Source organism: Aegilops tauschii, chromosome 6 (genome assembly GCF_002575655.3).
Source record: "Aegilops tauschii subsp. strangulata cultivar AL8/78 chromosome 6, Aet v6.0, whole genome shotgun sequence".
NCBI classification, from domain to species: domain Eukaryota; kingdom Viridiplantae; phylum Streptophyta; class Magnoliopsida; order Poales; family Poaceae; genus Aegilops; species Aegilops tauschii.
This window is the reverse complement of record NC_053040.3, coordinates 73,813,382-73,885,470: the sequence shown is the minus strand read 5'-3', so window position 1 is coordinate 73,885,470 and position 72,089 is coordinate 73,813,382. Positions and strand designations below refer to the sequence as shown.

The window sequence follows — 72,089 nt, the reverse complement described above, 5'->3', positions numbered from 1 at the left end:
TTTTATCCGTGGTTACGATAGGTGGTGCTATCGTACATCCACGTTGATGGAGAATTCAACCCACGAAGGGTAACGGTTGCGCGAGTCCACGGGGGGCTCCACCCACAAAGGGTCCACGAAGAAGCAACCTTGTCTATCCCACCATGGCCGTCGCCCACGAAGGACTTGACTCACTAGGGTAGATCTTCACGAAGTAGGCGATCTCCTTGCCCTTACAAACTCCTTGGTTCAACTCCACAATCTTGATGGAGGCTCCCAAGTGACACCTAGCCAATCTAGGAGACACCACTCTCCAAGAAGTAACAAATGGTGTGTTGATGATGAACTCCTTGCTTTTGTGCTTCAAATGATAGTCTCCCCAACACTCAACTCTCTCTCATAGGATTAGATTTGGTGGAAAGAAGATTTGAGTGGAAAGCCACTTGAGGAAGGCTAGAGATCAAGATTTATGTGGTTGGAATGGAATATCTTGACCTCAACACAAGTGTAGGTGGTTCTCTCTCAAAAAATATGTGTTGGAAGTGTAGGCATGTTCTGATGGCTCTCTCCACGAATGAAGAGTGGGTGGAGGGGTATATATAGCCTCCACTGAAAATCTAACCGTTACACACAAATCACCAAACTTGGTGGGACCGATTCAAAGAACTCGGTCAGACCGATTTGGTTCATAATATGACCGTTAGGCATTTCGGTGGGACCGACATGTCAACTTGGTGGGACCGATATATTAGGGTTAGGGCATAACGTAATCTCGGTGAGACCGATTACACAAACTCGGTGGGACCGATTTTGGTAATAGACTAACAGAGAGTTGGTCAGGCAAACTCGGTGGGACCGATTCGCTCATCTCGGTTGGACCGAAACGTTATAAAAAGGAAACAGAGTGTTTGCATTGCAATCTCGGTGGGACCGATCGCTCATCTCGGTTTGCACGAAACGTTACGAAGGGAAACAGAGAGTTTGCAATCCCATCTCGGTGAGACCGAGATCCCTATCGGTGAGACCGAAAAGACTAGGGTTTCTGGCAGTGGCTATGTCAACTGAACTCGGTGGCTCCGGATAGAAAGAATCGGTGGGGCCGAGTTGGACTTTTGGTTTGGGACATATGTGGATGTGAGAAAGTAGTGGAGGGTTTTGGATCATATCACTAAGCATTTTGAGCAAGAATCTCATTAAGCAACACCTCATCCCTTCTTAATAGTATTGGCTTTTCCTATAGACTCAATGTGATCTTGGATCACTAAAATAGAAAATGTAGAGTCTTGTGCTTTGAGCTTGAGCCAATCTTTTGTCCTTAGCATTTTGAAGGGTCCACTTTCTAATCCATTCCATGCCAACCATTGAGCTTTCCTGAAATATTCATCTTGAAATAGCATTAGCTCAATGAGCTATATGTTGTTAGGAATTACCAAAACCACCCAGGGATAGTTGCACTTTCAATCTCCCCCTTTTTGTAATTGATGACAACATATAGATCAAAGCTTCGACAAATGATAAATAAGATTGAAAAACATCGTCGCTTTGAGAAGTATGTGATAAGCAAGAGCTCCCCCTAAATTTGTGCATTATTTAAATTTGCTTTTGAATGCAAATGCACAATCGATTAGGGTCATGGGTTACTCTTCCATGTCACATACATCTTGGTGGAGCGCTCAAAATGATAGGAATTAAAGCATGCACTCATCACCAAGCAAAGTGAATGATCATAAGAGGATATGAAAGATAGTATCATCCAACTAGCATTAAGGGTAGCATATGATCAAACACATGATCAACCAAGTATCTCACAAGGACATAAAGTAGTATCTCACACAAGCACACAATAAAGTCTCAACCAAAATCTTAGTAGTAATCTTGACATGCATAAACTGTTAGCTGCATGCAGGAGCATGGATCACGGAATTAGTTGGCTTGGTGAGTCCAAGTTTGTTACCTAGTTGGGCTCAGTATTAGAGGATAAACACTACGATGGAGTAGTGGCCGGGTCATGCGTCTGTGCATGGTTCGTGGCTGGTGCGGCTGACCGTTGAGTGCGTGTGTGGTGGCCGTGAGTGCCGCAGGAAGCAGTTGCTAGGCGCCGTGGGTATAAAAAGCCATGTAATCACTTCGTCTTGTGTGTAGCTCCCAGCCGTGATGTAGCCTGTGTGCTGAATATAAAGGAGGCGTTTGGGCGCCGGGGCGTTCGTCGCTGGGAAAAAAAGTGTGCTCCTTCTTCCACCTCCGTCCGACGTGAGAGAGAGAGCGGCAACAACAATTGGTATCATGAGCTTGGTGTCTTGGGCATGCTTGCCGTGCCGGAGGCGTGGCACTGATAGCTCCGGGCCGTGTGTCAGCCCATGGAGGTGGGCGGCGCTGTGGCTGTCGTCATGGCGCGTGGCGGAGGCGGCGGGCGGTGATGTCATACGTGTTGGAAATATGCCCTAGAGGCAATAATAAAATGGTTATTATTGTATTTCCTTGTTCATGATAATTGTCTATTGTTCATGCTATAATTGTATTAACTGGAAACTGTAATACATGTGTGAATACATAGACCACAACATGTCCCTAGTAAGCCTCTAGTTGACTAGCTCGTTGATCAATAGATGGTCATGGTTTCCTGGCCATGGACATTGGATGTCATTGATAACGGGATCACATCATTGGGAGAATGATGTGATGGACAAGACCCAATCCTAAGCATAGCACAAGATCGTGTAGTTCGTTTGCTAGAGCTTTTCTAATGTCAAGTATCATTTCCTTAGACCATGAGATTGTGCAACTCCCGGATACCGTAGGAATGCCTTGGGTGTATCAAACGTCACAACGTAACTGGGTGGCTATAAAGGTGAACTACAGGTATCTCCGAAAGTGTATGTTGGGTTGGCACGAATCGAGACTGGGATTTGTCACTCCGTATGACGGAGAGGTATCTCTGGGCCCACTCGGTAATGCATCATCATAATGAGCTCAATGTGACTAATGAGTTAGCCACGGGATCATGCGTTACGGAACGAGTAAAGAGACTTGCCGGTAACGAGATTGAATGAGGTATTGGGATACCGACGATCGAATCTCGGGTAAGTAACATACCGATAGACAAAGGGAATTGTATACGGGATTGATTGAATCCCCGACATCGTGGTTCATCCGATGAGATCATCGTGGAACATGTGGGAGCCAATAAGGGTATCCAGATCCCGCTATTGGTTATTGGCCGGAGAACGTCTCGGTCATGTCTGCATGGTTCCCGAACCCGTAGGGTCTACACACTTAAGGTTCAATGACGCTAGAGTTGTTATGGGAAATAGTATGTGGTTACCGAAGGTTGTTCGGAGTCCCGGATGAGATCCCGGATGTCACGAGGAGTTCTGGAATGGTCCGGAGATGAAGATTTATATATGGGAAGTCCTTATTCGGTCGCCGGAAGTGTTCGGGGGTATATCGGTATTGTACCAGGACCACCGAAAGGGTTCCCGGGGTCCACCAGGGGGTCCACCTGCCCCGGAGGGCCCTATGGGCTGAATATAGAGGGGAACCAGCCCCTAGGTGGGCTGGGCGCCAAACCCCCCTAGGGCCCATGCGCCTAGGGTTGGGGGGAAACCCTAAAGGGGGCGCCCCCCTTGGCTTGGGGGGCAAGCCTCCCCCCTTGCCCCCCCCCTCTAGATCCATCTGGAGGGGGCCGGCCCCCCTCTCCCTTGCCCCTATAAATAGAGGGGGTGGGAGGGCAGCCGCACCACATCCAAGGCGCAGCCCTCTCCTCCTCCAACTCCTCCTCCTCCTCCGTAGTGCTTAGCGAAGCTCTGCCAGAGAACCACGAGCTCCATTGCCACCACGCCGTCGTGCTGCTGGAGTTCTCCCTCAACTTCTCCTCTCCCCTTGCTGGATCAAGAAGGAGGAGACGTCCCCGGGCTGTACGTGTGTTGAACGCGGAGGCGCCGTCCGTTTGGCGCTAGATCGGATCTTCCGCCATTTGAATCGCCGCGAGTACGACTCCATCAACCGCGTTCTTGTAACGCTTACGCTTAGCGATCTTCAAGGGTATGAAGATGCAGTCCCTCTCTCTCGTTGCTAGCATCTCCTGGATTGATCTTGGTGACACGTAGGAAAATTTTGAATTATTGCTACATTCCCCAACAGTGGTATCAGAGCTAAGACTATGCGTAGATTCTATGCACGAGTAGAACACAAAGTAGTTGTGGGCGATGATTTGTTCAATTTGCTTACCATTACTAGTCTTATCTTGATTCGGCGGCATTGTGGGATGAAGCGGCCCGGACCGACCTTACACATACTCTTACGTGAGACAGGTTCCACCGACTGACATGCACTTGATGCATAAGGTGGCTAGCGGGTGTCTGTCTCTCCCACTTTAGTCGGATCGGATTCGATGAAGAGGGTCCTTATGAAGGGTAAATAGCAATTGGCATATCACCGTTGTAGCTTTTGCATAGGTAAGAAACGTTCTTGCTGGAAACCCATAGCAGCCACGTAAAACATGCAACAACAATTAGAGGACGTCTAACTTGTTTTTGTAGGGTATGCTATGTGATGTGATATGTCCAAAAGGATGTGATGAATTATATATATGTGATGTATGAGATTGATCATGTTCTTGTAATAGGAATCACGACTTGCATGTCGATGATTATGACAACCGGCAGGAGCCATAGGAGTTGTCTTAATTTATTGTATGACCTGCGTGTCAATGAAAAACGCCATGTAATTACTTTACTTTATTGCTAATCGTTAGCCATAGTAGTAGAAGAAATAGTTGGCGAGACAACTTCATGAAGACACGATGATGGAGATCATGGTGTCATGCCGGTGACGAAGGTGATCATGCCGCGCCTCGAAGATGGAGATCAAAAGGCGCAAGATGATATTGGCCATATCATGTCACTTTATGACTTGCATGTGATGTTTGTCATGTTTACATCTTATTTGCTTAGAAAGATGGTAGCATAAATAAGATGATCCCTCACTAAAATTTCAAGAGATGTGTTCCCCCTAACTGTGCACCGTTGCGAAGGTTCGTTGTTTCGAAGCACCACGTGATGATCGGGTGTGATAGATTCTAACATTCGCATACAACGGGTGTAAGCCAGATTTACACATGTGAAACACTTAGGTTGACTTGACGAGCCTAACATGTACAGACATGGCCTCGGAACACAAGAGACCGAAAGGTCGAACATGAGTCGTATAGTTGATACGGTCAACATGGAGATGTTCACCGTTGATGACTAGTCCGTCTCACGTGATGATCGGACACGGTCTAGTCGATTCGGATCATGTATCACTTAGATGACTAGAGGGATGTCTATCTAAGTGGGAGTTCATTAAATAATCAGATGAACTTAATTATCATGAACATAGTCAAAAGGTCTTTGCAAATTATGTCGTAGCTTACGCTTTGGTTCTATTGTTTAAGATACGTTCCTAGAGAAAATTTAGTTGAAAGTTGATAGTAACAATTATGCGGACTAGGTCCGTAAACTGAGGATTGTCCTCATTGCTGCACAGAAGGCTTATGTCCTTAATGCACCGCTCGGTGTGCTGAACCTCGAGCGTCGTTTGTGGATGTTGCGAACATCTGACATACACGTTTTGATGACTATGTGATAGTTCAATGCGTAATGTTAAACGGTTTAGAATTGAGGCACCGAAGACATTTTGAAACGTCGCGGAACATATCAGATGTTCCAAGAGCTGAAATTGGGATTTTAGGCTCGTGCCCACGTCAAGAGGTGTGAGACCTCCGACAAGTTTCTTAAGCCTGCAAACTAAGGGAGAAAAGCTCAATCGTTGAGCATGTGCTCGGATTGTCTGAGTACTACAATCGCTTGAATTGAGTGGGAGTTGTCTTCCAGATGAGATAGTGATGGTTCTCCAAAGTCACTGCCACCAAGCTACTAGAGCTTCGTGATGAACTATAACATATCAGGGATATACATGATGATCCTTGAGCTATTCGCGATGTTCGACACCGCGAAAGTAGAAATAAAGTAGGAGCATCAATTGTTGATGGTTAGTAAAACCACTAGTTTCAAGAAGGGCAAGGGCAAGAAGGGATACTTCATGAAACGGCAAATCAGTTGCTGCTCTAGTGAAGAAACCCAAGGTAGAACCCAAACCCGAGACTAAGTGCTTCTGTAATGAGGGGAACGGTCACTGAAGCAGAACTACCCTAGATACTTGGTAGATGAGAAGGCTGGTAAGGTCGACAGAAGTATATTGGATATACATTATATTAATGTGTACTTTACTAGTACTCCTAGTAGCACCAGGGTATTAGATACCGGTTCGGTTGCTAAGTGTTGGTAACTTGAAATAAAAAGCTACGGGATAAAGGGAGACTAACTAAAGGTGAGATGACGATATGTGTTGGAAGTGTTTCCAAGGTTGATGTGATCAAGCATCGCATGCTCCCTCTACCATCGAGATTGGTGTTAAACCTAAATAATTGTTATTTGGTGTTTGCATTCAGCATAGACATGATTGGATTATGTTTATCGCGATATGGTTATTCATTTAAGGAGAATAATGGTTACTCTGTTTATTCGAATAATACCTTCAATGGTCTTGCACCTAAAATGAATGGTTTATTGAATCTCGATCGTAGTGATACACATGATCATGCCAAAAGATATAAGATAGTAATGATACTACCACATACTTGTGGCACTGCCATTTGAGTCATATTGGTATAAAACGCATGAAGAAGCTTCATGTAGATGGATCTTTGGACTCACTCGTTTTTGAAAAGATTGAGACATGCGAACCATGTCTATTGGTATATATGCATGAAGAAACTCCATGCAGATAGATCGTTTGGACTCACTTGATTTTGAATCACTTGAGACATGCAAATCATACCACATGGGCAAGATGACTGAAAGGCCTCGTTTTCAGTGAGATGGAACAAAAGAGTAACTTGTTGGAAGTAATACATTTGATGTGTGCCAATGAGTGCTGAGGCACGCAGTGAATATCATTATGCTCTTACTTCACAGATGATTTGAGTAGATTCTAAGTATATTTACTTGATGAAATACAAGTCTGAAGTAATTTCAGAGTGAAGTAGAAGATCGTCGTGACAAGAGGATAAGATGTCTATGATATGATCATAGAGATGAATATCTGAGTTACGAGTTTGGTACACAATTAAGACATTGTGGAAATTGTTTCACAACTAATACCGCCTGGAACACCATAGTGTGATGGTGTGTCCAAACATCATAAATGCACCCTATTGGATATGGTGCATACCATGATGTCTCTTATCGAATTACCACTATCGTTTATGGGTTAGGCATTAGAGACAACCGCATTCACTTTAATAGGGCACCACGTATTCCGTTGAGATGACACCGTATGAAATATGGTTTAGAGAAACCTAAGCTGTCGTTTAATAAAAGTTTGGGGCTGCGACGCTTATGTGAAAAAGTTTCAGGTTGATAAGCTCGAACCCAAAGCGGATAAATGCATCTTCATAGAATACCCAAAACAGTTGGGTATACCTCCTATTTCAGATCTGGAAGCAAAAGTGATTGTTTCTAGAAACGGGTCCTTTCTCGAGGAAAAGTTTCTCTCGGAAGAATTGAGTGGGAGGATGGTGGAGACTTGATGAGGTTATTGAACCGTCACTTCAACTAGTGTTTAGCAGGGCACAAGAAGTTGTTCCTGTGGCACCTACACCAATTGAAGTGGAAGCTTATGATAGTGATCATGAAATTTCGGATCAAGTCACTACAAAACCTCGTAGGACGACAAGGATGCGTACTACTTCAGAGTGGTACGTAATCCTGTCCTGGAAGTCAGGTTGCTAGACAACAATGAACCTACGAGCTATGGAGAAGCGATGGGGGGCCCAGATTCCGACGAATGGCTCGAGGCCATAAAATCTGAGAGAGGATCCATGTATAAAAACAAAGTATAGACTTTGGAAGAACTATTTGATGGTCGTAAGGCTGTTGGGTGCAGATGGATTTTAAAAGGAAGACGGACAATGATGGTAAGTGTCACCATTAAGAAAGCTCGACTTGTCGTTAAGATGTTTTCCGACAAGTTCAAGGAGTTGACTACTATGAGATTTTCTCACTCGTAGCCATGCTAAGAGTCTGTTGGAATTATATTAGCAGTTACTGCATCATTTATGAAATCTTGCAGATAGGATGTCAAAAACATTGTTTCCTCGACGATTTTCTTGAGGAAAGGTTGTATGTGATACAACCAGAAGGTTTTGTCAATCCTGAAAGATGCTAACAAGTATGCAAAGCTCCAGCAATCCTTCTAAGGACTGGAGTAAGCATCTCGGAGTTGGAATGTACGCTTTGATGAGATGATCAAAGATTTTGGGTTTATACAAAGTTTATGAGAAACTTATATTTCCAAAGAAGTGAGTGGGAGCACTATAGAATTTTTGATGAGTATATGTTGTCAACATATTGTTCATCAGAAATGATGTAGAATTTCTGGAAAGCATACAGGGTTATTTGAAAAGTGTTTTTCAATGGAAAACCTGGATTAAGCTACTTGAACATTGAGCATCAAGATCTATAAGGATAAATCAAAAACGCTTAATAGTACTTTCAAATGAATACATACCGTGACAAATTTTTGAAGGAGTTCAAAATAGATCAGCAAAGAAGGAGTTCTTGGCTGTGTTACAAGGTGTGAGTATTGAGTAAGACTCAAGACCTGACCACGGCAGAAGAGAGAGAAAGGACGAAGGTCGTCCCCTATGCTTTAGACGTAGGCTCTACAGTATGCTATGCTGTGTACCGCACCTGAAGTGTGCCTTGCCATGAGTTAGTCAAGGGGTACAATAGTGATCCAGGAATGGATCACATGACAGCGGTCAAACTTATCCTTAGTAACTAGTGGACTAAGGAATTTTCTCGATTATGGAGGTGGTAAAAGAGTTCGTCGTAAAGGGTTACGTCGATGCAAACTTTGACACTAATCCGGATGACTCTGAGTAGTAAACCGGATTCGTATAGTAGAGAAGTTATTTGGAATAGCTCCAAGTAGCGTGTGGTAGCTGCATCTACAAGATGACATAGAGATTTGTAAAGCACACACGGATCTGAAAGGTTCAGACCCGTTGACTAATAACCTCTCTCACAAGCGAGATATGAACAAACCCCATGGGTGTTGGATTCATTACAATCACATAGTGATGTGAACTAGATTATTGACTCTAGTGCAAGTGGGAGACTGTTGGAAATATGCCCTAGAGGCAATAATAAACTGGTTATTATTGTATTTCCTTGTTCCTGATAATTGTCTATTGTTCATGCTATAATTGAATTAACTGGAAACCGTAATACATGTGTGAATACATAGACCACAAAATGTCCCTAGTAAGCCTCTAGTTGACTAGCTCGTTGATCAATAGATGGTCATGGTTTCCTGGCCAGGGACATTGGATGTCGTTGATAACGGGAGCACATCATTGGGAGAATGATGTCATGGACAAGACCCAATCCTAAGCATAGCACAAGATCGTGTAGTTCGTTTGCTAGAGCTTTTCTAATGTCAAGTATCATTTCCTTAGACCATGAGATTGTGCAACTCCCAGATACCGTAGGAATGCTTTGGGTGTATCAAACGTCACAACGTAACTGGGTGGCTATAAAGGTGCACTACAGGTATCTCCGAAAGTGTCTGTTGGGTTGGCACGAATCGAGACTGGGATTTGTCACTCCGTATGACGGAGAGGTATCTCTGGGCCCACTCGGTAACGCATCATCATAATGAGCTCAATGTGACTAATGAGTTAGCCACGGGATCATGCGTTACGGAACGAGTAAAGAGACTTGCCGGTAACGAGATTGAACGAGGTATTGGGATACCGACGATCGAATCTCGGGCAAGTAACATACCGATAGACAAAGGGAATTGTATACGGGATTGATTGAATCCCCGACATCGTGGTTCATCTGATGAGATCATCGTGGAACATGTGGGAGCCAATATGGGTATCCAGATCCCGCTATTGGTTATTGGCCGGAGAACGTCTCGGTCATGTCTGCATGGTTCCCGAACCCGTAGGGTCTACACACTTAAGGTTCGGTGATGCTAGACTTGTTATGGGAAATAGTATGTGGTTACCGAAGGTTGTTTGGAGTCCCGGGTGAGATCCCGGACGTCACGAGGAGTTCCGGAATGGTCCGGAGATGAAGATTTATATATGGGAAGTCCTTATTCGGTCGCCGGAAGTGTTCGGGGGTATATCGGTATTGTACCGGGACCACCGAAAGGGTTCCGGGGGTCCGCCGGGAGGGTCCACCTGCCCCGGAGGGCCCTATGGGCTGAATATATAGGGGAACCAGCCCCTAGGTGGGCTGGGCGCCAAACCCCCCTAGGGCCCATGCGCCTAGGGTTGGGGGGAAACCCTAAAGGGGCGCCCCCCTTGGCTTGGGGGGCAAGCCTCCCCCCTTGGCCCCCCCTCTAGATCCATCTGGAGGGTGCCGGCCCCCTCTCCCTTGCCCCTATAAATAGAGGGGGTGGGAGGGCAGTCGCACCACATCCAAGGCGCAGCCCTCTCCTCCTCCAACTCCTCCTCCTCCGTAGTGCTTAGCGAAGATCTGCCGGAGAACCACGAGCTCCATTGCCACCACGCCGTCATGCTGCTGGAGTTCTCCCTCAACTTATCCTCTCCCCTTTCTGGATCAAGAAGGAGGAGACGTCCCCGGGCTGTACGTGTGTTGAACGCGGAGGCGCCGTCCGTTTGGCGCTAGATTGGATCTTCCGCGATTTGAATCGCCGCGAGTACGACTCCATCAACCGCGTTCTTGTAACGCTTCCGCTTAGCGATCTTCAAGGGTACGAAGATGCACTCCCTCTCTCTCGTTGCTAGCATCTCCTAGATTGATCTTGGTGACACGTAGGAAAATTTTGAATTATTGCTACGTTCCCCAACAGTACGTGCGGCGACCGCGGAGGCTGCCGAGGTGCTGCATGGTGGCGCGGCGGCGCAGCACGGCGTGGCGGCATGGAGGCACTGCATGGCGGCATGGAGGCCACGGCGGTGCAGGGCAAAAGCCGCGGCGGCGAGCCGGGCGCAGGCGGTGCGTGTTATGGGTGCACACGGGCTCGTCGGGTGCGACGGATTCGCGCGGGACGTGCGGGACGCACTGGTGCAGTCGGGCTCGTCAGGCGCGTTGGGTATGCGCGGGACGTGCGGGACGCACTGGGGCGGTCGGGCCCGTCGGGTGCACGCGGGACGTGCGGGGCGTCGAGGGACGTCAGGCGTGTGTCGCCGGCGGAGAAAGAGCTCGGCGTGTGTCGCCGGAGTCGTGACGGAGGACGGTGCGACCGGCGTCGGTGTGCCAGGTCGGGTCCACGGGCTGGGTGATGGCCGTGACGACGACAACGACGCGAGCTGCATCAACTCCGGCGATGGCGGACACACGGCACGTCGCTGCGTGCACGGAGGCACTTTGTGGCATCAGGCGGAGATGTCCGTGACGACGACGGGAGCTGCGACAACTCCGGCGATGGCAAGTCAAGATTAGGAGGGAAAATGTTAGTAGTAATCTTGACATTCATAAACTGTTAGCTGCATGCGGGAGCGTGGATCACGGAATTAGTTGGCTTGGTGAGTCCAAGTTTGTTACCTAGTTGGGCTCGGTATTAGAGGATAAGCACTACGATGGAGTAGTGGCCGGGTCGTGCGTCTGTGCATGGTTCGTGGCTGGTGTGGCTGGCCGTTGACTGCGTGTGTGGTGGCCGTGAGTGCCGCAGGAAGCAGTTGCTAGGCTCCGTGGGTATAAAAAGCCATGTAATCACTTCGTCCTATGTGTAGCTCCCAGCCATGATGTAGCCTGTGTGCTGAATATAAAGGAGGCGTTTGGGCGCCGGTGCGTTCGTCGCCGGGAAAAAAAGTGTGCTCCTTCTTCCACCTCCGTCCGGCGTGAGAGAGAGAGCGGCAACAACAAAAATAGCAAGAGAGATAAAAAAGCAACACTCTCTCTCGAAGCCTATGATCTATACATTTTTCTCCCCCTTTGGCAACAAGTTACCAAAAAGTTCAAAAATGCATAGTGCTAAACGACTCTCAGGATTGATCTTCGAGAGGTGGTGTTGAGAGAACTCCAAGGACGAAGGCTTCAGATGAAGTAGCTGGAGCTGGTGGAGTAGCTGCTGGAGGTGGAACTGGAGCTGTTGCTGCTGGTGCTGATGTTGTAGCTCTAGTGTCTGTCACTGGCACTGCAGCAGATCTCTGTCCTCTGGGCACTCTGGCAAAAGCATCTGTGGTAGAATTGCCCTTCTTCTCCTCAGCTTCCTCCTGAAGTTGCTCAACTGCAGTTTGGATCTCTGTCACCTTGACATCAAGGTCATAGAATTTTGTCTCAATGATCCTCTCCAGACTCTCCTGGTTCTTGGTCAGGGTGGCCAAGCCCTTCTCAATCCTCAAGGTGGATTGGATTAGATATCCAAGCTGGTCTTGCTTGCTCTTCAAGAATACCTGAGATGCCTCCTCTACTGTTAGCATCTTTGCAGCCTTCTCTGCCTTAGCCTTTTCTCTCTTCTCATGTGCTTGAGCTGAAGATGGTTCATTCTCATTCATCACCACTGTGTTATCTTCAAATTCAAGGTAGATGGGCAGGTGCTCCTTATCCAAAATGTATTTGCCTTTGCCCATTTTTGAGTTGATGAGCTCCTGAATTTGTGGGGCATACCCACAGCTTCTCTTCTGGTCAGCAGCAGTTCTCTTGATTGTCTCAACAATCAAACTCATGACCTTGAACTTCTGTGGGACATCAAATATATGCAGCAAGTTTATTGCATGCCCTCTGATCATCTTGTGATCACCTGACTTGGGTAGTAGTGTGTGCCTTAAGATCCAGTTGATAGTTGGCAGACCAGACAACAAGTAGTGAACAGATCCAAACTTATGTGTATCCAAAGCAGCATCTGGGATCTCTTTGTACATGTTGGCCATTGTGTTGTGGTATTTCTTCTTCTCTGCATAGATATCCAAGTCATCCTCATGTTCCTCAGGAGCATTGATAAGCTTGGCCCATTCCTCAACTGTAGACTGGTACCTAGTACCTTCAGACATCCATATTATCCTTCTATTTGGATAGAAGTGGGCAATGGAGTAGAACTGCATGATGAGCTCATCATTCCACTTGGTGAGCTTCTGAGCAACAAAAGTGTCAACTCCACATGCCTTGAAGCTGTCAAGCACACTACGGAAGTGATCCTCATTCTCCTTGATGAACTCCCAGTCAACCCATCTCATGTCACACACAATGGGCTTCTTATCAAGCAGAACTGTCTCATAGAAGTCCTGATGTTCCTTAGTGTGAAACCTATAATCCACAGCAGTCCTTCTCCTGATAGCATATGGATCAGACTGTCTCCATAGTCTCAATCATGCATCCTTCCTGATTTTCATGTTCTCTGCAACTGGGTGTGCATCGGTGTGATCAGGGATCTTGGGTTTCAGCTTCCTCAATACAATAGAGTCATCTTCTTCTTCAGTAGCAGCTTCAGGCACTGGGGCCTTGTTCTTCTCTTCAGCAGGGATGTTCCTAGTGCTTCTCTTGGGTTTAGGCTTTGGAGCTGGAGCAGCAGCCTTGGGAGCAGATTTGGGCTTAGTTGGAGTAGCCCCTGATTTGATTGCATCCCCCATAAGCTTTTGAGCTTTGGGTGCTGGTGCAGTATCCTCTTCCTCTTCTTCTTCAGAGTCTTTCCTCATTGAGGGCTTGCCAAGAACTCTGGCAGTAGTGATTCTGGCCCTCTTCTTCTTCTTATCCTCACCAGCTGCTTCTTCTTCAGATTCAATGGTGAACTTCATAGTTTCACCTGTGGCAACTTTTCTTGGCTTAGACATGGGTTGTCTTCTTGCTGGCATCTTTGTTTTCAGACCAGGCTTTGTTGCAGCAGTTGTGCCATACTCTTTCTTCAGCACCTTTTTCTTTGAAGTGGCTTCATCTTCAACAGCCACATAGTCCTCATCTTCTGAGTTAGAATTCCTCTTCTTCCTTGTCCTGGTAGCAGCCTTTGGCAGGTTGCTTGGTGTGCTCCTGCTCCCCTCATCATAACTGCTAGAGGGATCTGAACCCTCACTCAACTGCACCTGCTGTTCAGACTTGTTCTGGCTGTCACTCTGGTAAGACATCTTGCGGGCAAACAGTTAGCAGACCCTGTGAATGGATTATAGATGAGGTAGAGTGGATGAGCATCACAAAGTACAGGAGTTTTGCAAAAAGGTTGACTTAAAAACTTAGTTTTAGTTCTTCACAGAAAGCATTTCGGATCTACCGATTTGTAAACTCGGTGATACCGAAGCAGCTTTTGGAACCTAAACTAGCGAACTCGGTCAGACCGGGTCACAGTTCGGTGGTACCGAGACTGCTAGGGTTTCACAGAGAATCGATCTCGGTCACACCGATTTGCAATTTTCGGTCAGACCGAAAATGCATGTACTCTGGCCTATGCCAAATCGGTGAGACCGATTTCTACAACTTGGTCGGTCCGAGATGAATTCGGCGGAGACCTAACCCTAAAGTTTCAAATCAAATCTAATCTACGGGATGTTTTCGCTGGACAGGATGATTTCAATCGTGGCAAGAATCATGGCAAAGCAATGTGCTAAGAATCAGAGTTAAGGATTAGCACAAAGTTTAAGTTCGTACCCTAGTTCGGCAGCGAACTTGCTACGGCGGCAACGGCGGGGCAGATTGCCGTTGACGGCGGCAGAGACCAGCGGCAGGAGGTCGCTGGCGACGAGAGGATGATCCGGAGACTCGAAGAGGCAGAGCAGGTTATGCGTGGGCGAGGAGGTTCAGAAAATTTTCCAAAATTTGGCCCGTCGGTATATATAACCTAACACTGTCGGTGTGACCGACTGGAACGACTCGGTGGCATCGAGATGCAAAACTGCAAGCAGTACTGCAACTCGGTGTGACCGAAAGGTTCTAATTGGTTGCACCGAGATTGAAAACCCTAGATCAACTTAGTGATCTCGGTGGGACCGAAAAGGATGAATCGGTCAGACCGAGATGCACAAAGAGGTTTTGGAGGTTTAAGTCTATGACGAATCAGGAACTCCGAGTGCTCCTCACACAGAGTGGTTCGAATCTGACTTGATCAAACTTTGTGATGTAGCATGAATAGATTTTGAGACGAGAAACGCATAGATAGCTAGAGGAAGTTCTTAGGCATTCTTGTCCATCCATTTGGCAAAAGAGAAAAAGCCAAACAATCAAAGCAACAAATGGATGTCCTCGAATGAGTAAAATATGCAACCAACATGCTCACACAATAAAATGGCAAATGAAATATGTGACAAAGCATGCACAAACACTCTAGCATCTATCAAGCAATTTGGCGATGACTAGGTCATCTATATATACGAGTATATTGACTTAGGAGTCAAATGAGAACATTTGATCATAGGTCATACTCATCGTTTAAGCACAAGTGGGGTTACCACTTTTACATAAAGCATTGTTGTGTTCACACCATTAGAGTTGCTTTAACTCAATTGATTAGAGTAAAGCTCCCCCTAGATGTGATATCCCCCCTAAGAGGGATGAACTAACCTTGGGTCTTGTCGATGATGACTTCATGTAGGCGTTGAAGATGTAGATGCTCAAAGTTGATGTAGATCATTCGGAGCAATCCTTTGGAGTGAGTTGCACTTTCAATACCTACACGGGTTAGTCCCACAAGGAACAAACAAGGATATCCATAGACATAGAGTGATGCATACACAAGATGATGTCTATGAAAGCATTAGATTACCTTGTCCCTTGTCTTACCAACAAGAGGGTTTGTGACTCCTTGAACTAGTGCAAGATATGGAAGTTGTTTGCAATTGTCCTCGCCAAGATGATAAGAGTGAAGTATGTTGGCGGAGTCACCCTCAAGAACTCTCTAGTTCTTCTTCTGGATCCACACCATCTTGATGGGAATCCTTGGAGTTGTAGTTGTACTTGATGAAGTAAAACTTGATGTAGTCTTGAGAACCCACTTGACCAAGGCCTTAGGTGCTTCTTCAAATGCATCAATTTCCTCTTGAAGCTTGTCCTTGCCTTTTAGCTTGTGGTCTTGTGGTGGAAGATCATCTTGAGCTTGTGTCCCTTTGAAAGAAGTAGGATCATACTTCTCTTGTTGAGGAACAAACTTCGTCTTGGGGTATTGATCTTCTTCCCACTCAACTCCATTGGCATTGAACTTTCGTTCAAAACCAACACCTTGATTCTTCCGGTGTCTTCCTTGCTTGCGTACAATTTCCTCAAATTGCTTACTTCCGGCAAGGCTCTTGTAAACACCTTTCTCTATAATTCCCTTCAATAAGCTATTTTCTTGCTCAAGTGTAACTTGGCTAAGAGAATCATTAGTGGAATCAAGAGAACTACTAGAAGCAACAACATTTAATTTAGCATGATTGTTGTTACTACTAGATGAAGCATCTTTCTTGTTCTTGTTGCTAGATTTAACTTGTGGCATGTAAGTAGACAAGAGTAAACGCTTGGCAATGTAAGAAGAACTTTTCTTGTGAAGATCATCATTGATTGCCTTTAAAAACTCATGCTCTTGCTCAAGGTTGAGCTTTTCAAAGCGTAGCTTATCATGAGTCTTTAAAAGTTCTCGATGATCTTCCAAGATGGTTTCATGAGCTAACTTAAGAGTGTTTAGTTCTTTAGTTAGACGCTCAATCTCCTTCTTATCATCATCATTCGTTTTATCTTGATTAACATGGTTAATTGACGTTTCATCATAGTCTTCATCACTAGAGTTGTCAACAAGTAAATCATCATCACCTAGCAAATCATCTTCATCACTATTGAAATCAACATACTCGGGATGTGTTACCTTTGGACCTTTGGCCATGAAGCATCTTCCAATTCCTTCATTTGGTGAGTCAAATATGTCATAGGAGTTGGTTGACACAAGTGCTAGACCGGCAACACCTTCATCTTGAGTATATTCGGAGTCGGAGTGATAACTTCTTTCGGAGTGGTTGTCGGAGTCGGAGCCGGATACCCATTCACCAACATGAGCTTGATGTCTTCTTTTTGTGTAGCTCCTTGATGACTTTTCCTTCCTTTCCGAGTCCTTGCTTCTCCGAGAGGGTTTTCGTTCATAACGATCATCTCTACTCCTCCTTTCTCTTGGTGGTGATTCTTCTCTTCTACTTCTTCTTTTGGGAGAATCTCCTCTTCTTTTGTAGGGGGCTGTACACTCATTGGAGTAGTGTCCGGGTCTTCCACAATCGTAGCAATTACGCTCACGGCTAGAAGATCTTTTGTCATTGTAGGACCTTGACTTGGAACTTCTTTCTTTGCTTCTACTCTTGTAGAACTTGTTGAAGTTCTTTACCATTAGGCTCAATTCTTCATTGAAGGTTTGCTTCTCACTTGATGATGTGGGAGCATCACACGAGGCTTTGTAAGCACCACTTGACTTGTTGTGAAGCTCTTCCTTATCCTTGAGTGACATCTCATGAGCAACAGTTCTTCCAATGACTTCTGTTGGTTTGAGATCTTTGTAATTGGGCATCATTTGGATCAATGTGCACACGGTATCATATTTTCCATCCAAGGCTCTTAGGATCTTCTTGATGATGAATTTGTCAGTCATCTCTTCACTTCCTAAACCGGCAATCTCATTTGTGATGAGAGCAAGCCTAGAGTACATTTCATCGACACCTTCACCATCCTTCATTTTGAACTTGTCAAGTTGACTTTGAAGCACATCCAATTTGGATTCCTTGACGGAGTCAGTACCTTCATGCATATCAATCAAAGTATCCCAAATTTCCTTTGCATTCTCAAGACGGCTGATTTTGTTGAATTCATCGGGGCACAATCCATTGAAGAGAATATCACAAGCTTGAGCATTGTATTGTAGCATCTTCAACTCTTCCGCGGAGCTTAACGGTTAGGTTCTTTCCCATCGAAGAATTCACCTTGCAAGCCAATACACACAATAGCCCAAACGGCGGGGTTATGTCCAAGAATATGCATTTTCATCTTATGCTTCCAACTAGCAAAATTTGTACCATCAAAGTAAGGACCTCTACGGTGGTAATTTCCCTCGCTAGACGCCATACTCTCCTAGGTTGTGAAACCAAGGCTATGACCACCAAAAGCTATGGGAATCAAAGCAAATGGAGACCAAAGCTCTTATACCACTTGTACGATCGAAAGTATGTCTAGAGGGGGGTGATTAGACTACTTGACCAAATAAAAATCTAGCATTTTCCCAATTTTAGTTCTTGGCAGATTTTAGCAACTTAGCACAAGTCAAGTAATCAACCTACACATGCAATTCTAAGAGTATAGCAGCGGAATGTAAAACAATTGCATATGAAGGTAAAGGGAGGAGTTTGAGGGAGCAAACGCAATGTTGACACGGAGATTTTTTATTCGTGGTTCCGATAGGTGGTGCTATCGTACATCCACGTTGATGGAGACTTCAACCCACGAAGGGTAAGGTTTGCGCGAGTCCACGAAGAAGCAACCTTGTCTATCCCACCATGGCTGTCGCCCACGAAGGACTTGCCTCACTAGGGTAGATCTTCACGAAGTAGGCGATCTCCTTGCCCTTACAAACTCCTTGGTTCAACTCCATAATCTTGACGGAGGCTCCCAAGTGACACCTAGACAATCTAGGAGACACCACTCTCCAAGAAGTAACAAATGGTGTGTTGATGATGAACTCCTTGCTCTTGTGCTTCAAATGATAGTCTCCCCAACACTCAACTCTCTCTCATAGGATTAGATTTGGTGGAAAGAAGATTTGAGTGGAAAGCCACTTGAGGAAGGCTAGAGATCAAGATTTATGTGGTTGGAATGGAATATCTTGACCTCAACAAAAGTGTAGGTGGTTCTCTCTCAGAAAATACGTGTTGGAAGTGTAGGCATGTTCTGATGGCTCTCTCCACGAATGAAGAGTGGGTGGAGGGGTATATATAGCATCCACTCAAAATCTAACAGTTACACACAAATCACCAAACTCGGTGGGACCGATTCAAAGAACTCGGTCAGACCGATTTGGTTCATAATGTGACCGTTAGGCATTTCGGTGGGACCGACATGTCAACTCGGTGGGACCGATATCATTAGGGTTAGGGCATAACGTAATCTCGGTGAGACCGATTACACAAACTCGGTGGGACCGATTTTGGTAATAGACTAACAGAGAGTTGGTCGGGCAAACTCGGTGGGACTGATTCGCTCATCTCGGTGGGACCGAAACGTTATGAAAAGGAAACAGAGTGTTTGCATTGCAATCTCGGTGGGGCCGATCGCTCATCTCGGTTTGACCGAAACGTTACGAAGGGAAACAGAGAGTTTGCAATCCCATCTCGGTGAGACCGAGATCCCTATCGGTGAGACCGAAAAGACTAGGGTTTCTGGCAGTGGCTATGTCAACTGAACTCGGTGGCTCCGGATAGAAAGAATCAGTGGGGCCGAGTTGGACTTTTGGTTTGGGACATATGTGGATGTGAGAAAGTAGTGGAGGGTTTTGGAGCATATCACTAAGCATTTTGAGCAAGAACCTCATTAAGCAACACCTCATCCCTTCTTAATAGTATTGGCTTTTCCTATAGACCCAATGTGATCTTGGATCACTAAAATAGAAAATGTAGAGTCTTGTGCTTTGAGCTTGAGCCAATCTTTTGTCCTTAGCATTTTGAAGGGTCCACTTTCTAATCCATGCCATGCCAACCATTGAGCTTTCCTGAAATATTCATCTTGGAATAGCATTAGCTCAATGAGCTATATGTTGTTAGGAATTACCAAAACCACCCAGGCATAGTTGCACTTTCACACCGGATGACTCCTGTCTCGCTAGACTCGGTCCTCATGATACACCTCTCCGTGTTCACACAGTGGATGGCACCTCGCTTCAAATTGTTGGGCGCGGCACTCTTTCTACGTCGTCTTTTAGTGTTCCCACTGTGTCTCATGTTCCTAAACCGACTATGCAGCTTATGTCAGCGAGTCAAATTGTTGATCATGGTTGTCGTATTATTCTTGAACCTGACTCTTCTTGTGCTCAAGACTAATGCATAGGGCCTCTGGTGGGGACTAGTCCTAGGCGCCGCGACTCCCGGGGCCTATGGAACTTGATTGGTTGCGCCTTTCTTCAACTTGCTCGGGCAACCACTCGACCAGCTCCGCCGCCACTGCTCCAGTCATTGCCTCCGCCACCTCTTTTGTTTAGTGCCATCGTCGGTTAGGCCATCTCTTGGGTTCTAGGCTATCTAGTCTTGTAGGAGGTTGTGTCTTAGGTTCTGTTTCTGGAGACACTGCTCTACATTGTACGGGTTGCAAGCTTGGCAAACAGCTGCAACTCCCCTATCCATCTAGTGATTCTAGGTCACAACGTCCTTTTGATCTTGTTCACTCTGATGTATGGGGGCGACCTCCCCTCGTTTCGAAAGGGGGTCATTCCTACTATGTGATATTTATTGATGATTACTCGAGATTTACATGGATTTATCTTATGTCTTCTCGCAGTCAATTTCTCTCCATTTATCAGCAGTTTGCTACTATGGCCTGCACTCAATATGACTCTTCGATTCGTGTTTTTTGTGTTGACTCTGCTGGTGAGTACATTTCGACTTCACATCGTCGTTTTCTAGCTGAGTAGGGTACTCTTCCTCAATTCTCTTGTCCCGGTGCCCATGCTCAAAATGGTGTTGCTGAGCGCAAGCATCGCCATGTGCTTGAGACAGCTCGAGCTCTTATGATTTCATCTCACCTTCCGCCTCATTTTTGGGCTGAGGCTGTCTCATGGCCCTTTTTCTCATTAATCGACAACCCTCTTATGTCCTTCAAATTTGTAACCCTTTTGAGCATCTCTTTGACACACCTCCTAGTTACAGTCATCTCTTGAGTTTTGGTTGTGTCTGTTATGTCCTTCTTCCATCACGAGAGCGCACTAAGTTGACTGCGCAGTCAACTGAGTGTGTCTTTCTTGGGTACAACACCGAGCATAAGGGTTATCGCTGCTATGACCATGTTGCTCGTCGGATGAGAATCGCTCGGGATGTCATGTTTGGTGAGTCTCGCCCTTACTACCCTCGCTCCACCACCCACAATGCATGGTTCATCCACTCATGAGTCGATCTCTTTTATGACATTTCCTGAGCTTTCTTCCATCACTCCTTCATCGTACCCACCGTCTTCGTCTCCTCCGGTTTCTTCCTCAAAGGCTCCCATTCTTCCTTCACCACCGCCCCAGTCACCTACGGCTCGTTCATCGAGGGATCCACTTAGCTCTTTTGAGATTCCATTGTTTCCGTTGCATTATACTCGTCGTCCCCGTGACGATGCTCCCAGTGTGCCACCACCACAGCCACCTTCGACTCCTTCACTGGGGGATCCAGTCTTGTTCCAGTTTCTCCTCCTCGGTACGCCCTTCTTGATCAGCATGTTATGCAGCCGATTGAATAGGATGGCTTTGCGTTTGCCGCTCTTCTAGAGCCCGTGACCTACCGAGAGGCAGCCATCCATCAGGAGTGGCAACACACTATGGCAGAGGAGCTTCTTCCCTAGAGCGCATTGAGACTTGATCTTGTACCTTCACCGCGTGGTGTCACTCCTATCACCTGCAAGTGGGTTTACAAGGTTAAGACTCACTCTGACGGTTCCCTTGAGTGCTACAGGCCTCGGCTTGTTGCCTGTGGTTTTCAGCAGGAGCACGGTCGTGACTATGATGAGACCTTTGCTCCGGTTGCTCACATGACCATGGTTCGGACCTTACTGGCAGTTGCCTCTGTTCGTCAGTGGTCTATCTCTCAGCTGGATGTGCAGAATGCCTTTCTCAATGGCCAAATGCGTGAAGAGATCTACATAGCCACATCCTGGATACTCTGTTCCTTCTAGCATGGTATGCCATCTGCAACATTCTCTTTATGGGCTTAAGCAAGCTCCTCGTGCCTGGTTTGAGCGCTTCTCCTCTGTTGTCAAAAATGTTGGTTTCAAAGCCAGCGATCACGACCTTGCTCTCTTTGTTCACACCTCCCCTCGTGGTCGGATGCTTCTTCTTCTATATGTCGATGACATGATCATCACCGGCGATGACTCTCCGTTCATTGATTTTGTGAAGAAGCGTCTTTGTGACAAGTTGTTGATGTCAGATCTGGGTCCACATCGATATTTCCTTGGTCTTGTGGTGTCTTCTACGCCCGAGGGCACTCTTCTCTCCCAAGAGAGGTATACTCAGGAGCTTCTTGCTCATGCTTGTCTTTCTGATCAGCGCACCGTGGACACTCCCATGGAGTTTGGAGTTCACCTTCAGCCCACTGATGGTGAGCCTCTTATGGACCCCAGCCGATATCGTCACCTTGTCGGGAGCCTTGTCTACCTTGGCATCACACGTCCTTACATCTCTCATGTTGTCCACATTTTGAGCCAGTTTGTTTCTGCTCCTACTCAGCTTCACTACTCCCACCTGCTTCGGGTTCCGCACTATCTTCATGGAACCTCCCCTCGCTGCCTATTCTTTCCTTGTTCGAGTTCCTTGGAGCTTTAGGCGTATTCTGACGCCACGTGGGCTAGTGATCATGATGACCGTTGATCCCTTTCAGCCTACTGTGTTTTTCTTGGTTCCTCTTTGATTGTCTGGAAGACTAAGAAACAGACAGTGGTTTCCCATTCAAGTGTTGAGGCTGAGTTGAGGGCTATGGCAGCACTGACAACTGAAGTCACTTGGTTGTGGTGGCTTCTTGATGATTTGGGGGTCTCTAGCTACTACTGCACCGACTCCTCTTTCTTCGGACAGCACCAGCGTGATCAGCATTGCTAGTGATCCTGTGAAGAATGAGCTCACGAAACACATTGGTGCGGATGCTTCTTACACGCGATCGTAGGTGCAAGACCAGATTGTGGCTCTCCAGTTCGTGCCCTCCGAGCTCCAACTTGCAGATTTCTTCACGAAGGCACAAACCCGAGCTCAGCACAACTTTTTTCTTTCCAAACTCAGTGTTGTAGGCCCACCCTGAGTTTGAGGGGGGTGTCAAGTGTTATAGTGTTGTGTAGTTTCTTTGCATATGTACCTTGTACTTATCTGGCCTGTTTGGCCCATAGCAATACAAGGGTTCAGTTCGTAACAGCGCCCATGCGGGTCTCGATCAGAAGTGTCTGATTTGGCCATTCCCTTAGAGCCTGGTTGAGGGTTGTTTTAAGGGCATCGGGTCTGGCCCATCCCTTTCTACATGTACCAAACAACAATTTTGCATCTCGCGGACATGGTTGCGGTGGATGCAGGCAAACAAAACACTCCTAAATTTCTCTTATATTTGGTCTTCTGGATGAGCTCCTCAGTCAAGCCAACACAGAACTTAAACACTCTCAACTAATTACAAACAGAAACAAACTACTCCCGCCAACTTTCCTAAATCAGCGACAATTAATATGTATCGGAGGGAGTAGTAAATATTCCATGATCAGCAGGAGGTAATGTAAAAAAAACTCCCTTTCTTTTAAACAAGGGAAAGGGAGATGCTTCATTTTACCTTAAGTATAAAGTACAACACAAAGTATACAGCCAGCAAAGTTAGCATCTTGATGAGCTCTCGTAATTTGTAAAGGAGCAACGTTCCTCTTGTGATTTGTGAACGAGCTCCCTCTATAAATTACCTTCGTTTCAGAATTTACATCTGGATTTAATGCATAACTAGCAACGATCTATCTTGTTATTACTAAACTAAAAGAATTCAGAAAATCAAAACCCTTTGAGTGGTTTACAATTCAGGATCTTTGTACTAGACTGACGAACAAATGAATCCCATGCACCGTTCGGTTCTCTCCACTCCGCTCAACTCCGCGGAGCTCGGTTTGAGCTGCTCCATAAAGCTGTAGCAGCTTGCTCCACTCCGGGAGCTGAGTCGCGGGAGTGGAGAGAAACCAAACAGGGCCTCAATATCTCATCCCTCAAATGGTGTCTTAATTTCTGCTGTTTGCATATACACTCTTGATAGGTGAAAAGAGATGCGACCCCCTCAAAATGGTAAGAACAAAATGTTGTTGAGTGCTGGATGTCCAGAGATGTGGTGACCTTTAATTAGCACACAGCTACTTGATATAAGACGTTTTTGACACTGTCAGGGACTCTAAAAACGTCTTACAAATAAAATGTTACAAAGGGAGGATGTTATATGCCTTCAGTAGTTGCTCAAGTTTCAGTTGTTCCTGAACTTCAGGGCATTTTGGAATCTAAACATCCACAATTATGCTAGTAACTAGCACTATTCTTTTGAGAAGCAATGAAAGACATCCTCCAATAGTCGATATCAACAAAACAAGCATGCCGCCTTTTGTACATGTCCATCGAAAATTTGGACTATTATTACTACATTGATTCCATACAAAAATTGCCACACGAACATAGCAGGCAGATATATAATATATTGTCTTCGAAATCACTTCCGCAATAAAAGAGGGTTCATGATATTTGCTTAAATAATACAAATAACACCAAACAGTCATATAGTGCCTCCACACAAAAACATGGAATCTTGGGGCCTACTTATGCCGGTTTCGAAACGGCTACAGAGGGTAGAAATTAAGCAACCAGAATTGCGGTTGATAGTAATACACAAGTGGTGCCTACTATTAAAGTTTCATTCATCAGTTGCCTTCCAGAATTCATCATTAGACTGTCATAAAGGAAAATAGTTTTAGCAAAGGTAGAAGGCAACAAAAGTTCAGACAAGTGAATCTGGGTCGGATGATGCACAGCACAGCCTTGTCCAATGGTGCACAGTCAAAAACTTAATGACTTCACTAGCAAATTTATACTGAAAATTTTGGAGACCACTTCATCAATACTCGTCAATCAAACCAATTTTCTCCATAAGGGCATCTGAACACTTACTGGAGTAGTGAACTGACTTGGTAACACCCTGTGCAGCTTGCAGAGAGACCCTACCACAATGCTCAATGACCAAAGACTCTAACTTATGTGCATGTCCCAGTTCAGCCACTCCAACATCAGTAACTTTATGACACGCCCAAAGTGTGAGATTACTCAAGCATGGGGTGTGCGCAATGAATCGCATCCCAGTATCAGTTACCCAATGACACAATATAAGCTCGAGTGTCTCCAGATGTGGTGAGGATGAGAGGGCCTTCATCCCCTTGTCATCAAAGAAGTTGGCGGTGTTTAGCACGAGAACACAAATTGGGCAGGACTGAATGAGTGCCAGAAAACCCTCCTGTGTGAATCCTATTTCTGATGGCCAGTCACGGGAACATCCTGTAAATCGGAGGTCTACGATCTGAAGCATAGGACAGTTGAGGGCTAGAGCGTAAAGGCTGTTATCAGTAAATGACGTCCTGGTTTCACAATAGCCGTCTTCACTACAGTGGCGCTGCAGGTTGAGCCAAAGTGAAATGCTTTTAAGGTTGCTGCAGCTCCGGGATAATGCAATCATGTCATAGTCATTTAGCGCACGAACATACTCAAGCCAAAGGTTCTCCAATGCTTTACACTTCCCTAGGAGAACACGAAGTCCTATTTCTGGCCAGGTTTTAATATGTGCCAACCTTAAATTCTTCAAACTCTCACAGCAGAAATCATATATATCCATGCTGTGAGCATTGTACGATGGATCAGAGTACTCACAACCTAAAGAAAAATCATATATTACTCTTTTCCTCTCAAACTCAAACTTCTGGAGCTTCATCCATCCTGAACCAAACTTTAGGAAGTCATGATGATTGATTCCTTTGCAGTTCTTCACTACAAGCTCTTCCAACGATCCATGGCTACCAAGGTATTCCAGCCACTCTACACTGTCGATTTTCTCGCAGTCAATAAGGTGGAGAGCAGATAGACTTGTGCAACCAACTGCAACTGAGAAAAGCCCAATCGAAGTTATTTGTGGTGTGGAGTTCAGCCTGGGAGACACCAATTTCTTGCAATGTGCTAAACAACCAAGCCCAGAGTCATCGATGTGTGAGCAGAAACTTAAGGTGAGGTCAATCAGCGAGGAACAGTGAGATGAAAATACAAAAAGGCCTTTGTTGTCCAACTGATTTCCATGTCCAGGTATCCAACCAGAGTAATCGATTTCCAATTTCCGCAAATTTGTGAACCTGGCACACAGTGATGTTAATGCTCTGTAGCAGTGCAAAGACCAGAACCAACGCGGATAGCACCCCCCTTTGACTCCCCTCTATCGTGTAGAGCCCCTTTGACACAAGGAAAATAGAATTCAGATCACTTGTCCTGGTGATCTTCTTGACAATCTCTGTCACCACAGCCTCCGGTAGGTCGTCCATCGAGCAAATTCAGCTGTACCAATCAGGTAATATCAAGGTTCAGAAAACAACCAAAAAGCTGGACTAAAACTTATGGTACATATATCAGAATAAAGCATGTGAAAAGATTGAGATCACACTGGCAGCACTAATTACGAAGAATATACTGACGAACTTTGGGCATTTACTGTACCCATCCAATACTTGTGTGTTCCTTATAAGAATGGAGATTAATTGAAGTATCTACCACCTTATCTATCCCTACATTGCTAGCAAGAAACAGTGAAGCTACGAGCCACATCATTAAACTAAACTACCGCCATAAGTTGCAGAGCCTGAATAACAAACAAACGAAGAGAATACAAAGAACAAACTAGAATTGAGTAATTGACGCAAGCAACTCCTCAAGACAAGACTCATGTGCTCAGTCTGAACCTATTTATTTGGAGACACCTAATAATCAGTTGTGGGGCTAATCAAAGCAATTACCAAAGAGAATGCGACAACAATCTATCACCTATGTCTGTCCTGCCTTCCATTTTCTTTTGCCATGGCCGAGTCAATTACCAAAGAGGCATGCGACAACAAGAAAAGCAGGGGAGATTAATCCATACAGTCTGAACCGGACTATTTCATGTGCAGGGGCAAACTAGCTTGGTTAGCTGTGCGTGGGAGTTAGCTTGAAGCATTCTCTCTGCCACTGGAACTAAAGCAAGTGGGACAGTATAGGCCACGGCGGCGCTAGATGTAGGAGGAGCGGCCGGAGCAGTTGTGGTGGCGCGACTTGCGAGATCCGGGGCTGGACGACACCATGGGCTCGGGCCAGCAGCGCCGCAGCTCGCGATTCGGGGTTCATCGACGGTGGCGCTTTTGCCAGTTTCAGGGCGCCCTATGATTATACTAGATTTACCAGAGAATCGGGGAACCACTACCAGCGAATAAATTAAGAGTAAAATGCACTAGTGGTCATTGAATTTATTGTATACGTTCACTTTGGTCACTGTATTTAAGAATACGGTCAATACGATTATTATATGCGTGTTGAGATGATTATATGGTCACTGCCAGATCGTATAGCTTTGTATTTCATTTATTTGACTGGTCAAACAAGGCCTTGTCATTGCAAAAAGAAAAACAAGGCCTTGTCATTGCAAAAAGAAAAACAAGGCCTTGTCAGTTTTTTTTCTGACTGTGTGGGCCTTACCTGTCAGTGGATGGAAGAAAGGAGTAGGAGGAAATAAAATTATGCGCCTGCGTGGAGTCGAAACCAGGCCCTCGCGCTTATTGCCTGAGCAGGACAACCAGCTCTACCTGTCTCCCGTCCTGTCTAACTTGAGAAAAAGAACCATTTATATTCTACTGGATTCACGTGACAGCCATTGCATTTTGTTTCTTTTGCGTGCGAGCCATTTAGCATTTAAATCATAATCGTTTCGGCTTCAGTGGTCGGGCCTTTTAGGATTTAAAAAGCTGTTTTAGCAGTACTGTGTACTCGTACATATGATTCACGGCCAAAATTGCATTAGCACTTCCCTCGCAAGAAAACGAGATTGGATTAGCACTTCAATTTCTTTTGTTCAATATTTACGCGTGGACGGTGGCTCGACAGTGACGTGGCCGCAGCGGCAGCTCCAGTAGATTTGGTGGGCGTCGTTGCTCTGTTTTTAGCACGAGACGACCAGGGATTTGGCGTGCGGTCATCTTGTACTAGCTAATTATGGCGGAGTGTACTTATCAAAATGGTTAATATATGTCTATATAAAATTTTATTAATAAATGTTTAAATGCATAAAAGTAATATACACGTGTTAAGTACTCCAAATTATGCTTATAAATGCTATCAACAGAAATATATACGTTAGCCAAATTACGATGGTGCAATTTGGTACGCTAAAACTGATATGGAAGAAATCACTATAAATTAGAATGCACTATCATCTAAACCAATAGAATGGTCTTATATGAACATACGCAAAAAAGAAATATCCCAACGCTGTCACGTGAACGACTAGAAGATATAAAAGGGCTTGTCCTCTAATTAGACGCAAGATTGGAACCAAAGCGGCTGGTCAGCCTGCGCGCATATTAGCTCGAGGCATGGGGTTCGAATCCCCACAGTAGCATTTTTATGTTCCCTCTACTTCTTATTTCCACCCACTGATGGGTAGGGCCGCACGCCTTGTGGACCGTTTGACCAGTCAAATAGATGGAATACGGAGTTATATAATTTTACAGTGACCGTATAATCATCTTAGCACGGATATAGTGATCGTATTAACCGTATTCTTAAGTACAGTGATTAAAGTGAGCATACACGATAAGTTCAATGACCACTAGTGCATTTTACTCATAAATTAAGGCTGGAGAAGTAAGAAAAGGAGGAACCTTGAGCACGAACGAACGGGGCCGCGATAGAGAAGAGGGGAGCTCCGCCGCCGGACCTTGGAGAAATGAGTCTCCTTTCTGAGAATTCAGGGGAGGGAGACTGCTTTCTTTTTTTTTTTTGAGGGGTTGGGGGGACTGCTAAACCCTAGTCTCTTCTTTTCCAGCGGAGGAAGAAGATGGGTCACCGTAAATGGGTGGGCCGGGCTGGAACATCGTGCTGGCTTCCCATGCATACCCACCTGTTTGGGCCACCACTTCTTTTTTTTCTCAAAAAAATTATATAAATCTTTTAAATATACTCCACTATCTATCTCAAAATTTTGTCTCAAAAAATCTATCTCTAAATTTTATATAACTATTTTTATAATTAATTAAATATTCAGGTGGTGTACAAAAATATGTCATGTGTTTCAAAAAATATTCATATATTTTTAAAATGTTATTGTATTTTTACATGCTATTGTATGCCGGAAAAATGTTCATATGTTGCAAAAGAATTCACAGGTATTAAATTAAATATTTGTGTTTTTATGTGTTTTCTTATTGTCTCGTATGTAAAAAGATGAATGTTCATATGTCGTTAGAAAAAAGTTCACATGTGAAAATAAAAGTTTGTGTGCCTCGATAAAAATTACCGCATATTTAAAAAGTATTCTTATATATATGAAATAAACCTTTGAAGTGCCCCACCACCAGGGTTGGCATTGTGTCGACGACCCTCCTCTGGCTTCGGGCTAGAGGTAATTTCTATGTTTATGTATCTTACAAAGATGTTCATGTTTTGGAAAAGAAATGACGTGTAGCTCATAAAATAGTCATGTACTCCCTCTGTAAAGAAATATAAGAGTGTTTAGATCACTTTACCTAGAAAAATGAAAACTAAAAAGTTAAACCTAAACAAGCAGATTTAGAGAATCATCACATTTAAATCTACAAATTTTCGACAATGTTGACATGGTGTGCTGACCGGACGAGTTGGCCTAGTAAAGATGTGCCGATTGGACTGAAACCGGGGTCAAGGCAAGGCGGAGGGTAATTCGTCTGATTTTGAGAGTTGGAAGGTGCAACTTAGACAGTATCATAGATGAGGAGTGTATATTAGAGCCACACAAGAGTTGAGGGTTTATATATGCACTTCTCTCTTTTCTAGGATAAATCGAACAATATAGAAGCATTACCTCTTCTTTATCCAGCTAAATATCCCACCGTTGAAAGGACATGGATGTAGCCTGGGGGGTGAATAGGCGATTTAATATAATTACGGTAAGGCTTGGATAAACGTAGAATAAAACTAGTGTTTAATTTATAAAGCACAAGACCTAAACAAGCTAGGCTCACCTATGTTACACCAACAACTTATGTTACAAGATAAATAACTATGTGATAGAGAGATATATAACTTCAAGTTCGATGGATATCACAAAGTAAATGCACAAGTAAAGAGCTCGGTTGTAGAGATAACCTAGGCACATAGAGACGTCAATGTAATTGTCGAAGTTCCTTCCACAATGAAAGCGATTACTAAGTGCTCCCCCGACACAACAAATGCTCACCTTTAGATGTGGTTGCACAATGCACACCAAACACCACAAAAGGCTTCACCTCAAGATGCAGGGACACACCACTCACTGACGTCACAAAAGGCTCTTCCTATTCTCCTTGATCTTCTTCCACAAAGGAAGAACTCAATCCACTAGGAGGTCTTCTTGAAGGCATTGACCAAACCTTTGCAAATTGCCCGGTGCGATCTCCACAATTTAATTGGTGGCTCTTGAAGCTTGCTCGAAGCTTCACACCAAGATAGAGCTCCGCGACAACACCAACTGTCGAGGGCGCCCAAGCATCCAAGAGGAACTTCTAGGGCACCCAAGCACCCAAGAGTAATAAGCTTCTCAAACCGATGGAACTAATGCAATGGAACTGATGGAACTAATGCAATGGCAAGAACACATGAAGTGATCAAGTCCTTCATGTTGGGGAACGTAGTAATAATTCAAAATTTTCCTACGTGTCACCAAGATCAATCTAGGAGATGCTAGCAACGAGAGAGAGGGAGTGCATCTTCATACCCTTGAAGATCGCTAAGCGGAAGCGTTACAAGAACGCGGTTGATGGAGTCGTACTCGCGGCGATTCAAATCGCGAAGGATCCGATCTAGCGCCGAACGGACAGCGCCTCCGTGTTCAACACACGTACAACCCGGGGACGTCTCCTCCTTCTTGATCCAGCAAGGGGAGAGGAGAAGTTGAGGGAGAACTCCAGCAGCACGATGGCGTGGTGGCAATGGAGCTCGTGGTTCTCCGGCAGAGCTTCGCTAAGCACTACGGAGGAGGAGGAGGAGTTGGAGGAGGAGAGGGTTGCGCCAAGGGAAGGGTGTGGCTGCCCTCCCACCCCCTCACTATATATAGGGGGAAGGGGAGAGGGGGCCGGCCCCTCTAGATGGATCTAGAGGAGGAGGAGGCGGCCAGGGGAAACCCTAGATGGGTTTGGGCGCCCCCACCCCCTAGGAAACTTGCCCCCCAATCCGGGAGGGGCGGCTGCCCTAGGGGTGGCGCCACCACCTCTCTTGGTTACGTGAGAGGGGTTGGGAGGGGCGCACAGCCCCTTAGTGGGCTGGTTTGCCCCTTCCCCTTGGCCCATAAGGCCCCCCAACGCTTGTCGGGCCCTCCGAAACCCCTTTCGGACATGCTGGCCATAGCCTGGTACCCCCGGAACAATTCCGGACTCCAATACCCTTCGTCTAATATACCGATCTTAACCTCCGGACCATTCCGGAGCTCCTCGTCATGTCCGGGATCTCATCCGGGACTCCGAACAACCTTCGGTAACCACATACTATTTCCCATAACAACTCTAGCGTCACCGAACCTTAAGTGTGTAGACCCTACGGGTTCAGGAACCATGCAGACATGACCGAGACACCTCTCCGGCCAATAACCAATAGCGGGATCTGGATACCCATATTGGCTCCCACATGTTCCACGATGATCTCATCGGATGAACCATGTCGGGGATTCAATCAATCCCGTATTCAATTCCCTTTGTCCATCGGTATGTTACTTGCTCGAGATTCGATCGTCGGTATCCCCATACCTCGTTCAATCTTGTTACCGGCAAGTCTCTTTACTTGTTCCGTAACGCATGATCCCGTGGCTAACTCATTAGTCACATTGAGCTCATTATGATGATGCATTACCGAGTGGCCCCAGAGATACCTCTCCGTCATACGGAGTGACAAATCCCAGTCTCGATTCGTGCCAACCCAACAGACACTTTCAGAGATACCTGTAGTGCACCTTTATAGCCACCCAGTTACATTGTGACGTTTGGTACACCCAAAGCATTCCTACGGTATCCGGGAGTTGCACAATCTCATGGTCTAAGGAAACGATACTTGACATTAGAAAAGCTCTTAGCAAACGAACTACACGATCTTGTGCTATGCTTAGGATTGGGTCTTGTCCATCACATCATTCTCCTAATGATGTGATCCCGTTATCAATGACATCCAATGTCCATGGTGAGGAAACCATAACCATCTATTGATCAATGAGCTAGTCAACTAGAGGATTACTAGGGACATGTTGTGGTCGATGTATTCACACATGTATTACGGTTTCCAGTTAATACAATTATAGCATGAACAATAGACAATTATCATGAACAAGGAAATACAATAATAACCATTTTATTATTGCCTCTAGGGCATATTTCCAACAGTCTCCCACTTGCACTAGAGTCAATAATCTAGTTCACATCACTATGTGATTGTAATGAATCCAACACCCATGGGGTTTGTTCATATCTCGCTTGTGAGAGAGGTTATTAGTCAACGGGTCTGAACCTTTCAGATCCGTGTGTGCTTTACAAATCTCTATGTCATCTTGTAGATGCAGCTACCACGCGCTACTTGGAGCTATTCCAAATAACTGCTCTACTATACGAATCCGGTTTACTACTCAGAGTCATCCGGATTAGTGTCAAAGTTTGCATCGGCGTAACCCTTTACGACGAACTCTTTTACCACCTCCATAATCGAGAAAATTCCTTAGTCCACTAGTTACTAAGGATAAGTTCGACCGCTGTCATGTGATCCATTCCTGGATCACTATTGTACCCCTTGACTAACTCATGGCAAGGCACACTTCAGGTGCGGTACACAGCATAGCATACTGTAGAGCCTACGTCTAAAGCATAGGGGATGACCTTCGTCCTTTCTCTCTCTTCTGCCGTGGTCAGGTCTTGAGTCTTACTCAATACTCACACCTTGTAACACAGCCAAGAACTCCTTCTTTGCTGGTCTATTTTGAACTCCTTCAAAATCTTGTCACGGTATGTATTCATTTGAAAGTACTATTAAGCGTTTTTGATCTATCCTTATAGATCTTGATGCTCCATGTTCAAGTAGCTTAATCCAGGTTTTCCATTGAAAAACACTTTTCAAATAACCCTGTATGCTTTCCAGAAATTCTACATCATTTCTGATCAGCAATATGTTAACAACATATACTCATCAAAAATTCTATAGTGCTCCCACTCACTTCTTTGGAAATACAAGTTTCTCATAAACTTTGTAAAAACCCAAAATCTTTGATCATCTCATCAAAGCGTACATTCCAACTCCGAGATGCTTACTCCAGTCCTTAGAAGGATTGCTGGAGCTTTGCATACTTGTTAGCATCTTTCAGGATTGACAAAACCTTCTGGTTGTATCACATACAACCTTTCCTCAAGAAAATCGTCGAGGAAACAATGTTTTTGACATCCTATCTGCAAGATTTCATAAATAATGCAGTAACTGCTAATATAATTCCAACAGACTCTTAGCACCGCTACGAGTGAGAAAATCTCATCGTAGTCAACTCCTTGAACTTGTCGGAAAACATCTTAACGACAAGTCGAGCTTTCTTAATGGTGACACTTACCATCATTGTCCGTCTTCCTTTTAAAATCCATCTGCACCCAACAGCCTTACGACCATCAAGTAGTTCTTCCAAAGTCTATACTTTGTTTTTATACATGGATCCTCTCTCGGATTTTATGGCCTCGAGCCATTCGTCGAAATCTGGGCCCACCATCGCTTCTCCATAGCTCGTAGGTTCATTGTTGTCTAGCAACATGACTTCCAAGACAGGATTACGTACCACTCTGAAGTAGTACACATCCTTGTCGTCCTATGAGGTTTGGTAGTGACTTGATCCGAAGTTTCATGATCACTATCATAAGCTTCCACTTCAATTGGTGTAGGTGCCACAGGAACAACTTCTTGTGCCCTGCTACACACCAGTTGAAGTGACGGTTCAATAACCTCATCAAGTCTCCACCATCCTCCCACTCAATTCTTTTGAGAGAAACTTTTCGTCGAGAAAGGACCCGTTTCTAGAAACAATCACTTTTGCTTCCAGATCTGAAATAGGAGGTATACCCAACTGTTTTGGGTATTCTATGAAGATGCATTTATCCGCTTTGGGTTCGAGCTTATCAGCCTGAAACTTTTTCACATAAGCGTCGCAGCCCCAAACTTTTAATAAACGACAACTTAGGTTTCTCTAAACCATATTTCATACGGTGTCATCTCAACGGAATTACATGGTGCCCTATTAAAGTGAATGCGGTTGTCTCTAATGCCTAACGATAGTGGTAATTCGATAAGAGACATCATGGTATGCACCATATCCAATAGGGTGCATTTATGATGTTCGAACACACCATCACACTATGGTGTTCCAGGCGGTATTAGTTGTGAAACAATTTCCACAATGTCTTAATTGTGTACCAAACTCGTAACTCAGATATTCATCTCTATGATCATATCATAGACATCTTATCCTCTTGTCACGACGATCTTCTACTTCACTCTGAAATTACTTCAGACTTGTATTTCATCAAGTAAATATACTTAGAATCTACTCACATCATCTGTGAAGTAAGAGCATAATGATATTCACTGCGTGACTCAGCACTCATTGGATTGCACACATCAAATGTATTACTTCCAACAAGTTGCTCTTTTGTTCCATCTCACTGAAAACGAGGCCTTTCAGTCATCTTGCCCATGTGGTATGATTTGCATGTCTCAAGCGATTCAAAATCAAGTGAGTCCAAACGATCCATCTGCATGGAGTTTCTTCATGCATATATACCAATAGACATGGTTCGCATGTCTCAATCTTTTCAAAAACGAGTGAGTCCAAAGATCCATCTACATGGAGCTTCTTCATGCATTTTATACCAATATGACTCAAATGGCAGTGCCACAAGTATGTGGTACTATCATTACTATCTTATATCTTTTGGCATGATCATGTGTATCACTACGATCGAGATTCAATCAACCATTCATTTTAGGTGCAAGACCATTGAAGGTATTATTCAAATAAACAGAGTAACCATTATTCTCCTTAAATAAATAACCATATTGTGATAAACATAATCCAATCATGTCTATGCTCAATGCAAACACCAAATAACAATTATTTAGGTTTAACACCAATCTCGATGGTAGAGGGAGCATGCGATGCTTGATCACATCAACCTTGGAAACACTTCCAACACATATCGTCATCTCACCTTTAGTTAGTCTCCATTTATTCCGTAGCTTTTTATTTCGAGTTACCAAAACTTAGCAACCGAACCGGTATCTAATACCCTGGTGCTACTAGGAGTAAAGTACACATTAATATAATGTATATCCAATATACTTCTGTCGACCTTACCAGCCTTCTCATCTACCAAGTATCTAGGGTAGTTCTGCTTCAGTGACCGTTCCCCTCATTACAGAAGCACTTAGTCTCGGGTTTGGGTTCTACCTTGGGTTTCTTCACTAGAGCAGCAGCTGATTTGCCGTTTCATGAAGTATCCCTTCTTGCCCTTGCCCTTCTTGAAACTAGTGGTTTTACTAACCATCAACAATTGATGCTCCTACTTGATTTCTACTTTCGCGGTGTCAAACATCACGAATAGCTCAAGGATCATCATATCCATCCCTGATATGTTATAGTTCATCACGAAGCTCTAGTAGCTTGGTGGCAGTGACTTTGGAGAACCATCACTATCTCATCTGGAAGACAACTCCCACTCGATTCAAGCGATTGTAGTACTCAGATAATCCGAGCACATGCTCAACGATTGAGCTTTTCTCCCTTAGTTTGCAGGCTTAATAAACTTGTCGGAGGTCTCACACCTCTTGACGTGGGCACGAGCCTAAAATCCCAATTTCAGCTCTTGGAACATCTTATATGTTCCGCGACGTTTCAAAATGTCTTCGGTGCCTCAATTCTAAACCGTTTAACATTACGCACTGAACTATCACGTAGTCATCAAAACGTGTATGTCAGATGTTCGCAACATCCACAAACGACGCTCGAGGTTCAGCACACCGAGCGGTGCATTAAGGACATAAGCCTTCTGTGCAGCAATGAGGACAATCCTTAGTTTACGGACCCAGTCCGCATAATTGCTACTATCAACTTTCAACTAAATTTTCTCTAGGAACATATCTTAGTAGAACTAAAGCGTAAGCTACGACATAATTTGCAAAGACCTTTTGACTATGTTCATGATAATTAAGTTCATCTAATCAAATTATTTAATGAACTCCCACTCAGATAGACATCCCTCTAGTCATCTAAGTGATACATGATCCGAGCGAACTAGGCCGTGTCCGATCATCACGTGAGACGGACTAGTCATCATCGGTGAACATCTTCATGTTGATCGTATCTACTATATGACTCATGTTTGACCTTTCGATCTCTTGTGTTCTGAGGCCATGTCTGTACATGCTAGGCTCGTCAAGTCAACCTAAGTGTTTCGCATGTGTAAATCTGGCTTACACCCGCTGTATGCGAACGTTAGAATCTATCACACCCGATCATCACGTGGTGCTTCGAAACAACGAACCTTCGCAATGGTGCACAGTTAGGGGGAACACATCTCTTGAAATTTTAGTGAGGGATCATCTTATTTATGCTACCGTCGTTCTAAGCAAATAAGATGTAAACATGACAAACATCACATGCAAATCATAAAGTGACATGATATGGCCAATATCATCTTGCGCCTTTTGATCTCCATCTTCGAGGCGCGGCATGATCACCTTCGTCACCGGCATGACACCATGATCTCCATCATCATGATCTCCATCATCGTGTCTTCATGAAGTTGTCTAGCCAACTATTACTTCTACTACTATGGCTAATGGTTAGCAATAAATTAAAGTAATTACATGGTGTTTTTCATTGACACGCAGGTCATACAATAAATTAATACAACTCCTATGGCTCCTGCCGGTTGTCATAATCATCTACATGCAAGTCGTGATTCCTATTACAAGAACATGATCAATCTCATACATCACATATATATAATTCATCACATCCTTTTGGCCATATCACATCACATAGCATACCCTGCAAAAACAAGTTAGACGTCCTCTAATTGTTGTTGCATGTTTTACGTGGCTGCTATGGGTTTCTAGCAAGAACATTCCTTACCTACGCAAAAGCCACAACGGTGATATGCCAATTTGAAAGAACATGTGGTGCCCCCATGTTTGGTTTTGGTAATTGACGACAATCTCTATGGACTAATGGTTGCCTTGAGTTATATTTGAAGGTTTTGTCCATAGGCTTTTCTTGGAGTACATGTGTTGGTTTCAAGGAGAGTTTGTGTTGACCAAGGTGCTATTAAGGAATTATCCAAAGATTGGTCATGTGAGAGTTGAGCTTATTGCAAGCATGTCTTGAAGAAGAAGATTATGTGATCATTCATGTTTACCTTCAAGACATCATCCAAATGAAGAGAGTTGGAAAGATTCTAGGTTGATCAAGACTAAGTCAAGAGTGAATCAAGTTGATCAACTCACAAAGCGTAGAAGATGTACCGAGAGGGATCAAGTGATCCCATGGTATGGTAAGCATTGTCCATTGTGCTTTGTGTACTAACCCATGGTCTATGTGAGAGTTCTATGTGGGGTTAGGTACGTGTTCATGGGCTTGCGTCAAGAGGAAGATATCACTCAACCCATGGAGAGGATGACATCAAGTGGTGATCGTCATCAAGATTGCCGTGTGCAAGTTCAAGTGGAGCATCACGAAGAGATCAAGTGCTTGAAGCTTGCCGTCCATTGTGGTGACAATGGACTTGTGAAGATGTGCCGAAGAGTGGCTCACCCATAGTGGACTATGGGGGAGTAATCATCTAGTCTTCATCGAGCCAACGCAATCAAGAAAGGTGGTCCAACTTGAGGGTGTCAAGATCGTCATCATCTAGCTCAAGTGGACCATGTGCAAGGCAAAGGTTTTCCCTTGATAGGTTTTCTATTTTACCGGTCTCATGGTGGTAGTTGGGAGACCGGGTTATAGGATCGATAGCCGTACTATCAAGGGGGGCTCTCAAGTGAGTAGCTTGATCGTATCATTCGTCGAGAGCTCAAACCATTGCATCCTTGCATCATGTTTCTTGGTTCTTGTTTGGTTCTCTTTGTGAGTCTTAGATCTTATGGTCATCTTGATGACAAGCTTGAGTTCATCGAAAACGGAGTTTGCATGCGTCTTCTATGATGTTTTCGATGTTGGAGGTTTTACCGGTCTTATCCGAGGAAGGGTTCTCACCATTTTCTTTGGGCCTTTTCTCATTTGCTTCTTATTGGTATTTCTATCAAGATTGTGTTAGCCCTTGTCGCTAGCTTTCCAACAAACTTGGTTTCGTCGAATTCGGAGTCCGTTTGCAAAAGTTGTCTCAGTTTTGGTGTCCTTTAAAGGGGCTGCTGCGGATGTAATTTTTTACTACCGCTCTTGGGAGCGGTACTACCGCGGCTCCTGAGCGGTAGTACCACTCCGGACCAAAATCTCGTGTTTTGCTCAGCGGAAGTAGGCACGGAAGTATATTTTTTTGTACCGCTCGCAAGCAATAGTACCGCTATCCCTAGCGGTAGTACCGTGGGGACGAGCGGTAGTACCACTCCGGAGGTTCTACTGGCCTTTTGCCTCGTCACTGTTGTTTTTCAAAGGGGTACTACCGCCCTAGCGGTAGTACCGCTCCTTGGAGCGGTAGTACCGCTCTGTGCGGGCTGTGAGCATAACGGTTGGATTTTTCCGCACCTATAAAAGGGGGTCTTCTTCCCCATTGAACCTTATCCTTTGATCTCGTGTTCTTCCCCCATTGTTGACCTTCTTCGAGCTTGCTAACTCTCAATCCCTCCATGGATTCTTGCTAGTTTTTGAGGGAAAAGAGAGAGGAGATCTAGATCCACATTTCCACAAATCACTTTCTCCTCTATGTGAGGGGAACCCCTTAGATCTAGATCTTGGAGTTCTTGGTGTTCTCCTTCTTGTTCTTCCTCTCATTTTCCTCCCTAGCATTAGTTGCTTCGGTGGGATTTGAGAGAGAAGGACTTGGGCACTCCGTGTGCCCTTGCCATTGCATTTGGTGCATCGGTTTGAGTTCTCCATGGTGATACGTGGAAGTTACAAGTTGAGAAGCTTATTACTCTTGGGTGCTTGGTACCCTTGAGCTTGTTCCTCTTGGGTGCTTGGGCGCCCTAGACAGTTGGTGGTGTTCGGAGCTCAATCATTGTGGTGTAAAGCTCCGGGCAAGCGTCGGGGTCTCCAATTAGGTTGTGGAGATCGGCCCGAGCAATTTGACGGGTTCCGGTGACCGCCCCCAAGGGTTGCCAAAGTGTACGGGTTCGGTGGCCGCCCCCAAGGGTTGCCATTTGTACGAATTCGGTGACCGCCCTCAAGGGTCCCTTAGTGGAATCACGACATCTTGCATTGTGCAAGGGCGTGAGGAGATTACGGTGGCCCTAGTGGCTTCTTGGGGAGCATTGTGCCTCCACACCGCTCCAAACGGAGATTAGCATCCGCAAGGGTGTGAACTTCAGGATACATCGTCGTCTCCGCGTGCCTCGGTTATCTCTTACCCGAGCCCTTTACTTATGCACTTTACTTTGTGATAGCCGTAGTGTTCCTTGTTATATATCTTGCTATCACATAGTTGTTTATCTTGCTTAGCATAACTTGTTGGTGCACATAGGTGAGCCTAGTTGTTTTAGGTTTTGTGCTTGACAAATTAACCGTTAAGTTTATTCCGCATTTGTTCAAGCCTAAACCGTAATTATTTTAAAGCGCCTATTCACCCCCCTCTAGGCGACATCCACGATCTTTTAATTGGTATGAGAGCCTCGTCTCTCTTTGTTAGGCTTAACCGCCTAGAGGGTAAAGATGTCGACTAGGGGATTAGGATTCTGTGACACACTTAGTTTCGATGGCACAAATTTTGATGTTTGGGTAATTCGCATGCTTAATCTCTTTTAGGGTCATGGACCCAAATTTAGAGCGAATTGTAGATATGGGTTTTTCTCCTCCAAAAGATCCCCAAAGATTATCTTTAGAGGATGAGAAAAACTCTTATCTCAATGCTCAAGCTTCTAATATGCTTTTCAATGCTTTGAGCAATGTAGTTATATTTCTACTCATGCCTTTCCGGGATGCTCATGAGTTGTGGACAAAGCTTCAAGATAAATATGGCGTGTCCAAGTTTTGTGGGGATGATTGTTCTCCCTCCACCTCCGGTCGGGTAGTGTTCTCAACTTCTTCTACTTCACCTACATGTGGTTTGCCACAAGGTAATGACATGGTGAGTAGTGGTGTTCATTGCAATGATGATAGTGCGCTTAGTTTTTATAATCCTTCATCACTTTCTTGTTGCGATGCTTCATCTTTGGACTCTAGAACTTCGAGCACTCCAAATGTTTCACATGCTTGTGTTGATAGTCCTTGCATATCATGTACAAATTTCTTGACTAAATCTCATGATGATATGCTTTCTATGTCTTGTTGGCATGATAAAAATGCATGTATTTCCTCGAGTTGTTGTGCTAACAATGTAGAGGAAACCCAACACTCCATGGAACAAGATGTGGTCTTGAATGGTGCGTCAAGGGATCCCACATCATCATCTATTTCTTTTTGCCTTATGGCCAAGGCTTCAAAGGTATCTCCCACTTTGAATCCTAATATATCTTGTGATAATATTGATGATGACAAGAGTGATGATGATGTCGATTATGATGATGTTGCCTCCTTAAAAATTAAGGGGGAAATAATTTTTAAAGCTCTTCTTAAGAATAAAATTGCTCGTTCCAACTTCATGGAAATCATGTCTATTGCTATTGAGGGCAAGAAATATATTGATGAGTTGGAATCTCGTCTTGAGGAGCATGAGGTCACCATTGATAAAATGGAAGGTCATGAGCGTGATTACGCTAATGAGATTGCGGACCTCTCTCAAGCTCTTGAACTTGAACAAACCACCAAGGAATCTCTTAAGGAGACTTTTGCTCTAGAGTTATCTAGAGTGAAGGAATCTCATGATAGAGCTCTTGAGGTGGCCAATGTTTTTGAAACTAAAAATGCTAAGCTTGAAGTTGCTCATGCTAGACTCCTTGAGGATTTTGAGCACCTCTAAAATGGCTCAAGGGTCATCAAGGGTGAGCTCATCAAACTCACCGAGTCTCATGCTCAACTTGAAGCTTCTTATTTAAAAGAGCTTGACAAGTTGCCTTCTCCTCTTGTTGTTAATGATGATGCTTGTGCTACTAACTCTATTTCTTATGAAGCATCCATTTTAAAGGAGAACGTTGAGCTACGGGCTCAACCTGAGTTGCTATCTAGCAATTATGGGAAATTGGAAGAAAGCCATGAAAAGCTCTCAAGCTCTCATGATGATCTTCTAGTATCCCATAATGTGCTAAAGATAGCTCATGAGGCCATGATTGCTAAGGTAACATCTAGTGAGCCTCATGTGGACACTAGCACTACTTTTAGTCAAAATGCTATATTGCCTTGTGCTAGTCCTCGCGATTCATCCATGCATAACGTTGGTACATCTTGTGATGAATTGATTTCCTTGCCTTGTTGCTCTAACGATGAAGCTTATACTTCCTCCAGTGCTTGTGTTGAGACTAACCATGTAGAGGAAATCAAAGAGCTCAAGGCCCAAGTCACTTCTTTGAAGAAATACTTGGAAAAGAGTCATGAAGGGAAATTTACACTCAACAACATCTTGAGAGTGCAAAAATCCCCCAATGACAAAGGTGGACTTGGATTCAACTCCAACAAGAATAAGAAGTCCAAGATGAACAAAAAGAAGGGCCAAGAACAAGTCAAGAATTCGGCCAAGATTGTTTGCTTCAAGTTCAAAGTAGAAGGGCATCATGTTAGATCTTGCCCATTGAAGAAGAAGGCCATTAGTGACAAGCAACAAGGGAAGCGGCCACAAGTTCGATCTCATGCTCGACCACAAGTTGAAGAAAGTCCTCTTCCCAAGAATCCTCAAGCTAATGCTTCTCAAGTTGAGAAATCAAGTGAGAAGAAAGTGAAGAGTAGACGTTGCTACTTATGTCGTGAGAAAGGTCACCTCGCCTCTTCATGCACTAGTGGTAACTTATCCAACCCAATTATTATTGATGATATCTATTCTCTTGGGAAGGATAATGTTGGCCATGTGTTTGCCAAATTTGTTGGTGCTCAAAGTGGTGTCAAGAAAAGAACCATTTGGGTAGCCAAGCCTATTGTGACTAACCTCTTAGGACCCAACTTGGTTGGGGACCAACTAGCTCAAACTTGATCAATAGGTGTTGTTGGAGGGCATTGGAGACTTGGCTACATTATGAAGATTTAAGGGGACTTCATCATTCTTATTGTCTCAAGCCAAGTCAATTGGGTTATGAAGTTTCTATTCTAGATCCAATGTGCCTCCTTCCGGTAACTTGTACTTAAATTGTTTACATCGAAAGTTACTTGCCCCTTTGCATGTTTTGGTTTTGTTCCTTGCATGTGGTTGTATATGTTGTGCCTCCAATTTGCTTATCTTGAGTAATCAAGTATGTGTGTGTTGGTTTGCACATCATGTACGTGTGTGTAGTGTGTTGAGCCTTTGCGCATCTTGTGTGTATGTTAGTTGGCTCTTGTGAGAGATTAATGGAACATCCCATTTTGGGGGAGTGATGTTCTTTGTGCACCTCACGGTCCATAAATGTGTTTACATGAGGAATACCACCTAGTATTGATATTGCAAGCTTATCTAGTCACTATGTGGTATGTCTTCTCATGAGAAATTCAAATTCTAAATAGTCCATTAATTATCTCTTGTTGGATCCTATTTTTGCCTCTTGTTAAGTTTTCTTTAATTGGTATCACATTATGGGGGAGTAATATGCTATGTATATTACTAGCCTAGAAAATGTGTACATTTGAGATATTGTCACCTAGAATTGATATTGTAAATTATATTGTTCCTACGTGGCATTTTAGCTCTACAAGTTGCAATTTGCTTGTGTTTGGTGTGAAGATGATGTCGGATACCCTTGCTCTCTACCACCGGGAATTATTTCCAAATACTTCTTGTCTTCTGACAATTGGTACTCACTTATGTGTGGTAGAAATTATTGATCATCTTCACGTTGGCGTTTGCTTTTTATTTGCCTTATCTCTTGCCAGGTTTGTGTCAACTCCCATTGCCTTTCGTGCCACTTGAGGATCTTGCTGTTTTCTTGATCTTGTCTAGTGTTTTCCTTGATATAGTGAACGTGGTGATCCTACCTTGTGCATTTTGTATTCAAATGCAAATTCTCTATAATGCACAACTCGTGGGGGAGCTATCCTATTTTCTATAAAACACTAAACTTGTGATCCATTTTAAGTGTGTGTTGGTGGACGACAAGCCGTTTCTTTTTGGTACTTGTGCCATCATGAAACTTTGTAGAGAGCTTGGCTTGTTTGGAACCATCCTCTCTTTTGGGAGTTTGATATCATTTTGTGGGTTCCAATGGATATCTCATTCCTTGATGTATCTTTTAATGATATCTCCAAGTGATGATTTCTCCATTTGGTATTATTTTCACTTGGTATTTCCTTGTATTTTGGTATCGGTTCTTGAAAGTCTTGAGCGTGCATATTAACTTCATGTAGTTTCCGTGGCATGCTTTCTCTCTTTGACCCAATATATAGGGGAAACTCCACCAAGTCTCAAATTGGATGAGATGTGCATGAATTTCATTTCCATATCTATATGCACATATTTATGTGGAGTTTGTCCTATGTATTGTTGGTGTTTCTAACTCTTTGGTCCCAATGAGTTTGGGTACCATTTTGTTTGTGTTGTTGTTCTAGGAACAATTGGAGATGCATTGGATGCTCGGCTCACTCACAAGGAAGGTGTTGTCACCATGTGCTTTTTGGAGTCAAGCTAGGATGATCAATGAACTACTTTGTACCTTCAATTTGTATCTACTACATCCTTCCAATGTTAACTCGGTAATAAGTATCTTCATATACTTCATGCACACATTTCTTGCATCAACTTTGTGTAGGTTGTATCATGGCATGTTATTCATTCTCTCTTGTGATACTTGTTTCCTTTCTCAAAGCATCCCAACAATGATCTCTTGTTGCTAGTTGTGATGTCTTTGATGGTTGTGTGGTAGGAATTCATTTATGTACAATAAGACCATATCTAGCCATGTGTTATGCTTCCAAGCAAATATCTTATTGGTATATCTATGACTTCCTTTTGGATATCTTGTTCCTTCGTGTTGTAACTATTTCGGGTGTACATCCTTCTTTGTAGATATATATCATCATGATCTCGTCTACCTAGAACCTTATACACTTGAGAGAAATTACATCTCTAGATGATATCCTTTCTTTCACGTCCACCTTGTCTTTCTTGTTATTTCTTTGGTGGCTCCGTGTAAGCTTTTGCCTTGAGTGCATGTCTTATCTCGTTGCATCTTGATGCACTCCTGTGTGGTGAAGATTATTTTCCTCATGCTTATCTCTACGAGGCTTTTGCCATCTTAATTGGTATCCCTCGTCTTGATGAGGCTTTCATCTTCTATCTTCACCATGGGTTGTCACAAGTGTTGGTTATTCATTTTGCATTTTTAGTGTGCTTGTGAACCCTTTTGCTTGGTGTGTGTGGGGAGGACATGTCATGGCACCTTGTATCTCCACTATCCAAGACTATGTTGATGCTTAATGCTCATTCGTACATTAGTCTTCTCAAGTGCTTTGCCATGACTCACACACATCATTTTGGTTGAGCCTACTCTTAAGTTGCCTCTTTTATATGTTGCTCAACCATTTGTTTGTTGCAAGTGCTAGGCTTTGTTTCCTATATGCTCACTTGCACTTGTTGTGAGTTTCTATTGATTTTCGGGGAGTGATGATCCTATTTTGTGCACTCGGTATCCTAATGCAAATATTGTAAGAAGTGCACAAATCATGGAGAGCTTCACTAGTGTCTTTAGAACACTCTGTTGCTCTCTTGCACTTGTCGTGAGGTTCTATTGATCTTGGGGGAGTGACGATCCTATTTTGTGCTTCTTGTATCCAGTTACAAAACTAAATTGTGCACAAATCATGGGGAGCTTCTCTAGTTTCTCTAGAACACTCCTTTGCTCATATCATAATTTATTTCATTCATGTGGCACGTAGGATCATTGGTCTAGTTGGCTCAATTGATATCCGTTGATTGCTTGCTTCAATTGGTATCTTTTGATTGCTTGTTTCTCTCTTTCTTATGTCTTTGTGGCATATCTTTCTTTTGTAAACTTTGGGCCTAAATATAGTTTGTGTTCCTCCTAGTATTTACCGTCAAACTTGTGTATTGCATTCCACTCTCTTGTTGAGAAATACACAAATTATGGAGGAACACAATTTATATTGGCCTTCTAAGCTTTTCTCCATTTTGGCAATCGATGCCAATGGGGGAGAAGTTTCAGCGAGTTTTGTGGAGAAGTTTAGAGAATTCTCTCCTCTTGCTTTGGTTTTGTTCCTAAGCATTTGCATCTCTTACTCATGCATCATTGGTTGTTGCATTGCATGGTGATGCATAATTCCTTATATAAACTCTCTTGAAAGTGATTGTCATCAATTACCAAAATGGGGGAGATTGAAAGAACATGTGGTGCCCCCATGTTTGGTTTTGGTAATTGACGACAATCTCTATGGACTAATGGTTTCCTTGAGTTATATTTGAAGGTTTTGTCCATAGGCTTTTCTTGGAGTACATGTGTTGGTTTCAAGGAGAGTTTGTGTTGACCAAGGTGCTATTAAGGAATTATCCAAAGATTGGTCATGTGAGAGTTGAGCTTATTGCAAGCATGTCTTGAAGAAGAAGATTGTGTGATCATTCATGTTTACCTTCAAGACATCATCCAAATGAAGAGAGTTGGAAAGATTCTAGGTTGATCAAGACTAAGTCAAGAGTGAATCAAGTTGATCAACTCACAAAGCGTAGAAGATGTACCGAGAGGGATCAAGTGATCCCATGGTATGGTAAGCATTGTCCATTGTGCTTTGTGTACTAACCCATGGTCTATGTGAGAGTTCTATGTGGGGTTAGGTACGTGTTCATGGGCTTGCGTCAAGAGGAAGATATCACTCAACCCATGGAGAGGATGACATCAAGTGGTGATCGTCATCAAGATTGCCGTGTGCAAGTTCAAGTGGAGCATCACGAAGAGATCAAGTGCTTGAAGCTTGCCGTCCATTGTGGTGACAATGGACTTGTGAAGATGTGCCGAAGAGTGGCTCACCCATAGTGGACTATGGGGGAGTAATCATCTAGTCTTCATCGAGCCAACGCAATCAAGAAAGGTGGTCCAACTTGAGGGTGTCAAGATCGTCATCATCTAGCTCAAGTGGACCATGTGCAAGGCAAAGGTTTTCCCTTGATAGGTTTTCTATTTTACCGGTCTCATGGTGGTAGTTGGGAGACCGGGTTATAGGATCGATAGCCGTACTATCAAGGGGGGCTCTCAAGTGAGTAGCTTGATCGTATCGTTCGTCGAGAGCTCAAACCATTGCATCCTTGCATCATGTTTCTTGGTTCTTGTTTGGTTCTCTTTGTGAGTCTTAGATCTTATGGTCATCTTGATGACAAGCTTGAGTTCGTCGAAAACGGAGTTTGCATGCGTCTTCTATGATGTTTTCGATGTTGGAGGTTTTACCGGTCTTATCCGAGGAAGGGTTCTCACCATTTTCTTTTGGGCCTTTTCTCATTTGCTTCTTATTGGTATTTCTATCAAGATTGTGTTAGCCCTTGTCGCTAGCTTTCCAACAAACTTGGTTTCGTCGAATTCGGAGTCCGTTTGCAAAAGTTGTCTCAGTTTTGGTGTCCTTTAAAGGGGCTGCTGCGGATGTAATTTTTTACTACCGCTCTTGGGAGCGGTACTACCGCGGCTCCTGAGCGGTAGTACCGCTCCAGAGCTGTACTATCGCGGCTCCTGAGCGGTAGTACCGCTCCGGACCAAAATCTCATGTTTTGCTCAGCGGAAGTAGGCACGGAAGTATTTTTTTTTGTATCGCTCGCAAGGAGTAGTACCGCTACCACTTGCGGTAGTACCGCTATCCCTAGCGGTAGTACCATGAGGTCGAGCGGTAGTACCGTGGGGACGAGCGGTAGTACCGCTCCGGCGGTTCTACTGGCCTTTTACCTCCTCGATGTTGTTTTTCAAAGGGGTACTACCACCCTAGCGGTAGTACCGCTCCTTGGAGCGGTAGTACCGCTCTGTGCGGGCTGTGAGCATAACGGTTGGATTTTTCCGCACCTATAAAAGGGGGTCTTCTTCCCCATTGAACCTTATCCTTTGAGCTCGTGTTCTTCCCCCATTGTTGACCTTCTTCGAGCTTGCTAACTCTCAATCCCTCCATGGATTCTTGCTAGTTTTTGAGGGAAAAGAGAGAGGAGATCTAGATCCACATTTCCACCAATCACTTTCTCCTCTATGTGAGGGGAACCCCTTGGATCTAGATCTTGGAGTTCTTGGTGTTCTCCTTCTTGTTCTTCCTCTCATTTTCCTCCCTAGCATTAGTTGCTTCGGTGGGATTTGAGAGAGAAGGACTTGGGCACTCCGTGTGCCCTTGCCATTGCATTTGGTGCATCGGTTTGAGTTCTCCACGGTGATACGTGGAAGTTACAAGTTGAGAAGCTTATTACTCTTGGGTGCTTGGTACCCTTGAGCTTGTTCCTCTTGGGTGCTTGGGCGCCCTAGACGGTTGGTGGTGTTCGGAGCTCAATCATTGTGGTGTAAAGCTCCGGGCAAGCGTCGGGGTCTCCAATTAGGCTGTGGAGATCGGCCCGAGCAATTTGATGGGTTCCGGTGACCGCCCCCAAGGGTTGCCAAAGTGTACGGGTTCGGTGACCGCCCCCAAGGGTTGCCATTTGTACGGGTTCGGTGACCGCCCTCAAGGGTCCCTTAGTGGAATCACGACATCTTGCACTGTGCGAGGGCGTGAGGAGATTACGGTGGCCCTAGTGGCTTCATGGGGAGCATTGTGCCTCCACACCGCTCCAAATGGAGATTAGCATCCGCAAGGGTGTGAACTTCGGGATACATCGTCGTCTCCGTGTGCCTCGGTTATCTCTTACCCGAGCCCTTTACTTATGCACTTTACTTTGTGATAGCCGTAGTGTTCCTTGTTATATATCTTGCTATCACATAGTTGTTTATCTTGCTTAGCATAACTTGTTGGTGCACATAGGTGAGCCTAGTTGTTTTAGGTTTTGTGCTTGACAAATTAACCGTTAGGTTTATTCCGCATTTGTTCAAGCCTAAACCGTAATTATTTTAAAGCGCCTATTCACCCCCCCTCTAGGCGACATCCACGATCTTTTACAATTGCTATTTACCCTTCATAAGGACCCTCTTCATCGAATCCGATCTGACTAAAGTGGGAGAGACAGACACCCGCTAGCCACCTTATGCATCAAGTGCATGTCAGTCGGTGGAACCTGTCTCACGTAAGAGTACGTGTAAGGTCGGTCCGGGCCGCTTCATCCCACAATGTCGCCGAATCAAGATAAGACTAGCAACGGTAAGCAAATTGAACAAATCATCGCCCACAACTACTTTGTGTTCTACTCGTGCATAGAATCTACGCATAGACCTAGCTCATGATGCCACTGTTGGGGAACGTAGTAATAATTCAAAATTTTCCTACGTGTCACCAAGATCAACCTAGGAGATGCTAGCAACGAGAGAGAGGGAGTGCATATTCATACCCTTGAAAATCGCTAAGCGGAAGCGTTACAAGAACGCGGTTGATGGAGTCGTACTCGCGGCGATTCAAATCGCGGAGGATCCGATCTAGCGCCGAACGGACGGCGCCTCCGCGTTCAACACACGTACAGCCCGGGGACGTCTCCTCCTTCTTGATCCAGCAAGGGGAGAGGAGAAGTTGAGGGAGAACTCCAGCAGCACGACGGCGTGGTGGCAATGGAGCTCGTGGTTCTCCGGCAGAGCTTCGCTAAGCACTACGGAGGAGGAGGAGGAGTTGGAGGAGGAGAGGGCTGCGCCAAGGGAAGGGTGTGGCTGCCCTCCCACCCCCTCACTATATATATGGGAAGGGGAGAGGGGGCCAGCCCCTCTAGATGGATCTAGAGGACGAGGCGACGGCCAGGGGAAACCCTAGATGGGTTTGGGCGCCCCCACCCCCTAGGAAACTTGCCCCCCAAGCCGGGAGGGGCGGCTGCCCTAGGGGTGGCGGCCCCACCTCTCCTTGTTATGTGAGAGGGGTTGGGAGGGGCGCACAGCCCCTTAGTGGGCTGGTTTGCCCCTTCCCCTTGGCCCATAAGGCCCCCCAACGCTTGCCGGGGCCGCCGAAACCCCTTTCGGACATGTTGGCCATAGCCTGGTACCCCCGGAACAATTCCGGACTCCAATACCCTTCGTCCAATATACCGATCTTCACCTTCGGACCATTCCGGAGCTCCTCGTCATGTCCGGGATCTCATCCGGGACTCCGAACAACCTTCGGTAACCACATACTATTTCCCATAACAACTCTAGCGTCACTGAACCTTAAGTGTGTAGACCCTACGGGTTCGGGAACCATGCAGACATGACCGAGACACCTCTCCGGCCAATAACCAATAGCGGGATCTGGATACCCATATTGGCTCCCACATGTTCCACGACGATCTCATCGGATGAACCACGATGTCGGGGATTCAATCAATCCCGTATTCAATTCCCTTTGTCTATCGGTATGTTACTTGCCCGAGATTCGATCGTCGGTATCCCTATACCTCGTTCAATCTTGTTACCGGCAAGTCTCTTTACTTGTTCCATAACGCATGATCCCGTGGCTAACTCATTAGTCACATTGAGCTCATTATGATGATGCATTACCGAGTGGGCCCAGAGATACCACTCCGTCATACGGAGTGACAAATCCCAGTCTCGATTCGTGCCAACCCAACAGACACTTTCGGAGATACCTGTAGTGCACCTTTATAGCCACCCAGTTACGTTGTGACGTTTGGTACACCCAAAGCATTCCTACGGTATCCGGGAGTTGCACAATCTCATGGTCTAAGAAAACGATACTTGACATTAGAAAAGCTCTTAGCAAACGAACTACACGATCTTGTGCTATGCTTAGGATTGGGTCTTGTCCATCACATCATTCTCCTAATGATGTGATCCCGTTATCAATGACATCCAATGTCCATGGTCAGGAAACCATAACCATCTATTGATCAACGAGCTAGTAAACTAGAGGCTTACTAGGGACATGTTGTTGTCTATGTATTCACACATGTATTACGGTTTCCAGTTAATACAATTATAGCATGAAGAATAGACAATTATCATGAACAAGGAAATACAATAACAACCATTTTATTATTGCCTATAGGGCATATTTCCAACACTTCAATCCCAAATCGCACCAAAGTAACTAATAATATGGAGTTACAAGGGAGGAAGAACAAGAAGGAAATTAACAAATGAATCACATGATCTAGATCCAATAGGTTCCCCTCACTAAGAGGAGAGATTGATTGGTGAAGATGTAGATCTAGATCTCCTCTCTCTATTTTCACTCAAGAAGGAGCAAGAACCATTGAAGGGGTTGGGAGAAGGAAAACCCAAAGAAGGTAAACAATGAAGGAGATAGAATTTGCCAAAAGCTCGGGAAGCATTGGGGAAGAAGACCCCTTAAATAGTCCCCCCCCCTCGAAAATCAAACCGTTATGTGTAGATACACGCAAGGGAAGTAGTACCACTACCTGGGATTCAGCTAGCGTTAGGCAAAAATCACGCAAAGGTACAGGGAGATACTACCGCCCAACGGCACTGGTAGTACCGGGTCACTAGCGTTGCACAATCGCTATATATGGTCCGAGCGGCTCTTTCGACAGTAGCGTGAGCAGTTCTTCGACCGGTAGTACCGCCGTAGGAGGGAGGCACTACTACCGATGCCGAGGCCAGTGCTACTGCTCCTGGAGAAGATAGTTGAAACACTCTGCGCCATAACAAGCATAACTTCTTCAAATGAAATCCGATTAAGATGAAACCAAGTTTGTTGGAAAGATAACAACACGCTGATAGCTCTATTTTATACGTATTTTTAGAGCTCATTTGTTGCATATTATCTCCATACACTACTGGAATCAGCTAATTTGCCATCTGCCAGCTCTTTGCCGTCTGCTAGCTGAAGGCAAAGAAGCTCTTTGCCATCAGCTACCCAAAAGCAGACGGCAAAGAAAGGGCAGACGGCAAAGAAGCTCTTTGCCATCTGCCAGCTCTTTGCCGTCTGCCAGCAGACGGCAAAGAGTGAGGTGGCCCTCACCCCCCGCCCGTTTGGGAAAAACTTAACGGGCCACCTCTTTGCCGTCCGCTAGCAGACGGCAAAGAGGCAAAAAAGCGGACGGCAAAGAGGGGCGGACGGCAAAGAGCTCACTACCTAACGGCCCGTACCCCCCGCCCGTTACTCACTTCTTCTCTTCCTCGCCGTTTCTCTCGTCCCACCCCCCCGCCGCCGCCGCCCCGTCGCCCCCGCCGCCCCGGCTCGCCGCCGCCCCGGGGCCCCGTCGCCCCCACCGCCCCGTCGCCCCCCCCGCCCCGGCCCCCCGCCGCCCCGCGCCCCACCGCCCGGGCCCGGCCCCCACCGCCCCGTCGCCCCCCCTCGCCCCGGCCCCCCGCCGCCCCGGCCCCGCGCCGCCCCGCGCCCCACCGCCAGGGCCCGGCCCCCCGCCGCCCCAGGCCGCCTCCTCCACCGCCCCGCCCCCCTGCTCCACCGGCCTCCTCCACCCCCCAGGTGAGCCCTCCTTTTTTCTGTTTTTTTCCTTTTTAGTTTAGATTTAGTTTTAGTTGTAGTTTTAGGTTTAGTTTTAGGTTTAGTTTAGTTTGAGGAAAGAAGAAGAAGAAGAAGAAGAAGAAAGAGGAGAGGAGGAGAAGAAGAAGAGGAAAAAGGAAAGGAAGAAGAAGAAGAGGAGGAGGAGAAGAAAAAAGAAGAAGAGGAAGAAGAAGAAGAAAAAAGAGGAGAGGAGGAGAAGAAGAAGAGGAAAAAGGAAAGGAAGAAGAAGAAGAGGAGGAGGAGAAGAAAAAAGAAGAAGAGGAAGAAGAAGAAGAAGAAAAAAGAGGAGAGGAGGAGAAGAAGAAGAGGAAAAAGGAAAGGAAGAAGAAGAAGAGGAGGAGGAGAAGAAAAAAGAAGAAGAGGAAGAAAAGGAAGAATAGGAAGAAGAAGAAAAGGAAAAAAAAACCCGACCCGACACGGCACCCCGACCCCGACCCGGCACCCCGACACGACACCCCGACCCCTAGACCCCGACCCCGACACCCCGACCCCGACACCCCGACCCCGACCCGGCACCCCGACCCGACACCCCGACCCCGAGACGGCACCCCGACCCGACACCCCGACCCGGCACCCCGACCCGACACCCCGACCCCTAGACCCCGACCCCGAGCCTGACCCGACACCCCGACCCCGACACCGACACGGCACCCCGACCCCGACCCGGCACCCCGACCCGACACCCCGACCCCGAGACCCCGACCCCGAGCCTGACCCGACACCCCGACCCCGACACCGACACGGCACCCCGACCCCGACCCGGCACCCCGACCCCGAGACCCTGACCCCGACCCCGAGCCTGACCCGACACCCCGACCCCGACACCGACACGGCACCCCGACCCCGACCCGGCACCCCGACCCCGAGACCCCGACCCCGACCCCGAGCCTGACCCGACACCCCGACCCCGACACCGACACGGCACCCCGACCCCGACCCGGCACCCCGACCCCGAGACCCCGACCCCGACCCCGAGCCTGACCCGACACCCCGACCCCGACACCGACACGGCACCCCGACCCCGACCCGGCATCCCGACCCCGAGACCCCGACCCGGCACCCCGACCCCGAGACCCCGACCCCCGACACCTCCCGCATTGCTGACGTCAACTGGCGGACGGCAAAGAGGCGCTCAAATTTGCCGTCCGCTGGCGGACGGCAAAGGCCGCCGTTAGCCGCCTAACGGACTAACGCTGGCGGACGTCCTGTATTTTTGCCGTCCCTCCTTTTTGCCGTACGCCGCTGTAGGCAAAGGACTCTTTGCCGTCCGCCATAAAAAGCAGACGACAAAGGACCTGTTTACCGTAGCCTACTTTGCCGGAGCCTTTTGCCGTCCGCGGCTGACGGCAAAGGCCTTTGCCGTCCGCCGTTCAAGCCTTTGCCGTCCGCCGTGGTAGACGGCAAAATAGCTGTTTCCTGTAGTGATATATCATATGTCCCATTGAACCAAATGCATGTTCATTATGCATGATTTCTGGTTTTCACTCTTTTCACTGTGAGCATTGCATAGTTAGTGTTTTCATTTAGTTTCCTTTGTTTTCTTGTGTCTACTAGTATTTTGGAGCAATGTAGAACCAATCATGATGAAAATGTCAAAGATGGTTTCAACACAGAAGACATCCAGGCAACACACTTAAGCATTTCGGAGCGCCAAAAATGGCTCTTTTTTCCAAAGTGTTGAAAATCAATATCTAGTACCACATGTGCATTGGCGTGGTTCACACAATTCCAACAAGCCCAAGAACGTCAAATCAGAGTTCATACGAAGAAATGACGACCAATTTACTTAAGGAGTCCAGAGCGTTCGATGACGCACGATACGACCGGAGTGGTCGTAGCGCTGCTCGTACCACGCTAGAAAAGCCCGAAACGGCTCACATCAGACAAGAGTCTTAATGGATTTTGTCCCCGTTTATTCCCATGACTTCCTTGACTTCTAAGAGAGGTACTAGAAGAGGATTTGGCTCAATAGAGCCATATTCCCGAGAGGTAAAAATCTTTTCTCGGGCATGTGCCTGTTATCTAAATAAAAAACAAGGCGGAAGCAAAAGAGAAACGGAACCAACATATCCTACAACAAAAAAGATGCATCGCTAATTGATAAACAACTAATAGGGAAAGTCGAACAGAGGTTTGGGTTGTTTTCTTGGCGGAACCAAGGGAAAGGCAGTACATTCAGCACGTGAGGGAGATAAGAAGAACCTTGAAGGCGTCGATTGATCAACCGAGTCCCATGCTAAAACCATCTTTGGAAAGGAGATGAGTACTCTTTTTTTTTTTGAGAAAAAGGAGATGAGTACTCGACAGGCATGTGTTGCCGAGGGCCGAACAGAGTATTGGGCTGAGACTTGTATTCCTTTCCGGGCCTAGTTGCTCTTTCTCATCTGTTGCCGCTGCAAAAAATAATTTAAGTTCCGTGGAGGCAGGAAGACATATCGATGGCGCCATGAGCTTACACAGTGACTCGAGATAGTAAAGAACAATTGAAAGAAACAATAGGGGAAGAAATATAGGCGTACGGGAAGTGGAGTTTCTCAGCCCGAGCTCAAATGAGCTGGGGTTAACAGTAAAATCAAAAAAATTCAAAAAGAATTTTTAAAAATCTGAATTTTTTTATGACAAACATTGAAAAATGTTATAAGAGCATGCAAACTTTCATTATGGAATCACATTCCTGAAAGGTGTGGCAAAAAATACAAAATCAATACTCTGAAAATGCTACTTTCGAAAGCATTTTGAAGCATTGATTTTTTTTTTTGCCACGACTTCTACAAATATGATTTCATGATGAAAATTTTGAAGCTCTTAGAATATTTGTCACAAAAAAAAATCAGATTTTATTGATAATGTAATGTTTTGATTTTTTACTGTTCACTCAAGCTCATTTGGGCTCAGGCTAAGAAGGTGACTATCCAGGCGTACGCTCTTTTATCGGAGGATAAATATGTTATTCTCAAAGTACGACCTTTAGCCTACCAAAAGTTTTACATATATTTTGGAACAGACGTAATACTTTTTAGAGTTCAGTTTTTTCAGCCAGATTGCAACTTAGTACGCGATAATCACGACGAAAGTTCGTCGCTGGCTTCTCCAACTTTTAGATACGATTTTCTCATATGGTGTACTGAATTCTGTTTTTTCATACACTCATCATACTGAAACCGACCCCCTCTAAATTTCTGGAAGCCTGTTATTAGCACACAGCTATGTCATATGCCTTCAGTGGCTCAAGTTTCAGTTGTACCTCAACTTCCATGAGATGAGTACACTGCATTTGTAATCTTGGAATCTAAAAACCAAAATTATGCTACTAGTAACTACTCATAACTTATATTTTGAGAATCAAAGAAAAGACATCCCCAAGTAGAATCAATATCAACAAAACAAGTATACCACCTTTGCAGTACAGGTCCATGTGAAACATTGACCATTACTACAGTGATCCATACCAAAATCGCCACACGAAAATAGCAGGCGGATATACATGTCTTCAAAATCCCTTGCGTAGTAGAAAGGGTTCACGACATTTCTTACAGTAGAAGCAATAAAACCAAACAGCAAAAACAGTGGATCTTGGGGGCGATTTGTACAGATTATAAAATAGCTATAGAGTAGAAATTACGCAACAAGAATTACAGTACACAAGTAGTGCCTACTATTAAAGTTTCATTCACCAGATGCCGTCCAAAGATCATCATTAGAGTGCCATAGAAAAAAAATCATAGCAGTAAAGGTAGAAGGCAATAGAAAGTCCATACAAGTAAATCTACGTCGGATGATGCACACCCTTGTCCAATGATGCACACTGAACAACTTAATGGCTTCAGCAGCAAATTCATACTGAAAATTCTGGAGACCACTTCATCAATAGACGCCAATACCAATTGTCTTCATAAGGGCATCTGAGAAGTTGCTGGAGTAGTGAACCGACTTGGCAACACCCCGCGCCCCTTGCAGAGAGACCTTACTACAACACTCGATAACCAAAGACTCTAACTTACGTGCATGTCCCAGTTCAGACACTCCAACATCAGTCACCTCATGACACAACCGAAGTTTGAGATTACTCAAGCGTGGGGTCTGTCCAATGAAGCACATCCCAGCATCAGTTACCGCTTCACACAATATAAGCTCGAGTATCTCCAGGTATGGTGAGGATGACAGGGCCTTCATCCCCTCGTCATCAAAGAAGTTGGCAGTATTTAGCACGAGAACACGAATCGGGCAGGACTGAATGAGCACCAGAAAACCCTGTTGTGTGAATCCTATTTCTGATGGCCAGTCAGCAGCACATCCTGTAAAGCTGAGGTCTACGATCTGAAGCATTGGACAGTTGAGGGCTAGAGCGTAAAGGCTGTTATCAGTAAATGACGTCCTGGTTTCACAATAGCTGATATCACTAGAGTACCTCTGCAGGTTGAGCCAAAGTGAGATGCTTTTAAGGTTGCTGCAGCTCCGAGATAATGCAATCATGTCATTGTCATTTAGGGCTTGAACATACTCAAGGCAAAGCTTCTCCAATGCTTTACACTTCCCTAGGACAGCACGAAGTCCTACTTCTGGCCAAGTTTTAATATGCGCCAACCTTAAATCCTTCAAACTCTCACAGCAGAAATCATATATATCCATGCTGTGAGCATCATACGAGGAGTCATAAACCACATCACCTGGAACACAATCATATATTCCTCTTTTCCTCTCAAACTCAAACTTCTGGAGCTTCATCCATCCTGAACCAAACTTTAGGAAGTCATGATGATTGATTCCTTTGCAATTCTTCACTACAAGCTCTTCCAACGATCCATCCCTACCAAGGTATTCCAGCCACTCTACACTATCGATTTTCTCGCAATCAATAAGGTGGAGGGCAGATAGACTTGTGCAACCAACTGCAACCGAGAGAAGCCCATATGACGTTATTTTTGGTGCGGAGTTCAGCCTGAGAGAAACCAATTTCTTGCAATGCGCTAAACAACCAAGCCCAGAGTCATCGATGTATGAGCAGAAGCTTAAGGTGAGATCAATCAGCGAGGAACAGTGAGATGAAAATACAAAAAGGCCTTTGTTGTCCAACTGATTTCCATGTTCAAGTATCCAACCAGAGTAATCAATTTCCAATTTCTGCAAATTTGTGAACCTGGCGCACAGTGATGTTAGTGCTTCTGTAGCAGTGCAAAGACCGGAACCAACACGGATAGCACCCCTTTGATTCCCCTCTATCTTGTAGAGCTGCTTTGAGACAAGGGAAAGAGAATTCAGATCACTTGTCCTGGTGATCCTCTTGAGAATCTCCGTCACCAGAGCCTCCGGTAGGTCCTCCATTGAACAAATTCAGCTGTAGCAATCAGGTAATATATATCAAGGTTCAGAAAACAAGCGAAGAGCTGGAGTAAAACTTATCACATATCAGAATAATGCATGTGAAGATGGAGATGGCACTGGCGACGGACACTCATTACGAAGAATATACTGATGAACTTTGAGCATTTTCTCCTGTGTGTTCTTCATAACCATGGAGATTAATTAAAGTAGCTAGCTAGCACCTTATCTGTCTCTAGATTGTTAGAAAGGAAAAATGAAGCTACATGCCACATTATTATATTAAACTAGCACCATAAGTAGCAGAGCCTGAATAATGAAGTAACTAAGAGAATACTGCAAAGAAACGAGCTAGGATCGACGCAAGCAATTCCGTAAGAAGACCCACGTGCTGAATCTGAACCAACTTATTTGGAGTGGAGGCACCTAATTAATAACATGAAAAAAAGAGCTTGGAAATTAGTACTTGTAGCTCTTGCTTGGGCAAGAAAAAAAGTAGGGAGATCATTTTGCCACAGCCGATGAGTTCACAGGGTCCAGTTATTATTAATAGATAATCTGTTCAACTAGAAATACTAGTATTTGCTGCAACCCTAGGCTAGTACTCAGTTGCAAAAAGCTTATTTTCTACCCCTACCTAGGAGAATGGATTTGCAACATTAACTAACTTTATTATGGATGCTACTACCGGTCGAGTTTCCCCTATCAATATCAAGAAAGCGAATCTAAAAGAAAGCGTGCACATGTCGAATGGGGGAACCAACGAACAGGGGAGGGGTCAGGTGAAGCGAATCTACCTTGAGCACGGCCGGCCGTGGGAGAGGATGGTATCTCCGCCGCCGCTCGGCCTCGGTCCGCAGCGGAGGAGAGTGCTTCTCTCCTTTGATTCGGGATCGGAGGAGAGTGTAAACCCTAGTCTACTCTCGCTCGCATCGCATTTCCTCTCCTTTCCGGCGGAGGAAGAGGAAGGAAGATGTGGGGCCGGCATATTGCGAGCTGCAGCGGGCCGAGTCGAAAAAGCTTTGCCCACAGAAAAAAAAGCTTTGCCCACAGGCCGGTCCGAGAGGCACGACCCATATGGCCAGCTCTGGGTGCGACTCATTTACAAGTACAAATTATTTTCCTTTTTTTATAAATCTCAAACATACATTTATCTCGCAAATTTTATCTAATCGTTTCAAAAAATAATTAAAATTTTAATGCATTTAAAGAATGTCCATGTCCACGAAAAAAAATTCATGTACTTATTTAAATGTCTAAGCAACTTTTTATAAGTTACTGTATGCGATAAGAAATGTTCATGTGTGATGAAAAATGTTCACATGTATCAAAACAAATGTTTGCGTTTATGAAAAGGCGAACATGTATTTTCATAGTTGATATTGTATGTAAAATAAATTTTCATGTACATCAATAAGAATTTGATGTGACCATCAATAGCAAAGTAAAGGATATCGCATATGTTATAGAAGCTCGGCCACACATTAATCAAGAGGAGAAAGATGTATGTAATGTCAAGGCTTCTATGCATGCAACTATACAAACTCCATCTGTCTTTTACATCGGTTCTATTTGCATAGAAGTGCCACCAGCCGAGCCAAAAAAATACGGTGACGCCAAACTTCAGGACTCCTCCAAGATGGTAATCTAGAGCGTGCAAGGGCTATATCATTTATCTTTATTTGATTAGATGCTATGTGATCAACGTGGCCAGAATATTTAATTAGTTTCCTTGTACTAATTAGAGAGTCCTAGCACTAAAGACGTTTTTGAAGTCTGTACAGCTTTAAAATAGGAAAAGACTAAAGGTCGGTTGCCAGCTTTTGGGCAGGTTTGTTTTGATTCGTACGAGTCCAATTAGGAGTCAGAGTTCCATGCCTGCGTGCACTATAAAAGGACAGATAGGTTGATCGTGTAAGGGGAGTGTTGAGGATATAACCGTTGGAGTCACCCGCCCAGGAGGGGCCGGGTTACCCATGATGGTTACTACGCGAAGCCCAGTACCAAAGATGAAGACAGCGGGTCAATAACGGGCCCAAGACCCGGAGATGGCTTAAGGCCCGTAGCATTAGCCGCCGTTAGGGTAAACTTGTAGTGTAAGGCAAGAATAGATAAGAGTCCGAGCCGGACACTGTTATGAGCCGGCCGGGACTCTGAGAGCCGCTGGGCGTCAACCTCTCTATATAAAGGGGCGACCCGGCGGCGGTTCAGGACAAGTAAGATCTCATCGAGAGCCAGGCATAGCAATCAAGCTCCCTGGTCATCAAAATCATAAGCAATACCACCTCAACTGGACGTAGGCTTTTACCTTCACCATAAGGGGCGAACCAGTATAACCCTCGTGTTCCTTGTCCCGTTTAACCCCTTCTAGCTTCCTAGTTGCGATGGCTCCACGACTAAGTCCTAGCTCAAGGACATCTGCCGTGACAATTCCACGACAGTTGGCGCCCATCGTGGGGCCAGCGCACGGTGGATTTGAGTTCTTGAAGGGCAGCTTCGAAGGGCTCAAGGGATACGCTGTGGGCCGGATGACCAAGAGTCGTCGCGGCAAGCTCTACGTCGACGATGCAAACTGGGGCCCCGATGCCGGCTCAATTGAGTACGGGTACCGGGTCCCCTTCGGCGGAATTCATGTCTTCATTGGCAAGATTAGTGAGCCGGGCCCTGAGCCGGATCTCTGCGCCGGTCTCATCGAGACGGCTCAGCGTGCATGACCCGCCCGGGCTCTACCTGCCTTGAAGCATGCTTTTGTGGGATGTGTTCATGAAGGACTCTCTGCAGGGTCTGGATCTGGTGATGAGACGGCCGCCGGCTCTGACGGCGAGTCGTCCACAGATGAGTCAAACTCGTTATATCAACTTCAAGATGGTAGGCTCAGGGGTTGTTCCGATGGTGATAGTATTCCGGACTCTTTTGAGCCGCCGAGCCGGGTTGGAATCTTCATGGCCGGTGCATAGCCTGTTCAAAACCCCGCCGCTGGGTCAGGAAACCCGATACCCTCGCCGGCTCAGGTGCTGATGGATCTCACGGACAAGATGACGGCACTGTTGACCGCCACGGTTGACCCGGCGGATCAAGCTCAGCATGACGCGGAGGTGGCGCAGTTAAAGTTAGATCTAGTGAAAGCCAAGGAGGATCTGGCGGCGGAAGGGATCAGGATGGCTGTGGAGAGGGCGGCTCTCGACGCCCAGACTCAGTTGATTCAGGCGCAGTCCTTCCGGCTCACGATGGATCAGAACGCGTCCAATGAGGTCATGAGAAGGAGGCATCAAAAGGCCCAATCTCGACTCCCTCCGGTCTACGATCCTCGAAACCTCTTCAATACGGCAGGTGCAGGGTCTAGTAACCCACCGGAGATCATAATGCCCGGGGCTGGGACACCAATTCAGCCACAAGTGATGGGGCCTCCCCGGGTGAACCCTGCCCCGCCTCAGTATGTGCCAATACCGCCGGGTCATTATGCTAACCCGCTGGAAAACATGGTCGCCGCGACAGTACGACTGGCGGCTCTCCCAATTGACGGCGATTCTCCGACGGCTGTTGAAACCCGCCGGGTTAGAGAACTCCTTCAGACAGCGCTGGCACAACAAGAGGCGTACTCTTACAGCCGGGACAGGATCCATTCAACCCCTCGTCCAGGCCGGAGCCCGAGTTATAGCAGACACATGGTTTCAGCGACCGGCTCAAGTAATGTCCGACGCCATGACTTGCCCCCTGGCCATGGCCCGGCTCATAACGGAGCCTTTCACGCAACAGACCAAGACAGAGCGCGGCAAGAGGTGGAGCAGGTACCTCAGTTGACGGCTTACCAGACTCCCCCGGCTTATCCGATGACTTCCGTCGACGTGGGTATCCCTACGAGGACTGGAGGTTTCCCTTGTTTGGTGCCGGCTCTCCGCAATGAACGTCTACCCAAGGAATTCAAAGGGCCTAGGAAAGTGCCTAATTACACGGCTGATCTACAACCCGGAGCCTGGATCGAGAGTTACGAGATGGCCATGGAATTGCTGGAGGTCAGTGAAGCGGCGATGGCCAAGTACTTCACCATGATGTTAGATGGGACTGCCCGCACTTGGTTGAAAGGGCTACCACCGAATTCCATCGGGTCTTGGGCTGAGCTGAAAGCCCGGTTCATCCAAAACTTCAAAGATACCTGTAGGCAATCTATGTCAATTGTGGATTTGACTAACTGTAAACAGCAGGAGGGTGAGTCTACGACACATTGGGTTCGCCGGGTCAAAGAGATCATACATTCATCTGATAAGATGGATGCCGGCTCTGCAGTCTTAATGTTGGAGCAGAATTATCGTTTCCTGCCCCTGAAGATGAAACTCGGGAGGCTTAAGCGCGACTGCAATGATATGGGCACGCTGATGGCGGCCCTCGTCAAGTACGCCGATTCTGATAGTACCAAGGACCCCGCTTCAGATGATGAAAGGACAAGGAAGGGAAAGAAGAACGGCAATGGCAAGGGTCCTCAGCATAACCCGGGGAACCAAGGAGGTGGCAAGCGTAAGGCCAACGGCAGCCTGGAGTTCATGGCCAACGCCAGCTCACAGGGTAACAACCAGCGACGCAAGGGGAGGCCACCTCCCCGAGCCGGCGGGTCAGGCCCGACGCTGGAGCAGCTGTTGAATGAGCCTTGTCCGAGGCATGGCTCTAGGGAGAAGCCAGCTACTCATCTATGGAAGGATTGCGCAATCATGAAGGCCTTTAAGAATTCCAATGCCTTTAATGGCAACAATGGCCCGGGCGGCGGCTCAGGCGCTGGCGGTTTTCATGGCCCGGGCGGCGGCTCACATTCTAATCCTCAGAACGGTCAAGGGGGCTTTAATCAGCAGTCTGGCCAGGGTCATCAACAACAGCAGGGGGGTTATCAGACCAATCCCAAGCAGCTTAACGGTGGACAGTATCACGTATTTACCACCAGTCTGTGTAAGCGAGATCAGAAGCTTCATAAGAGGGCTGGGAATGCCGTTGAGCCGGCGGTTCCACGCTATTTAAGATGGTCTGAGCAACATATTGTGTGGAGTAGGGAGGATCACCCTCCCCGGGTTGATAATCCGGGTCACTTGGCCCTGGTGGTGGCTCCTCAGGTGGGAGGATATAAGTTCACTAAGGTACTCATGGATGGAGGCAGCAGCATCAACATCCTCTATTATGAGACTTTCCGTCGTATGGGGTTGATTGATAAGAACCTCAGCCAGTCCAATACTATTTTCCATGGTGTGGTGCCTGGTAAGTCGGCTTATCCAGTTGGTAAGATCGAGTTGGAAGTAGCCTTTGGAGACGAGTACAACTACAGAGTGGAAAAATTGACCTTTGAGGTGGTCAAGATAAGGAGTCCGTATCATGCCATATTTGGGCGGCCGGCTTACGCCAAGTTCATGGCACGGCCGTGTTACGTGTATTTACAGCTCAAAATGCCGGGTCACAATGGGACCATTACGGTTCATGGCAGCCGCAAGGTGGCCTTGGAGTGTGAGGAAGGCGATGCGGCTTATGCAGAATCTGTTTGTGCAACAGAGGAGTTAAAATTTTACAAGGATAATGTTGACCCAACAGATATGACCTCTCTGAAAAAGCCGACTACTCAGCATGAGCCGGCAATGAAATTTAAGTCGGCTAATGAGACTAAACTTGTTGATTTCGTTCCAGGCGATTCATCTCAGCAGTTTAGCATCAGTGCCAATCTGGATCCAAAATAGGAAGGCGCGCTCATCGAGTTCATCCGTGAGAATAGGGACATTTTTGCATGGAAACCCTCTGACATGCCAGGTGTACCTAGAGAACTCGCTGAGCACACACTCAATGTTGATCCGAAATTCAAGCCGGTCAGGCAATTCCTTCGGCGGTTTAATGAGGAAAGGCGGAAAGCCATTGGAGAAGAGGTGGCCCCGCTCTTGGCGGCCAGGTTTATCGTTGAAGTCTTTCACCCAGAGTGGTTAGCTAACCCGGTGCTTGTGCTCAAGAAGAATGGCACCTGGCGGATGTGTGTGGACTACACGGACTTAAACAAGGCATGTCCGGCTGGTCCTTTTGCCCTTCCCCGTATTGATCAAATCATTGATGCTACGGCGGGTTGCGAGCGCTTAAGTTTCTTGGATGCTTATTCTGGATACCATCAGATTAAAATGGCAGTTAAGGACCAGGAGAAGACGGCGTTCATCACTCCTTTTGGAGCCTTCTGTTATGTGTCTATGCCTTTTGGACTCAAGAGTGCACAGGCGACTTATCAGCGTTGCGTGCAGAACTGTCTTCACAACCAGATTGGGCGCAATGTTCATGCTTATGTGGATGATATTGTGGTTAAGTTCAGGGAGAAGGAAACCTTGATAGATGACCTGAGGGAAACCTTTGATAATCTCCGGGTCTACAAGATGATGCTTAACCCGGCCAAGTGTGTTTTTGGTGTTCCTGCGGGCAAGCTCTTGGGTTTTCTGGTTTCTAACAGAGGCATTGAAGCTAACCCGGAGAAGATCAAGGCAATCACCTCTCCGGCTAAGCCGGCGTGTATAAACGACGTCCAGCGCCTGGCGGGTCGTATTGCTGCTTTAAGCCGGTTTATAAGCCGTTTGGGTGAGAAGGCCATGCCATTGTACCAGTTGATGAAGAAAACTGATGACTTTGTCTGGAATAATGCTGCTAATACTGCTTTTGAGGATTTGAAGAGACAGCTGGCAGAGCCCCCAGTCCTTGCTGCTCCGGTTGACAAGGAGCCTTTATTGCTGTATGTAACTGCTAACACACGGGCCGTCAGTGTGGCTGTGGTGGTGGAGCGCAAGGAAGAGGGAAAGGAGCATCCGGTTCAGCGGCCGGTTTATTATGTCAGCGAAGTGCTCATCGAGTCCAAATAGCGGTATCCGCATTGGCAGAAGCTTGTTTGTGGTGTGTTCATGGCAAGCTGGAAGCTTAAGCATTATTTCCAGGGTCACCCTATCACTGTGGTTAGTTCTGCTCCCCTTGGAGATATCATCCAAAATAGAGAAGCCACAGGGAGAGTGGCTAAGTGGGCTATAGAGCTCGGGCCTCATGGTCTAAAATACGTACCACACACTGCTGTTAAATCTCAAGCTTTGGTGGATTTCATCAATGATTGGACAGAGCTACAAGTGCCCGAGGAAAAGCCGGATAATACATATTGGACTAATCACTTCGATGGGTCCAGGCAATTGGAGGGCTCGGGGGCTGGATTTGTATTGGCTTCCCCTAAAGGTGACAAGTTTCATTATGTGCTACGGTTGATGTTTCCTTGCACTAACAATGCGGTTGAGTACGAGGCCTTGCTCCATGGTCTTCGGATGGCTAAGGAGATGAGCTTGAGCCAGGTAAGGTGTTTCGGCGACTCAGACTTAGTGGCTCAACAAGTATCAGGCAAGTGAGACTCCAAGGACCCTCTCATGGTGGCTTATCGCCGTGAAGTTGATGCCATTGCTGGACACTGCACATCGATCGCAGGAAGAACGAGGCGGCTGATGCATTAAGCCGGCTGGGCTCTCAGCGAAAACCGGTGCCGCCTAATACTTTCCTGGACATTTTGCATAACCCTTCTGTTAAGGTACCTACAGAGGAAGACTTGGCTGTCCCTGACCCGGAGGCACAGTTGGCGGCGGCTCTCCACATCACCCCGGACTGGACGGTGCCATACTTGGCTTACATGACCCGGGGAGATTTGCCTGAGGATGAAACTTTGGCTCGACAAATAACCCGGCGGTCTAGTCAATGGTTGTTATCAATGGTGAACTGCATCACCGTAGTGTTATGGGAGCGTTTCAGCGTTGTGTCTCCCCTGAGGAAGGTCAAGAAATCTTGCGTGAGATTCATGAAGGGGATTGTGGCCATCATGCCGACTCAAAATCCCTTGTGGCCAAAGCTTTTCGTCATGGTTTTTATTGGCTGACGGCTCATGCTGATGCGGAGGACTTGGTCAGTAAATGTGATGGTTGCCAGCGGTTCCCGCGACGGGCTCATGTGCCGGCTCAGGAGCTGAGGATGATACCGATCACTTGGCCATTTGCGGTATGGGGGCTTGATATGGTTGGGCCTTTTAAAAGGTCCAAGGATAAGAAGACCCACCTCTTGGTAGCAGTTGACAAGTTCACAAAGTGGGTTGAAGCAGAGCCAGTTAGTAAGTGTGACGCAGCCACGGCGGTTCAGTTCATGAAAAAGGTGATAGTTCGCTTTGGCTTTCCACACAGCATTATAACTGACAACGACACCAATCTATCTAAGGGTGCTATGGAGGAGTTTTGTCAGCGAGAGCATATTCGACTTGATGTTTCATCAGTGGCTCATCCTCAATCCAATGGTCAAGCTGAGAGGGCTAATCAGGAGATTCTGAAAGGCATCAAGCCCCGGCTTTTGGTCCCTTTGCAACGGACGTCGGGTTGTTTGGTGGAGGAGTTACCCTCCGTGTTATGGAGCATCAATACTACTCCTAACAGGTCTACGGGTTACATGCCTTTCTTCATGGTTTATGGAGCGGAAGCAGTCCTCCCCAGGGACATCTGTCATGATTCACCTTGAGTGGCGGCTTATGTTGAGGCGGATAATGAACAGGCGCGCCAAGATGCTCTTGATTTGTTGGACGAGCAGCGTGACGTGGCAGCAGCTCGCTCAGCAATTTACCAACAAGACCTGCGCCGTTATCACAGTCGCCGGGTTAAGTCCCGGGTCTTCCAGGAAGGTGATCTGGTGCTCCGGCTCATCCAAGATCAAGCAGATGTGCACAAGCTATCCCCGCCTTGGGAAGGACCCTTTGTGGTCAGCAAGAACTTGCACAACGGGTCATATTACCTCATTGACATTCGGGAGCACAAAGATTCACGCAAGTCGGAGGAGGAGACCCGTCGGCCGTGGAACATAGCTCAGCTTCGGCCTTATTACACTTGAGCCACCGGCTCTCATAATGTACATATTTTTATAAGCCATGTATATATTATGATAAGCAATAAAGCAGGACCTCTGTCCTTTTTTCTCCTCCAAAGGTAAATGTGTTGTTTCCATTACAAGATCACATGGTAACTTGGAGGTGGATCTGGCTTATGATCGTATTCGAATCTAGCCTTACGCAATATAATCACTTGGGGGCTTCCTGTTCAAACATAGGTCGTATTCGAACCAAAGAGAACATAGCTGTCGATACCCATTTGATTGGCAAAGTGTCGACCTCATTGGGGAGTTTTCTTTGATCATATTTGAATCATAGCTCAACCCCCTTTGGGAACCGACGTGGATCGTATTCGAATCAGCGTCGTTAAACAACTCTTAAGGTCATTTGGGGGCTTCCTGTTCAAACATGGGTCGTATTCGAACCAAAGAGAACATAGCTGTCGGTACCCTCTTGATCGGCATCGCCAAACCCACTGGGGGCTATATGATCACATTCGAATCTTGGCTTAACCCCTTTGGGACGGGTCTCTGGTCGTATTCGAACCGGAAGCCCCTAAGTTTTGATTTTCTGATTTACAACAAGTCCTTCTGGTTGTATAACAGTGTACACGGCGGTTCTTATTCTGCCGGCTTAAATTTGATTCACAAGTGCTAGTCGCACACAATCAGCATTATCAAGACTGGTAAACCGGAGTTGAGGTACCAACCTTATTATCCGGGTTGTATAAACCGGAAGTGTACTTGAAGGTCTGTAAGTGTGTTATTACGGTTATATTAAGGACATAATTGAGGACCAGTCTTTCGTGACTTAGATTCATATTCCGGGTTATATATATATGAGACTATGATTCTCAGTGCGGTAAGCCGCCTAGAGACTTGTGATTTGTTTTTCTATGCAGGATAGTTAAAGACAGCTATTTGAGCTTAAGAAAAATGAGTGATCAATTATGACCCGGAAGAATATAAGGAAGCAACTTCAATGGAATTAAGCATTCAACGCGTGCGCGATGGCACAACAAAGTTAAAATGTTGGTCCTATTCTATTACAAGACTCCCCGAGTCGAAAAGGGTGAAGCATTGTTTAATAAGCCGCCTAAAGAGTCAAGATGCTTGCCGGGTTGAAGCTTCCGGCTCATCCCTCTCCGCTCCTCCGGCTGTTCCTAAGACCTGGAAGGTTGACGATTTCCAGTCAATGCCGCTCAAAGCTTCAAATTGAGCTTCCTCGTCAATTAACCCGGCCGGGTCAATTTCTGGGGCAAAGGTGTGCTTACGAGTCGGCGGGACTAAGCTGATGGCTTCATAACGCGGAGTGGGGATCCTCTGATTCTCTACGTCGTAGCCCGGCTGGTACTTGGTCAGATCGGTGTCATTCCCAATCAGGGTGGCCACCGGGCGCACGATCTTCACACAGGCAGCAAAGTCCTTTTGGTCGAAGGGGGTGCCGTCTTCCTTCAAGCTGGGGTAACCAAGTGCAATGTCAGCCGGGTCTAGCTCTGGAAGGAACGCCTTGGCCCGGCTCAGAGCAGCTATGGCTCCGGCTCTTGCAGAGGCCCGCCGCAGCTCTTGGACACGCTGAGGAAGAACGGCAAGCCGGCGAAGAACTTCCGCCAGGTGAGTCGGAACCTCATGGGATAGGGCCACCACGGCCAAAGCGCGCTGTGACCCGGTGTAGAGTTGCTCCACCAGGGTGTACACGGCCTTCAGCTTGGTCAGCACGTTCTGATTGAGGTTGGCGCTTCTGGGACCTGTTTAAACAGAGTAAGATAAGCCGCTGGCAATGATGGGAGTTATGAGACATAAAGATTATAAACTTGATGAGAGTCGGTGGAATGACTTACCGAAGATTGCGGCGACCATCTGTGACACGTGGCGCTTTAAGCCGGAGAGTTCGGCGGTTCTCTCCGTCAAAGTCTTCTCCGCCTGTTCGGCCTGGCTTACCAGAGCAGCTTTCTCTTCGACCCAAGTTTTCCTTTCAGCCTCAAACTTCTTCTTCAGCTTCTCTTGAGCAGCAATACTGGACTCAAATTTGGCGTTGGCCTTCCGGGTCTCAGTTTCCTGAGTCTTCAGGCGGTTCTTCAGCTCAGAGATATCAGCCTCAAATTTTTTGCAAGCAGCCTGCGCAATTTCCGGGTTATAGTATGAACAATTATTATGCGATTTTAAAGTCCCAAGCACTTTCCAAGCAAAGACACTTGGCACTTGGGGGCTAATGCATGTCGAAAGTTTCTATCTACAAATTACCGGTTCATGGAAGTAAGCCGGAAATTAAATCTACAACATATCCTATCATAAGTAGTAGACTTGGGGGCTAGTATGGTAAAGATGACTATGCAGTAAGTGATAGAGTGGTACCTCAGACTTCTGCTGTATCTGCTTCACCATGTCAATCTCCAAGTCCCGGCTACTGTGCACCTGATTGACATAGCCGGAGATGATCTCTCCAATGCTCAGGTTGGCGTAGTTGGTGATGTCCAGCTTGGCCCGGCGGCGCTCTAGCAACTCTTCCTTCGTAGAGCACTTAGCCAGCGCAGTGGGTCTCCCCGGCTCGACAAACTCCGTCCGGGTGATTACCACGTCCGGGTCATCGGCCGGCTGAGCCGGGCTGGAGATGTCCGGGTTAGTGGAAGTCTCCATGGCTGGTCCGTCGGTTGGAGTGGTGGCTTCAGGAGCAGAGGCAGCTGGCGGCTCTTGAGCTGAAACCTCCGGCTCAGGCAAGACCGGCTCTTCGACCGGCTTATTCTTCTTCGCCCTCTTGCTGAGCTTTGCCTGGGCACTGAAAGGACAAAAAGGTTAGTACAAAAGTATGAGTAAAGATAAGCACAACAAGAGATGATCATCATTACCCGGGTACGGTCTTGAAGGCCGGCAGGTTCGATTACATCGAGTCACCAGAGGAAGGTGAAGTTTCCTGATAGTTTGAATCAGAAGAATTGAGCGGTTGACGTATAACACCCGCCAAAGGATGAAAAGGATATAAGTGGGAGATAACCTCGGTCCGGCGCTTCCTTGACGCTTCAGGTAAGCCGGAAGAGAGGTCTGCATCTTTGTTGGTCCGGGTGTGCCGCCGGCTCTCATGAATCTGTTGCTTCAAAAGAAATTGAGGATCTTGATAAGCTAAAGGATGTGAAAATCTTACTTTCCGGGTTACTCTTCGGGCTTTCAGCCTTGGCAAGGGCTCCGAGTCGGAGGAAAGTGTCATTACCTCTTCAGTTACCGGGTTACTTGCTCCGGTGTCATCCTGCTGATGATCAGTATCAATAAGGTGGATAGGAATAAACAAGAAACAAGACAAGAGCTTACAGATTCAGGGGTTACCTCTGACTCGGAGCTGTCACTTAGTTGAAGCAGCTCTGAGGCAGTAGGCCTGCTTCCTTTCTTGCGGGGAGCGGCTCTCCTGGCGGCTTTCTTAGCCTTTCTGGCTTTTTTAGCCGCCTCATGGTCATACTTGACCTTCCAGAATTTATCATCAGCCTGAAAAATACAATGAAGCCTTCTTAAGGTTCAGATGAAAACTATCTAAGGAGAAAATAAGATGTTCAGATCAGCGGCTTACCGCTGGGGCCGGGTTGGTCTTGCAGAAGGGGTTTAAGCCGGTCCTCCCGCAGTCTGCCAAGCTCTCATTCAAGAGGGCCTTGGTCATATCGTCAACAACGTCTTCAGGAAGATCGTTGCGGCTGTGTCGCAGGGGGTCATCTTTCCGGCCCGTGTAATCACACATTAAGCTGGGGCGGCGGCTCAAGGGGATCACCCGCCACGAGATCCAGACCCGGACCAGATCAATGCCGTTGAGGCCATTTCCCAGGAGAGCCTTAATTTTGTTGATGGTGGGGATCAGAGGTTGGCGCTCGGCTTGAGTCAGCTTATCCGACAGAGAATGATTTGGCTCCAGACGCAGGGCACGAAAGCCGGGCAGCGGGCTCTCGTCAGCCGGAGAAGTGTCCTGACAATAAAACCACGTCTGGTTCCAATCCTTCGGATGGCTGGGCGGCTCAGCGTAGGGAAAGAGGCAGTCTCTCCGGCGTTGAATGGAGATTCCACCAAGTTCCAGGCTCGGTCCGTTGGCGCACTCATTCTGGCGGTTTAAATAGAATAGCTCTCTAAAGAGCAGAAGGCTGGGCTCTTCTCCAAGGTAGACTTCGCAGAATACTTGGAAGTTGCATATATTTGACACGGAATTGGGTCCTATGTCTTGTGGCCGCAGATCAAAGAAATTCAGCACATCTCTAAAGAACTTTGAGCCGGGCGGTGCGAAGCCCCGGCTCATGTGATCCGCAAATATTACCACCTCCCCGTCCCTTGGTTGTGGTCTCTCCTCTAACGGGTCAGGGGCGCGGTAAGACATGACATCCTTCTTGGGCAGGTAACCCGTCTTCACAAAGTCCGCTAAGGTTTCGTCGGTGACGTTGGACCTCATCCAGTTGCACGTGATGGGTGCTTTGGGAGCTTTGGGAGGCATGGTGAAAGACGGAAGCCTATGATAAAAGGAAATGTCCGGTTCAATTATAAGCCGGAGGAAGTTTATAGTTTAATGTTTAACGTGGCGGCTTATGAAGGGGCCTAATGACATATGGCTAAATGCATCGGGTTATCTAAGCCGCTGCAGGTATTGAGAGTAATTCAACTTGTCTACGGCTTTATCATAAATGAGCCGGAAAATTTTACGGCGCGTGGCTTCTTTAAAGCCGGAAATGTAAGCCGCCATAGCTCAGCAGATGCTGTGTTTTACTAATTATGGTGAAAATAGGTTTCACAGATCGCAGTAATTATTTTGGATCAAAACGGTCGGTTAAAGAGGAAAGTTTCTAGACCTAAAACAGACGCAGAAGAAGTTCATAGGTTCGAACGGAGCCTTTATGCAGGGAAAAGGGATCTATATACATTAGAAATGGGTGTGAAACAACTACCGCAACAGTTCTATACAGTCTACAGATCAAGAAGGGGTGGTAATAATGAAATCTACCAAGAGCTCGCGATGAACGGCGACGAACATGGGAAGAACAGCAAGAACCCTAACGCGGATCTATTCTATGGAGTAACAAGGGCTTACGGGTGCTGGAGAGTTGCGGAGGTCGCCGCCGTTTATCTGGTCACGTCAGGTTGATGCAGCGGCCTGAGTTGGAGAAGACAGGAAGACCCGCGGCGGTGGCGGCGATGGAGCTCGAGCGGGAGAACAGTGGCGAGAGGAGGAAGACGAGTGACTGGAGGCTTATCGGGCCGGGCTATTTATAAGGCGAGGCTCTTAAGTGGGCGCGAGAAACGAGGAGGCCACGGCGTGATTATCTCACCACAAAGGCGCCTCGATTTTTGGGATGACCATTAAAGAAAGATCCGTTGGAGATGCGACAGAATAAAAAATTAACTTAATGGAAGATGACATCACGGCGGGTTACCCGGAATCCAGAAGATGACGTCACGACGGGTTATAGCCTTTACACGATTATAAGCCGGAGATTTTCTATCGAAAGGATTGAAGATTGACATGAGCCGGCTCAAATCAATCTGGGGCCTAATGTTGAGGATATAACCGTTGGAGTCACCCGCCCAGGAGGGGCCGGGTTACCCATGATGGTTACTACGCGAAGCCCAGTACCAAAGATGAAGACAGCGGGTCAATAACGGGCCCAAGACCCGGAGATGGCTTAAGGCCCGTAGCATTAGACGCCGTTAGGGTAAACTTGTAGTGTAAGGCAAGAATAGATAAGAGTCCGAGCCGGACACTGTTATGAGCCAGCCGGGACTCTGAGAGCCGCTGGGCGTCAACCTCTCTATATAAAGGGGCGACCCGGCAACGGTTCAGGACAAGTAAGATCTCATCGAGAGCCAGGCATAGCAATCAAGCTCCCTGGTCATCGAAATCATAAGCAATACCACCTCAACTGGACGTAGGCTTTTACCTTCACCGTAAGGGGCCGAACCAGTATAACCCTCGTGTTCCTTGTCCCGTTTAACCCCTTCTAGCTTCCTAGTTGCGATGGCTCCATGACTAAGTCCTAGCTCAAGGACATCTGCCGTGACAATTCCACGACAGGGAGAATTTTTTTAGTTGGAAAATATACACAAAAGGCATCATGTTGGATGCACCAAAATAGCTGTGATTTGTTTGCTGATCCTT

General features: G+C 46.1%; 1 protein-coding gene and 1 pseudogene across 1 annotated transcript; both read right to left on the bottom strand.

The window, feature by feature from the left end:
• Positions 1-24,362: 24,362 nt before the first annotated feature.
• LOC109760640 (F-box/LRR-repeat protein 14-like) lies at positions 24,363-27,192 on the bottom strand (annotated as a pseudogene).
• Positions 27,193-55,339: 28,147 nt separating this feature from the next.
• On the bottom strand, positions 55,340-58,093 carry LOC109760602 (F-box/LRR-repeat protein 14). The gene is made up of 2 exons (XM_020319415.4): positions 57,883-58,093; positions 55,340-57,101 (listed from the first exon to the last, which is right to left on the bottom strand). Exon 2 carries the CDS (start codon positions 57,086-57,088, stop codon positions 55,631-55,633), a length of 1,458 nt encoding a protein of 485 aa, XP_020175004.1. The 5' UTR covers positions 57,089-57,101; positions 57,883-58,093; the 3' UTR covers positions 55,340-55,630.
• Positions 58,094-72,089: the final 13,996 nt, after the last annotated feature.

Excerpts from the sequence above, each read along its gene's own strand:
- LOC109760602 (XM_020319415.4), bottom strand. The coding sequence starts at position 57,088 with ATGGAGGACCTACCGGAGGCTCTGGTGACGGAGATTCTCAAGAGGATC.